Consider the following 72,089-nt stretch of genomic DNA (forward strand, 5'->3'; position numbering starts at 1 on the left):
CCTGCAGCCACAACCACATCAAGCAGGTTTCTGATGCCTGCACAGAACATTGTGGCACATGTGCTGCATGCAGAACTACACAGCAATCACATGCAATGGGACTATGCCCAAAGAGGAAGATTATAAGTAAAACGCTGTCAATGGCAAGCATGGACATAATGGGGAGGCTCCAGAGCTTCAGCAACATGCTTACTGCAACGATGGCCGATGGCCATCACATGCAATGGGACTATGCCCAAAGAGGAAGATTATAAGTAAGACGCTGTCAATGGCAAGCATGAACATAATGGGGAGGCTCCAGAGCTTCAGCAACATGCTTACTGCAACGATGGCCGATGGCCATCACATGCAATGGGACTATGCCCAAAGAGGAAGATTATAAGTAAGACCCTGTCAATGGCAAGCATGAACATAATGGGGAGGCTCCAGAGCTTCAGCAACATGCTTACTGCAACGATGGCAGATGGCCATCACATGCAATGGGACTATGCCCAAAGAGGAAGATTATAAGTAAGACCCTGTCAATGGCAAGCATGAACATAATGGGGAGGCTCCAGAGCTTCAGCAACATGCTTACTGCAACGATGGCCGATGGCCATCACATGCAATGGGACTATGCCCAAAGAGGAAGATTATAAGTAAGACGCTGTCAATGGCAAGCATGAACATAATGGGGAGGCTCCAGAGCTTCAGCAACATGCTTACTGCAACGATGGCCGATGGCCATCACATGCAATGGGACTATGCCCAAAGAGGAAGATTATAAGTAAGACCCTGTCAATGGCAAGCATGAACATAATGGGGAGGCTCCAGAGCTTCAGCAACATGCTTACTGCAACGATGGCCGATGGCCATCACATGCAATGGGACTATGCCCAAAGAGGAAGATTATAAGTAAGACCCTGTCAATGGCAAGCATGAACATAATGGGGAGGCTCCAGAGCTTCAGCAACATGCTTACTGCAACGATGGCCGATGGCCATCACATGCAATGGGACTATGCCCAAAGAGGAAGATTATAAGTAAGACCCTGTCAATGGCAAGCATGAACATAATGGGGAGGCTCCAGAGCTTCAGCAACATGCTTACTGCAACGATGGCCGATGGCCATCACATGCAATGGGACTATGCCCAAATAGGAAGATTATAAGTAAGACGCTGTCAATGGCAAGCATGAACATAATGGGGAGGCTCCAGAGCTTCAGCAACATGCTTACTGCAACGATGGCCGATGGCCATCACATGCAATGGGACTATGCCCAAAGAGGAAGATTATAAGTAAGACGCTGTCAATGGCAAGCATGAACATAATGGGGAGGCTCCAGAGCTTCAGCAACATGCTTACTGCAACGATGGCCGATGGCCATCACATGCAATGGGACTATGCCCAAAGAGGAAGATTATAAGTAAGACGCTGTCAATGGCAAGCATGAACATAATGGGGAGGCTCCAGAGCTTCAGCAACATGCTTACTGCAACGATGGCCGATGGCCATCACATGCAATGGGACTATGCCCAAAGAGGAAGATTATAAGTAAGACGCTGTCAATGGCAAGCATGAACATAATGGGGAGGCTCCAGAGCTTCAGCAACATGCTTACTGCAACGATGGCCGAGCCCTACAGCAGAAAGTCATTAACAACGCTGTCCAGTAGGAGTTAGCACACGACTACAAACAATACCGTGGTGGGAAGGCTGCTGTTGACACTTTGGGGTAGGATTTAAGCGTCCCAAATGAACAATGTCCACTGCAATATCCAAAAAAAGAGTCCAGGAAGAATCTCATGTAACTAATACCCATGGTCATGTCCATAAAGAGGAATTCCAAGGAGTATCCAAAGCAAACCAGAGTCCAAAGGATGCTGAACGAAGTTGAGGCTGTAAAGAAATAGAAATAAATAGGTTGGCTATATTAACATGGAGGAAAAAGGTGATATGATATTTACAACTACCCAGAGGATCGAGCCCGTGTTGCTCCCAGTCTTCTTGTTTCCAGGGTGAGCTATCCTCCCGAGACAAGATGAGAAGGGAAGGTGTATGTATTTCCCCAATCAGTGTCAGAGAGAGCCAAGGGTACAAGAAAAATGAGCCACCCCTAGACCAACAAATATTGTAAACCTATAAGGCCATTCATTGCTACTCTAAACAGCGAAATCTTCATTGCAAATTAATGCCTTATTATTAATCTATAAAGCACTTTACAAAATATTTCGTCATTCATGTGCAAATCTTAAGGCAATTGAGCCAAATACATAAGGCGAGTCGGGAGTATTATATTCAGGAATTTTCATCTACATTGGAATTTCATTTCTGATACCATTGAAATTGTGTGCATTGAAATGGTACGTTGTGTGTATGAGTTTGCCTGAGCCAAGTTGGTTTTTAAGCTCCGCACTGTCATTTCCACATCGGCCGTATTTCTGCATTACCAGGGCAGGAAAACTACGGGTTCTATCGGCCCCAGCTTCTTAATTGTCCCGTGACCTGGCGGCGTACTAGCGCCTGCACACCAGGAAAAAGAAGGTCTGTGCTGCCCTATAAAGAGGTACTTTGCAAATCCAATAATCCCTTGAGGCTCCTATTATGAACTCTAGGCTTGCAGCTATTACGTCTGTGCGTGTTTGTATTAGCGAGTCAGGAGTTTTCATCTAGATTCGAATTGCATTATAGTCAGGAGTTTTCAACTAGATTTGAATGCCATTGTAGTCGGCTAGAATTGTGATTGTTTGTGATACTTACCATTGAAATGTTGTGTCATTTCCACATTGACCACATCTCCATCTTACTAAGGGCTCCAGGGTAGGAAAACTACTGTTCCCATCGGCACCAGCTTCCTTTTTGTCCTGTGACCAGGCGCACCAGCGCCGCGCGCCAGTGCACCAGGAACAAGCCAGTCTCACCAGCTCCTTCCAGTGATAACTGCGTGTCTTCCTGTCATTGAATCCCTAGAATTCTGCTGGGCACATACAGGAATAAAAGACACTGGTAGCCCATACTCAATGGACGTATTTGCTCTTGCATAATCAAGGGCCACCTGACAGAAATAAATCTGCTTTTGGCTACACAAAAAGCATCACAACTGGCCATTATGAAGACATTCCTAATGCTAAATGCGGATAGAGCCCCCACCCCACGGCAAACATGGGTGTTCACATGGTGTCAAATAATGACTCTCAGCCCCAAGAAACTTCCCAGAATATACAGCGGCCACAAATCTCTGACTTAATTAGTATAAGCGGTTCGGCTACCAGAGACGCAGCTCTTTTTGAGCCACAAACACAGGCAAATTTAAATCCCCAAATGAACACCTGTTTCAATGAAACGAGGGGGGCCGCTCGATTATTCACAAACCACAGGCTGCCCTTTTAATTTGATTGATGGCCTGGACTTAAAAAATGCTCTGCTAATACAAGGTTCTTAAGTAACCATGCTCTCGATATCTACGATTATCTTACCCATCATGATTTGAACATTCTATGTCTAACAGAAACATGGCTGACAGAATCAAGTGGCCCTGTGATTGATATGGCAATCTGAGACGGTTATTTTATCATTTGTAAAAATAGCACCTTGGGCCATGGGGGTGGAGTTGTGGCCATTGTTAAGAATCGATTTCAGTTTTTTTTAGCCCGAGTGCCTTTGATAATTCTGAGGTATTACACCTAAAACTCACTCTGACCCCATACGGTTTCAACCTCATTGTGGTTTACCGGCCACCATGTGAAATGGCTAACTTTAATGAGGATTTGATTCAGTTACTTAAAAGCACGAACGGTCCAAACTGTTCTACCTTAGTAGTAGGAGATTTTAACAGATGGCTCCATGACCTTAGGCACAGGGAAGCAGTTATTTTGGAAGAGGCACTCTTGGATCAGGCAATATTCTGTATTCGGTGATTTCGATAAACCTGAACGTGAAAATATAGAGCATCCCCCCATGTGTATGGTCCAACCACTGTCTAATCAATGTTTTACTATTCTACTAGAGGACATTCCTAAAATATGCCTAATCCTATCAAAGTGTTTTATAATTGTGATTTTTAAAATTTGAAACCCCTACATCTTTAGAACTGTCTTCTCAACATGATGTCAATCACTAATAGTTTGGACTCTCCCGAATTCCTTATGGAGACATATACTAACGCTCTGATAAAAATGTGGGTTAAAAAATGAGGGAAAATACCACCACCGATCTCTCCATTCTAAAAAAACAGAAAAAGAATGCTGAACAAATTTGGCTAAAACATCCCACAGCCCCTAAAAAGGCAAAATGGAAGTCACTAGAGCTAATTAAAATTATTGCAGCCAAAACGAATTTCTTCAATGAAGAAATATCTGGGGCCAAAAATGACTCTAAGAAGCTTTTCGAGATCTTGAAACTTCTTGAGAGTCCCAAAGCTTTAGGTCAAACCATCTACCCCACATATCAGGACTGTGATGATGTCCAGCAAGCCTTTACAAATAAACCTCGAATAGCCCATGATAAAATTGAAAACGTTTTGGGAAACAGCTTGTTCGCCCAAACCCTGCCTTCCCCGACACTAAAACAAAATGAAGAACAACTTAAATTATCTTTTAAACACTTCATGAACTCTGGGATGGATAGAATCTTTACCTCAATGTCCCTAGTGTTGGACAATAAAAACGTTTTCACTCCATTTCTCACCAGATTTGTTCATTCTTCCCCAAACATAGCTCAGTCCCAGAAGTTATTAAAGTTGTTACCATCACTCCTCTGGTGAATAAGGCTGTTATGGATCCTAAAGATGCATACAACTTAAGGCCAATTACAAATTCAAATTTTCTGTTGAAAATTCTGGACAAAGTAGTCACCAACCAACTGCAAGCCCATCGTGAATCATCATCCATACTTCATAGTAAACAATCAGGGTTCATGGCTAATCGTAGCAAAGAGACTGCTTTACCCCGATCTACAGGCGAACATGCTCGAGATGGTGGACCAGGGGAAAACAGAGCTTCTGGTCCTTCTCAATTTGTCTGTGGGTTTTGATCTGCTTGATCATGATTGTCTGCTTTAAATTCTATCAATGTTGTCCTCAAACATTGGATGATGGAAACACCAAACTATTGCTATTCGGAAGCTTCCTGGCTAGAGCAAAGCTGGGGAAAGAGCATTCCTGCTTCAGCATCCTATCTCAGTAGCTGGAAAAGTTAAGACACTACGAGTCTTCCTCAATTCATCTGTAGGTGCCGATAATTCAGACGGATTACATTCCAAAGAATTGCCACTACTATCTGAAACTCCTGAAGAATATTACACTTTTTATCTCTGAGGCAAACTGCTCCTCAATTGATCAAGCCATTATTCTCTCATGTCTTGATGATTGCAATTAATTACTGATGGGGGCTATTAAAAAGTGCATGCAACAACTGCAAACCCTCCAACACGATGCTATCCCAATTGTTAAGGGCGTTCCCAGATGTGAGCACATATCATCTGGCAGGCAATCTTTACATTGGATCCACATCTCTGTTAAGATACATTTCAAGGCAGCTTCTCTAGTTCACAAATGCCTTTATGGCAAGGCACCGGTCTACTGGAAGACCCATCTCACCTTATTGGAACCCAAACACACTCTTCATTCTGCCAACCTTGGACTGATTATTACCTATAAGTACAACAGGGCTAAGGGTCTAGGAAGGGCTTATGCCGCACTAGCAGCGCAGGTATGGAACTCCCTGCCAAGTACTCTACGTTTGGATAAAAATGGGAAAACATTTTGCTCCTCACTGAACACTCTACTTTTCAATTTGAATCATTCTCACTCTCCTTGCAATATTGATCTTGTCATCTGATCAGATCTTTTTTTTAGTCCTGTTTTATATGTATGTCTATTTGTGTTTTTGTGCATCCAGATGCCTGTGGGTTCCAGGTGCGTTACAAATAAATAAACAAATACATAACCATAAATATATAGTCACAAATCATAAGCACATATCAACATTTAAACACATTTAACACAAAAATGATCTAAATACACTCAATCACAATTAATCAATGATTAAACATTGTTCTTAACACATTTAACAGCATTATTAAACATAACCATTGTACCAATCATGGGTTGAACATGATCTATGCATATATCCTAATCATTCAATTGACTAACTTTAATTTGTCAAATGTTTTTAATAACACTGATTAGTTTGTATTTTATATAAAACCCAGCTCAGTGTATTCGTGAATGGCATTATAGGTTTACAGTGTTTACTTCCTCTACTATGGCTGCTTGGGTGCCAGGCCCTGTTCAGTTTGTACTGGCACATGCATAATCTACTGATTGTGGTGTTGTGAATGATGGTTCAGGGACTACTGTGCCAAATTAGGATCAGAGTAAATGTGGGTCGAGGAAGAGCAGGGAGTTGATTCACTCCCTACTTGCAAGTAGTCAAGGGACTGCTCCTGGAGGGTCAACAGCAGAGTAAATGTAATCTGTGACTGCACAAGGACTAGAGTAGCCTCAACAATCTGGTGTCAGATGGTCCCATAGCTGTCACAAAATAGGTGCACTGCTGCATAGGAAGAGTTATGGGCAACATGGCAAGCACTGACGATATGTCTGAAGGTCTGCTCTCAGGCAGGGGAAGCAACCTTCATTGACAGGGAACATGTTATAGTAGCAGCTGCCCGATCCCAGGCAAGTTAGATATTCTCCTTGGCCTGAGAACAGGCATCAGATGTTACTGCCACAACTGCACAAGCATCAGCCTTCCCCCGGGTTAGCCAGGTAGCATTCATGGTATGAGCATAGGCCTCCACTGAGGTCTTCCTGTAATTACTTCATAATATTTACCTCTGTTTTGAAGATTCCTCTTATGGGGAAAAATCCCTTGATTAAAGTTGGCCCTGTAACTTATAATGATGGGGAAGTCACACAGAGCATTTTTTCTTTTTTATTTTACATCTTTAAAGCTCTCACATAGCCCGCGGTCATCGAGGCGCTGTTACAGAATTTGTTTGTTTGTTTTTTAGTTGCGTAATTGTTTCTTTTGTGTGTGTTTTAGTTGCATATTTATAACACCCAGAGGTTTCTAAGCGCGGACCCGGGGATTGAACCTGTGTTGCTTCTTGTAGTCTTGCATCCAAGGCACGCACGTTGCTGATGAGCTATCCTCCCGGGAGCATTCCCCACAAATACAGGCAGCTTGTCCACAGAAAACAACAACAACCTGTGTATTAAAATTGTAATTTTCTTGGAGGAAACGGGGATAAACTAACATCCTTCCTATTCCACATTAGGGGGTATAAAACTGCATCTAAGATTTCTTTTTTTATTTAAAGTACTAGTGCAAAAGCTCTTGTACACAGGCTAAAGTGTGTAAAAGGAAAACATTTTCATAGTGTAAATATATTATGTGGTGTATTTTAACATAATTTACGTTAATCAAAAAAATATTTTTTTGTAAAGGATCTTGCTCCTTCTATGTGGAGGAGTAGCAACCTCAAACAAAATCTCACAGAATCCATTGATAGTTCAACATAGTCCATACAGCCAATTGTTGTAGCTGCTCCTCATTGTCTTGGATTCCACTTACGGGGTTCGGACTAAAAATTAAAATGTTGAGGGATGTCAGAGTAATACAATTCACATGCAGCATGATTTGATCTCATGTCAAGTAGACATGAGATCATAAAATAAAGTAAATTGAAGTCAAATAAAGTTCAAAACATACATGAAGAATATTATTGCTATAATAATACATACCAAGAAATATTACAATTAATAATTACATAATACACAAGTAAATTAAAAACATATTTTGTTAGGGAAATAGAGGTTAATCAAATACATTTCTGTTTATATAGTGTAAGCAACTTGAAGTATGCTGTGAAAGTGGTATCCCTGTTTCGGCCCTTTTATGCAGCTAATTGTATGTTATCATTGTTGAAATACACATTTTGTTCGCCTGGAAGATGAAGGTGAAGTCTTATTGTTGTATGCGTAAGGCAACAGTGCCCTCTAGCAGTGATAACAAGCAAAGCAGGCAAGACAGCTTCGGACAAACATACATCTGGCCTTTTATTGTATAGTAGGATAGTTTTCACATGTCTAGAAGTCTATCAAGTAGTGAACATGTGTGAATCATGTTATACACTGAGCCATACATTCATATACATTTCTCCTGTGAAAACCTTAGGATTATATTAGGCTACTGTCAGAGAATAATATGTCCTGCACAATCCAACATTCTAGGACATTCCATATTAAGTATACTTCCACAAAGTTTCCCTTACAGATGCAGTCCCCATTGGCATAGCTTGCAAATGATTCACCAAAAGTATTTTAGTTGCTGTCAATCATCTTACTTGTTTTGGGACGTATATGTAAATACACCATGGTTGTTTTAATCACTTTTGGTTTGAATTTTAAAGGTACAGTGTTTCCTCTGATTTAAAATTCCTCTCAGGCAATCTGGTTCTAGTTTGGGATATATGTCTGCATTTCTCTCTCTGGAAATGGCATTGTTAGGACAGTTTTTTTTTTTTTTAATATTTTATTAGATTTTCCATTAAAATACATATTCATCACACAGATTCCAAGAAATGATGCCACCTACAATGATTATGAACATGAACAATGATATCCGACTACATCACAACAATAGATGCCATTTATGTACAACCAAAATTAAAGAATCTCCTACAATAAATAATACTACCACATTACCATCCTATGTGAATATTAGAGAAAATCAGATAACATTTCACACAAAGACTTACAAATCGACACAGAAAACGTCATATAAAGCATTTAATGAGCCCCACAGCGAAAAATAGTAATCTTCTCTGCCTTTGTTTCTCAAAGAGATCCTTTCATAGTTGGACAAAATCTGCAATTCCACCAGCCAATCCTCCACAGTAGGTTTCATCCTAGTTTTCCAGACCCTAAGGATAAGCCTAATCACCACCATTATAGCCTTATCAATCCAGATATTATGCCTTCTAGTAAGTTTACATCTTCCTTTATGTAAAAGCAAAATTCTGTCCATAACTTCTTTCCAAAAATCTCGAACTCTCAGACAGTTCCAGAGCAAATGCAACAGGGTACCTCTACCATTACCAGAGCTCCAGCAGTTCTAGTCTAACCTCAGTTTCAACTTAAACATGTTCACTGGTGTCCAATAAATCCTCCCAACTACTTTCTGCCTAATTAAATGTAGGGCCTCATTACAAGGAAGGAGGTAACCATGCCACTATTTGGGGCATGGCTGCCCCCATTCCGGGTACCGGGTCTGGGTTCCTGGAATGGGGAAATACTGGGCCATTCCGACCTTGGAAGGCCCAGTATTTCCCCATTCCAGAACCCAGACTCTGTACATCCCCATTCGAGCCCCCATATGGCTCAATGGGAATGGGGAGGATGCAAACAACGGGCCTGTTAATAACGGGCCTGTTGTTTGCATCCTGGACTGCTCACGTGACCCGCTAAGGATGCCTGGTTTTACCAGGCGTCCTTACCGAGTCCCGCAAGCAAACCTTGTGTTGCGGCTGTAGGGGGTTAATGGGGCCGGCAGCTCTACCAGCCCGTTAACTCCCTACCGCCTTCCTCATCATGAGGCCCGTAGACTCTTTTCCAATCCAGAATACGTGCCCACCCTAAGAATATCCCTCCATTTCCCTTCCGACATGTCCACGTTAACATCATTCGACCACACATCCTTTATAGTCTATTTCCATAGGTATGAAATGCATATAGGTACGTATGTTGCATTGCTGTCCAATCAACAACTTACAAATCTCCGGTCTCCCCTCCAGTGTATTATACACCATACTCATCCTTTGTTTGATTAATTAGCTCAATTCTATATATCTATCCTGCTCCCTCCTTCCCAAGCCAAACTTATCCTGCAACTCCTCAAAACTCAGCAGCCTATCTCTATCCAATAGATCGCTTATTCTCAAAACAAGCTAAGGGTAGATCTCTGTCCTCGGCCGGGGCCTCCCTTTGGAACAGCCTCCCTGCCACACTGAAACTTGAGGAGAACCATCTCTGGTTCCGGAAGCACCTTAAGACCTTCCTCTTTGCTTCTACCTTTACCCCCCTTCTCCCCTGCTGATCTGTATCTCTCTTGGCACTGTGCACCTGGTCACCTTCTATTCCCCCGGGACCTGGTACCTGCTCACCCTGCCACACTCCTACACTGCCTACGGGCCACCCCTTGCACTGGGGTCTGTATCTGTACCCATTCAGCCCCCACCCCTTTTCTTCTGCACTTATCAGACTTGCCACTTGCTGACAGCACTACTACTGTTTACTGCCTCTATTTATTTATTTATTTATTTATTTTATTTATTATTATTTCATCTTTTTTCACCTCTGCACTTTCCTCCTCTCCCCCTTTCCTGACCTCTCCCATTTTCCCTTTCCCATGCACTTGCGCGTTCTTCATGTCACTGGGCCTAGTAAGATCATTGTTTTTGTTCTCCCTTGTTCCCCTCCCTTGCCTTATCGCGCTCTGAAACACTTGTGTATGAGCGTAATATAAATAAAATATCAATATCAATATCTTCCATGTTCAGAGTATTTATCAGGGACTACAGCACAACTTCTGCTTTTGCTCTCTGCAGTTTACAGAAAAGAGTGGGCTGGCTGTCCAATCCAGACCGCCAGCCCCACACTGGGATCCCTTTCAGGCAAGGTGAAATCGAAAAGGGCTGCAGAGTTCTGGTCTCCTCTCTCACTTCCTACCTTCTCAGACGCTCAGGTGTATGGTCATTTCATCCAAAACCATTGCATCTAATGTCATTCCATTGAAATCTTTCCATCTAAAAAATTTCCATCATTTTTTTTTTGGGGGGTTCCCCAGCAACCCCTGTTTTTTACCCTTTAAATTTAAAATGCCCCTGAACAAAAATTAACCCTTTTCCCCCCAAAAACATGCATTACATGGAAATGTTTTAGATGGAAAAATGTCGATGGAATGGTATTAGATGGAATGGTTTTAGATGAATTGACTAGATACCACTCTTTGGAGCCTGGGTGGGGAATGCAAAGGATTCCCACCGAAGAAAAAACTTCCACTGAGGTTGTTCCCACCTAGAATGACAGGAGCAGACCTCAGAAACAACAAGCATACTAAAACATGGCAAAAAAGAAGGAACCCACAATTCTAGCAGACCTGTGGCCCTTCTGTGCATTACTGAGGCTGAATTAGCAGCCTGCAAGTGGAAATGTCTAAACGTCATAAAGGTAAAACCACTGCCAACAGCCATTCAAATAAACTTGCAATTGTAACAAAAAAGTTACCAGTAAATAAGACATGGGATACATTGTATCCCCCCAGCACTCCACATAAATTGGGGTGTGATGGTTCATTGATACAAAACGTAAAGGGGATTAAAATCCCTCTCTACTTGTTTGCAACAGTAGTTTACCCAAGTACATGAATGACAAATTAACAGGGAAGCCAAAAGGGGTAACCCGCCTAAGCCCAAAATAAATTGGAAACTATCACTCCAACCATACCGTATGGAGAGACATAAAAAGGTCACTCTAAAACGAGTAAAAGACTAGGTGAGAGGGGTAAATGTTTCCCCTTCACCTATGGACAAGGGAAAATAATCACTAGTGGAAGCAAAAACTTCTGGGGTTGACACAGGACAGGAAGATTTATCACTGAAATGAAAATCTTACTTAACACTCGTCCCTCCCAGACTGAGGATAGATCCCATGTTGCAGTCAGTTAAACCTACTGTGGAGTCCATCAGAAATCATTTTCTATCTATTTTTGAGATTCATTTGAACGTTTTTCATCCTTAACATGATATAGGACCTGCAAACAGTGCTAGGTAATTTGCTCATTTAAAAAATGAGGTCTAAAATAACAGCCCCTCAGGAGAAGTTTGAGCTCCTGAACCTGAAAAAGGCTTTTTAAATAGGTTCTTATAAAGAAATCCCATTTACCTAGAGGGATCTCCATGATTCCTCACCACCTCTCCCTCTGGAGCAGGTTGGGTCTCAGGTATCTTAGTTGGAGAAGTATTGGCAAAGTATGGTACATGCTTCCACTTCCACTGAGATCTCAGTTTACCTTGGTTAGGGACCTCCATTCTAACACTAGGATTTTTAAATGGGACTTTAAGTCATGACTTTGTTTGACTAGTTTTACACCAGCTTGGAGAAGTGACAGTCCCCAAAGACCTAGAGAGGTTTCCTGTTTTCCTATCAACCTCTTCCTCAGAAGCAGTGTGGGTCAAAGGCTTTATAATTGCAATTGAAATTTTAGAGTAAGGTTTAGGCTCCCATTTCCCTTTAACTTGTGTTGTATGTTCGCCATGAAGAATTACAGCTGGGTCCTCTGTAGAGGATCCCACAGATTTAGAGTCCTCTATTGAAACAGAGACCCTTGCCCTTTCAGAACACCTATCCATCTCTCCTGTAGGAGTAGTTGTTGCCACAGGATTTGTATTAGAAGGCCTAGTAAGAAAGCTGTGTTTAGACTTCTTATAACTCTTTTGGATTTCAGCTTTTCAGGCCTAGAAGTTTCCTTCTGGGAATGCTGAACCAATAACAGAGAACACTGAATTCCTACCTTTTCGGGTTTGATAAAAACACCAATGCTATGGACACCCTTCAGGATCCACTCCATGGTAAGTGGATTTTCAGGAGATCCTAGATTTTGTATTTTATCAACCACCTCCACAGCATGTGGATTTTCAGGAGGTTCAGCCACTTCAGATTTAACTGAAGGTGTTTTTATCCTAAAGGACATACACCATATGGGGTGTGTGACCGGAACACACATATTCTTGTCAGCCCCAGGAATTGGCTCCACAGCATGTTGTTGAAAGTCCAGGTTTTGAGATTCAAGGACCCTCTCCTCTGTCAGTGAGATTTTAGAGGGACTTGCTATCTCAGCCTCAGCTGAAGGCAGAGTCGCATCAGTGACTGGAAAAGTGGCCTTACACCTTGTTATTGTTTTGATGGAAACACTCAAGTTTTTATTAAGATTATTAACCATCTCCACAGGATGTGGGTTTTCAGAGGGTTCAATCACCTTAGTGTTAACTAAAGGTGAGGTCACCTCAGTGACCTGAACACAGTTATTGCACAATGTTATGGGTTGAACAGGAACACGTAAGTTCTTGTCAACAGTGTGAACCACTTCCACTGTATGTGGGATTTCATGGGGTTCTTTCACCTCAGTGTTAACTGAAAGTGGGGTCACACTAGAGACCTGTGTAATGGCATTACACCATATTAAGGATGAGGCATACACATTGAAGTTTTGTCTACATAATGAACCACTTCCACACTTTGTGGATTTTCAAGGGACTCAGAAACCTCAGTGTTAGCTAGAGGTGGGGTCACATCACTGACCTCCACCTTTATGGGCCTAGGGGTTTGGCCCCTATTTGAAGCTATCGGGTTTCCACCCAAGTGACCTTCATAGTGGCAGGTTATGCCATTGGTCTCTGAGGAGGGGTCCCCTATCAGTTTAAGAGCCTCAACCATTTTACAAGGTGGCTCTGCTCAGTCTAAGAACACAGCTTTCCTGCTACATTAACTGGCAACAGGACCTACAGGGTACACAGAGAAGGGACTGACAGACCTGTCTTTATTCTCATGTTCCCTTAAGCGGTTTAAATATGGAGAAGGTTTTTTCTCAAATCTAGTTATGAGAGTTTGGCTAACCCTACTAATGTTAACTCTTTCAGACTCATCCATATCCATGAACACATGATAGTCATTCTTATTCTTAGGAAGCCTAAAAAGAACCCAGGGAATCTGATCACTCTTATTTATTTTATTTCTAATGTGGTTGAACAAGAGCCCTGACGCTTAACAGCGCTGGGACTAACATACAATGAAAAACAAGCACGGGTCAAGAGATTTCAGAATCAAGAGAGCAATCCACTAACTATTCAAAAAGAATAGTTTTCAATTTATGTTTAAACTGAGTGAGCAGAGAGCGCATCCTCAGGTGTGGTGGTAGATCATTCCAAATTAATGGTGTTAACACTGGAAAGCCCCACCATCTTTAACCAATGACAATCTTGACTTGGGAATTTGTAATAAACCTGAGTTGTTGGATCTCAGGCTGCATCTCCTCTCAGGCGGCCACTTTAACTGTACTGAAAGGTAGGAAGGACTTTTCCCAAAAAGACATGAATCAGCAATATATAGGGTACGATACATGACTCTTTTCGCTATGGGCAGCCAATGTAGGGAGGGATCTTTGTGCTTCAGAGATATGATAATTTTTAAGTAACCCTGGCAAAACACTCACTGCATTATTTTGCAGGCGGTTAAGTTCTTCTTTCCCTACACCTTGAAGCATACTAGCACAATAATCCAGACGGCTGCCAATGATGACCCTAGCCAGGGTGGCACAATTATACACCTCAAGGAACAGCCTGATTTGTGCCAAAATCTTGATGTAGCAAGATGAATTAGACACTAGGTTACTGATATGGGCCTTCATGGTGAGCTCTCGATCAATAATTACTTCCAGGGTCTTTACTTGCTTGAGGGTAGGTAGTAGGCAGTGTGCAATCTGAATAGCAAAATACGCCTGGTCGAGCTTTCTTAGCTTGGGGGTGGTGCCCATGATGATCTCTGTTTTTGAATTGTGCACTGCCAAGCCATTGTGCAGCATCCCGGAGTAAATTCAATTGTAAGAAGTATTGATGACCTCAGTGTCAACAATATACTTGCCAGTAAGTGGAAAGAGACACTGAGTATCATCTGCATAGTTGGCATAACTTATACCTTCTGCATCTAGATGCTCAAACATTGTGAGAATAAAGATATTAAAGAGCGTTGGGGATAAGCATGATCTTTGTGGCAAGCCACATATTAAAGCATAGTCCTCTGACATTGAATCCTACAGAAGACCCTAGCAGTGGGGCCAGACAGAAATGAAAGTACCCAGCTAGTGACTTCCTCAGTAAAGAATGCACACTCAACTAATCTGCTATCAAGGATCGAATGGTCCACCAAATAGAAAGCGGCTGTGAGATCCAGGAGCATCAGCAACGAGGCATTTCATAAGTTGCATTGGTCTTTAAGTCCAGCAAAGTAGATTCAGTGGTGTGTGCACTGTGAAATCCAGATTGCTTGGAGCCCAATATAACATGCATACTCAGGAAATTCTGAATTTGTCCATGCACAATATTTTCCAATATCTTCAGGAGAAAAGGCAAGTTTGTAATCGGGTGATAGTTCCCGGCCAAACAAAGATCTAATGATGGTTTCTTCAAAAGGCTTGTGATCCATGCACATTTGATGCCCATCAGAACCAAACTTTCTCTAAAAGAGAGGTTTATAAACTTTGTGATAAAAGGAGTGAGAGATGTACCGCAAGATTTGACCACAGATGCTGGACAAATGCGCCTCTACAGCTAGTGGGTTTTATTCTATATAGAGTATCCAGAACAGCTGCTTCCGACACTTCCATAAATTCTAAGAGCTTGGGAGGACTTGGCTAACACCCAAATTGTAGGGGGGGGCGCAAATGTTATTTAGCTGTGCACGCTTCGATTTAAGATCACCTTTGATCACAGTGACCTTGTTGAACATGGCATTTCCAATTTGGGTGCACCAGTTGGAATCTTTTACAACTATAGTAATATTTGGACAATGGTCTTCAGCCTCCTTTAGGATCGTAAAGAGTTCCCTAGTGTCTGAAGCAGCTTCCTTTATCCTTTTCTCCTATGTGCTTTATTTGCTGTACACATTGCATTTTTATGCTCCTTTGCTGCAGCAGCATAGCTTGTCCTCTAGAGACAGTGTTCTTCTCCATCTCTGGAACTCTTCATTTTTCTTGTGTTTTTCTTGTGTTTCAAATTATGTTTCAGGGGAGATAAGCTCTCCACAGCTTTAGTCAGCATATCATTGGAAACTGATGCCAATTCGGCCGCAGAATTATACTGGGAAAGATTACTCAAAAGAAGGGCAACGAGGGGGGGCTAACGCCAATGGTGTGAGTTTGCGTAAATTACTACCCACCACTCTAACCCATGGTGTTTTAGCTTTCTTCATGTATGCTGCCATTGGAATCAGGACAAGTATAAAGCTTTGATCCTACCAAGGACATGGATCAACTTCAATCTTATCCAGCCGATTCCATGTGAAACCACCCAATCAAGAAATGTACTGCTGGTATGAGTTGATTGAAGGACTTTTTGGGTGAAACTAATATTTTCTAGCGCTAACTGGACTGTTGTTGACAGTGAACCCCCGCATCATGAAAGCCTAGATTGAATTCCCCCACAATGATCACTTTTTAGACTTTTGTTTAAGAGTTGAGGAAATCACTTCACAAAATTTAGATAGAAATCTGAAAAAACAAGCAACCACATATGAACCAGGTTGTGATCAAAGATCAAAGGCCCAAGGTTTGGGGATAATCATGCTCTTTTGCCCCAAACGCGGCTACTAAGTGGAATGAGCTACCAAACTCCCATGTAAAGTAAACAATTAGGCTTCTGTAACTATGTTTTGCTATCCTGTCTTTTCATTCATCCATGTCTATCTGTTCAAGCCCTGAGGCCCACGGGTTGCGGTGCTAAAAGATAAATGCAAATAAAAATATGAGTGGGTGTAGCTATGAAGTTCCAAATGGTGTGATATATAAAGAAAAGAAGGAATTTTAACGCCTGTTAATACAGGAATTGAAAGTTTAGGTCAGTCTAGAATAAAATCTTAAAAGCAAAGTGAGGTATGGATGTGCAATTTTTTTGTGCAATATTGATATTTTCTTGTCTTAGTCTTAAAGAGATTTTTACAAGTTGTTCACAAAAATAACAATTTTCAAAGACAGGTCAAGATGCTACAGAGAAGAAATGACTGAAGTTTGTGAAAAAACAGGACTTCTAAGTCACTCTCTAGCTTGTCTTGATAAAAGTAGATGTAAGAGTCTGTTTCATCATATACGGATGCTGGCTGTGCATCATTATAAAATTAGATCACTTGTAGTTAAACTATATGAGTGAAAAACAAGTATGTCTTTTGCACTTTTTAATCAAACACTTTAATAACTTCCTTTTCATCAACAGTACATATACATGTAAACACTTTAAAAGGTTATTTAAATATGCAAACATCGTTTTTTAAGAACAAGTTTCTTTGGGGAGAATGGGGTTGCAAAATTTCTTTTTATTTTACTTTGTAAACATGATACATCCTGTTCATTAGCCTAATGGAGTGTATTATTAATGTCAATTATGTATGGAATAACAAAACCCTTGAAATTCAAGGAGAAAACTTTAGTTGCATGGACTTTAAGGTGAGAACCTAACACAACAAAACCCCTGAAATTCAGCTAAAGACACATTAACGTCACACCCCCTATTGTCCAGCCTAAGACCACTATGATGACATCACAGCTCACATCACCGATAACATTACAACATTACAACAGAAACTGACATTAAGGATGGCCTTCAGCCATGGTCAGTGTGCATGGACAAATATATTTTAACACATCAATGGGTACTAATCATGGCCATCAGTCATGCACACTGGCCACCGTCGTCACCCATGTGCACTGTATATTTTAAAACACTAACAGTCCACAAACAATATACTTTGGCCTTAACCAGTGGCTACAGCTTTCAGCTTTGTCAATTGTATATTATATACTATATACACTGATCAGCCCCTAACCATGGGTTTAGCAGCTGTGTCCAATGTATATTATATACACTGATCAACCACTAGCCATGGGTTTAGCACAGTACTGCCCAGTGGCCACAATCTTTATCTGTGCCGACTATATTTTGTAAAATATAGATGGGCCCCTAGCCACTAGCCACGGCCTTTGACCATGAGCAGTTTGTACATCTTTTGACCATGTCCACTGTCTACTTAATACTAACATGCCATAAGCGATGGACTTCTGACGTGCCCACTGTGTATTATACAACACTAATCAGCCCCTATATATGGCCTTCGGTCATGCCCACTCTATATCATATACACTAACCAGCCACTAGCCATGGTCTTCAACACAATACTAGCCAGTGGCCACAGCCTTTGGCCGTGCCGACTGTATATTCTAACACATTAATGGGCACTAGCTATGGCCTTCAGCTTTGGACTCTGACAACCGCTTTTAACGTTGCCCACTGTAAATTTTAAAACAGTGATGGGCCACTAGGCATGGCTTTTAACCATGTACATTGGTATTTTGGAACACTAACTGACCACTGGCTATGGTGTTTGGTGATGGCCAGTGACCACAGCTTTTGTCATGGCAAAGTCCATAGACTAACTTGTTTTATGAATCATGTAATGTCTAATGCTATTATTGATGCAATATGTTATATACAATGTAATTCTTGTTGTCACCAGTGATGTCATCAGTGATGCAATTTGTGATGTTATCAGTCTTCTCCTACAAAATGTAATTAGTGATGCGATCAGTGATGTGATCTGTGATGTCATCATTGTGGTAACAATGCGCAACGGGGGCAACGTTATGTTACGTTATGTTATGGTCACTTGTAGAGCGCACGGTTGCCCATAGGCATCATAGCGCTAGAAAGGCAGGTAGCCTCAGACAGAAAAAACACACTAAAACCAGAATGCTGAGAAATCAGAATAGATAGGTTTTTAAAGCTTTCCGAAAGAGCAGATGATTAGCCAACGACTTCATAGGTAGTGGGAGGGTATTCCACAACTGAGCTGCTGCAATCGAGAAAGCCCGACCCGCCACCCGAGTGAGGCGAAAAGAGGGCACACAGAGCATGCCAGCAGCATCTGATCGCATAGGGTGGTTTGGAACATAGCGCACAAACATAGCACACAGATACTCAGCTCCCTGACCAAAAAGAGCACAGTGAACAATACATAGGATTTAAATTGGATACGAAAGGCTATTGGGAGCCAATGAAGGGAACGCAAGACAAGAGAATTATGAGCCCAATACGGTGTGCCTGTTGCCACCCGGGCTGCCAGTTTCTGAAGACGTTGTAGGCGGCCTACCAGCCCCTTAGGATGCGCAAGATGTAAACAATTACAGTAGTCCAGCCTACTCAGAATCATGGCAGCTACCACTGGGTGACGCAGCATTGCAGAAATCTGGTGGAGTACATTTCATTTACTGAAAATACCCAGTCTGGCATACCGCGTATACCTGAGCAGCCCTGGACAGATTGTCAGACACAATCACCTCAAGATTTTTCTCCTTGGTCAAGGGCACGGGAAGCGGGCCCAGGGAAGAAAGCCAGAATGAAGAAATCCAAAGTAAGAGATCCTGAGGAGAACCCACCACCAACACCTTGGTTTTGTCACCATTCAATTTCAATCAGTTGTGACCCATCCACTCCCCCATGGCCGACAGGCACTTATATAGGCACGCCGACACCTCTGACTGATCAAGTTCTAGACGTATCACGTTAAGGTGGCTTTAGCTGAATTTCAGGGGTTTTGTTGTGTCAAGTTCCCACCTTAACGTCCATGAAACCAAAGAAAAGCAACTTAATATAAAGAAAAATATATAACAAGCTAAAATAATAAAAACTGACAAACGACAAAACACAAGACATGAACAAAGGTATAGGAGGAAGAAAGGTAAAAAAGGAATGGATAAATCAAGGTACTGTTTTTAAATGTTCCTCAAGGCTCGTAATGGAGTTCACCCATCAAGAGACAAGAAGCAATGACCAAAAACATGAAAAACGTGTTTGGGAGAGAGGTAACACCATGATTATAGCCAACTGGAATGTGTTTTCTATACGCACGGGTATGTCCAATTGCAATGACATGTATGCGCCTTTATTATTGACCAATCACATCACCTAATGAGAAGTTGCATCTGGAAGAAGGCCCAATCACTTTGAAAGTTACGTTGATTGGGCTTTGCTGCTACGCCCCTGTTTTTAATATCCAATTGCATTATGGGCTGCAGTACCCTTCTAGCCGTGTCAACAAACGAGCCAATGACACATTGCAGTGTATTCACATTACTACGCCCATGCCATTTGGTGAAATCTGCACTTGAAAATGACCCAGTAGAACAGAAAGCTCCTTCAACTCAGCTATGCATGATATGATATGATAAGCCATTGATAACGTGCCTATACAGAAGTGTTTCCAGGCTGCATCTTTGCATCTGATGAGCCAGCCAATCATATCACGCACTGCAGCTCTTTGTATACACATGACTTCTATCTAATCACACACTGCGATTTTTTGACGCAACTACGCCCATGCCATTTGATGAAATCTCTGAGTGTGAAATTGCCCAATAGGACGTAGAGCTCCTTCTATGCAGCTACGCATCTGCATGCCTCATGTGCCAGCCAATCATATCACGTGCTGTGGTTCTGAGCCGACATATGATTCTTATCTGCATCAACGAATGGTCCAATCACATGTTGCGATGTATTGATGCACCTTCGCCCTCAGTGTATTATGACATCTTCATGTGGGAAAGTTTCCAATCAGGGCACGCGGCAATGTGTAGCTGCGAATAATCACGCAACCCACAAAAATATAAGTTTTTATTGATCATTGCTATCAGTTCTTGTTAGTGAAAGGTTATGGAAGTAACTGCAAGAACTTGTGATGTCATCAATGATATTTATGATGTCATATTTGATGTCCTGGGTGTTAGTCTTAGCTATGGACGTAGATGCTGTGAGTTATGGTTGCTGAGCTTACCATAATGGGGGAGTGTGCAGTGTTTTTGGTTTCACTGTGAAGTGTAACATCCCTTTAACAAAGTTTTTGTAGTGAATGTACATATATATATGTGGCAGGGAACGAAAACAAAGGGGCTAAACATGTGATGTCGTCAGTGATCTCATCAATAACATTTGTGATGCCATCTTTCATGTTCTGGGTGTTAGTGTTAGCAGTACACAGTGATGATGGCAGGTATGGGGGCTTAGTTTACCATAACTAGCGATTTTCAGGGGTTTTTCGGTTTTAATTTGACCCATAATGGGGAGGTTGAATTTTCTTCTTTTTTTAATGAAGTACACAGGTTTTTGGTAGGGCAACTTAACCATAACGTCCCCTCAATAAAGTTTTTTTGTAGTGAATTTTGCAGGTTTTTGGGAGGGCAACGTAATCATAACATCGCTGTAGCAACGTTTTTTTAAGTGAATGCCATATGTTTTTTAGTTGTGTAAATGCATCGTGATACAACTGTAACAAAAATGTTGTACTACACTTATCAGAGTTCTAATAGTAACACATAAGCATAGTACTGTAACAGAACATTTGAAGTAACTGGCTACCTTCCAAAGAAATGTACAATATCCTATGCTATTGCACCGCATGGGGGCGTGTTGGCAAAATCATACACACTTCACAATGTCATGTGTAACTGGTTGATAGTGGGAAAGTACATTGGGTGTTCTGGTTGGAACTTGTAATTGCAAATTTTCCAGGGGGGATTTACACAATGCAAGTGTTGAATACAATACAAGCACAAGTGCATACCGACGTATCTGGATCAATAAACACCATTCCCCACCAAAGTGTGTGGAATGAATGCCATTAGCAATCGAGATTTTACTGCACTAATGTGTGGTATCAAAAAAGAGGATTTTTTCTCTTCACCCGGAACGCCTCTGGCGTTCCTGGCTGAAGAAAAGAAATCCTTTGTCAAGATGGCCACCATAGAAAGTGGAAACGGGTGTAGGATAGAAAGCCTTCTTCGCTTTCCAGTGCAGGCTGCAGAAAGCAAAAATAAAACGGTCTCCCCGTAATGGGAGCACCACATTTGTGTTCCTTGACCAATTTTTGGTTATCAGCAAGATCTTTAGCACAAACACAGTGCCTGGTGGGCATGGGGACCTAAATGCCATGTTGTGTGTCTTGCAGAAAAGACCAGTAGCCACATCCCCGACATTGCGGCCAATAACCATACATAGAGGCTCCCCCTCAGAGACGGAAGCTGTACCGTTCAGTTGTTATGTACATGATGACACTTGTTAGAAATGAGAACACAATGACATGCACAAGACAAAGCTTTTCGGTCGTTGTCAATTACCTTACCATACATGTGTTGTACATGTAGTAATTTTTTTTCTATAAAAAGGAGTGTAAAAATGCAAAGAATTACCGTACTTAAGTTAACATAAAATCCCAAAGAAACTGTGTGATGTGAAGGATAATGATGTCAGAAATACTGGCAGCAACACCATTACCAATCACCTGTCCACATATAAAGTCGAAAGGTGTGCAGATATGTATATTTTGAGGGTGTAACCATGCATTATTTCACAAAAATGTCTGGCCATAGGGCATCTGCGTGACAGAAATTGGCCTGATGGTGACAGAAAATGGCCAGATGGCACTAAAGCATATGAGATAGGCCTGACCCTCCCGCACCCAATGCAAGTGGTGCGCAGTACGTTTCGCAATAATGTTCCTTGGCTGCTTAAACAAATGCATCCATGTGGATGTACGTGTCGTGATGGAGCAACTATAAAAGAACACATTACGTCCTGCAACATAGCATACCACGTTGTAAAAACAGAGAGTAAATTTGCAAAGAAAACATGAACATATAAGAATTAGTACATACGTTTTATTTTACAATAAAGTACGCAAAATTATCACTCTGTGTAATTAGTAAAATAGTTTGCTTTCACAATGACCTGTGTGAAATGATCGCCCTATGCACATTTTCATAGAAGTGCATTGGTTGTCTCTTTGGGTGACAATGACAATTTGAAAGGCCACGTTCTTTTCTCACACACAGAAAGTTAGCGGTGCTGGCAAAGTAGTCGATTTCCTCCCACATTCATGTGCAAGACGACGTCAAACGTTCTTATCTACACAGAGGGCCGACACGATCATCCCAGTGAATTATGACGCTCAGACAACTGAGATGAACAATTGGAGTTGACGGGTGCAAAATCCACAATCATGTTTGTGCAAAACAATGTCAACCATTCTGATGTACACCAGCTGAAAGGTTGGAATGTTACTTCTTATGACGACAGAAGCGTGTCTCTTTGGGTAACAATAAGATTTTGAAAGGCCACTTTGGTTTTTCACACACAGAAAGTAAGTGGTGCTGCCAAAGTAGGCGTTTTGCTCCCACATTCATGTGCAAGACGACGTCAAACGTTCTTATCTACACAGAGGGCCGACACGATCATCCCAGTGAATTATGACGCTCAGACAACTGAGATGAACAATTGGAGTTGACGGGTGCAAAATCCGTCATTCGGTAGCTGTAATCCATGACAATGACAATAGGGAAGGAAATATCTGACGGGGAAAAATGTATGAAAACGCAACCTTTGGATAAACTAGATTCATGACACACAACATTTTTATTGAAAATTTAATTCAATTGGCTGAAATGCAGTGGGACCCTATGTAAGGTGACAATGTGCAATGTCCATATTAGGGTTAGAAAATGGAATGGTACTGAAAGCTGGAATGTCGTTATTAATAATAAAATTATTGTTTGGAGGTAGCAGCGCGGTGGAATACCAAACAAAACGTGTAGAACCACGCAGCCTTTCTACAAAACAAAATTTGAACACATAGTTATTTTAGTAAAAATTATTATAATTTGGGGTAATGTAGTGGTATGATTCAAATGTCAACAATGTGCAATGTCCATAATGGGCAAAAACATGACACCGGAACATTCATATTGTAAATTATTATGGATTTTTTTTTTTTATGCGGGCAAAGTGAAGAAATACCGTCAGTGTGCTGTATCGTTGGCAGACAGAGACTTACATGATTTGGACGGCCTGCATTGCGTGCGCTGCAGGCAAACAGTAGTGTGTGGGGATCAGTGGCTGTTCGGGAACTCATTTTGCATGCTCGGAGCAAATGTTTTTGAAGCATAACCTTATCAAGCGATATGTTTTTCAAACTGTTACTCCCTAAATTCTTTTTGCTCTTTCCCTGTATGTCAAGGTCAAAAAACAAGGGACCCTTATGGGTGTCGACAAATATGTGGCCGTACTGAACTCATAGTGAAAACAGAAAACGCAGTGGCCTTCACTCTGAATGCAAATACATTCTCATTTTGCAACAGCATATCAGTGGCTATTCATGAGAATGGCTAATCGTCGACACGTGCAGAAGGGCTCTGTGTACGAAATAGTGCAGGTGGCAGTCTCAGATTTTAAACAGTAGGATGCCAGTCTGACTGCAGTAATGATGTATATGTGTTGTAAAAGGAACGCAATAAGTTCATTTTGTACAGTATGACAGTGGTATGACAGTGCTAACAATAATTATTCCATATTTCTTTTTCGTCTACCACGTCTCTCTAAAGCTCACCTTTCCAAGCAGTGTGCAACAAGTTCATTGGTGTGTTCTTAAGGTAGGTTTGTTACCGCTGATGTTTGCGTTGAACAGAAAACAAAGTAAACATGGTGGCCGTATCAAAAGGTTATGACGCACTTCACGCTGTGCCACAGCCAATTGGTGCAAGCGCAACATGGTCACGGGCAGCACGCCACGGAATAGCCAATTGCAATCTTGTCTACGGAGCCAACAGGGAAGTGTGTCCGCGGAGCGGACATAGATATCACTAATTTTTACATACATACTTTTTGTTGGTTTGGAACTACTGAATGGATTATCACAAAATTTACAAAAGCACGCTTTCGCACCCAAGCCCCTGGCACAAATTTGGTGCAAATCTGTCCAGCGGTTTACCCTGTAGCCGTGCGCAAAGGTTTCCCCGATTCAGTCTATGGGAAAAAATGACGTTTTGGAACCCCCCCTATAACTTTTCCCCCCCTGGACCAAACATCACCAAACTTTGCAAAAAAATTCAGATTGGCCATATACTTTTTGCAAAGTTTGGTGAGGATTAGTCCAGGTGGAGCGGAGTTATAGGCCGCCCAAAAAGTGCTCTTCCTATGGAAACAGCAACTTAACCATAACTACATGGCCACTACCGTGGCCGTGCCATTATATTTATGAAATATCTTACCTAATACCTTTATATGTGTCATCTTCTATCTTGAATATTAGTAACTCTGAAACAGAATGAAATGTATTTCATTATAAAATAAACACAAGAATATTGATGTTTTTTTCTAAATGTATTCCTAGTACACAACCAATAAAAGGTTGTATTCCTTAATCATGCTACAGAGGAAACGACTTCTCGTTGGAGAGAAAAAACAACTATATTTACTTCATTTAACAATAAATGGTTATGGTTAAATTGCTCAACCCATGGGAAGAACACTTTTTGTGAGGCTTATAACTTTGCTGCTCCAGTACTTTTTTGAAAAACAGGTAAAATGTACATCAAAAGTCTGATTGGCTTGGAGTGTGGCGGGATGTCGGTGGACATTGGACGTGCCCGTGGTTGGTTGGAGGGAAGCGTGATGTGCGTCAAATCTTTGGGTAACGCCACCATGTTGTAGTCGAGGATAGTGTGGCCCCGAAAGGGGCTGGAAAACATGATTTGCGGCATCTGTTGATGGGAAGAGGGGATGGAAAGGGTGGAGGAGTGAAAAGTGGTTGATATGATATATTTGTTTAGGTGGAAGAAGACGTTGGTGTGCGAACAGTGTCTGCGAGTACTGTTGCAATTTGTGCATAGCTCATCAGGTGACTACCTTCTGTGGTGACTGGAGGCAGGCTCAATTGGGTATGGGGAGTGAATTGTAGATGATATGAGGATATTTGCATAGGGTGTACTATGCTGTTTTGTGTCTGGTAAGCCCCTAGCACCTTGGGTGTATGGCCAGAGGCCTTGCACCGACGACTATGTACACTGGCTGCAACTAGGTTTCACATTGTTGGCTTTTGTGTGCGGTTTGTGAGCAGTGTATACAATGTTGGTTGCATGGGTGTGGTGATTGTTAGCACGTCCTACAGTTTTGAGTGCATGGCTGGAGATGATGGAGTCAATAGTCCTGGATTGTGTCCACTGGGTGAAGTGTTGGAATATTGTGTGCATAGAAGTGGATAGGGTTCAAGTGGATGTTTTTTTTGTTTGGATTGTGGCCATTGGCCAGATTACTGAGTACTGTATTATGATGTATTGGTTGTCAGTACTTAATAGAGTCTTGGGTGCAAGGGCAATGTTCTGAAGATTTTGTGGCTTGCTAGTATAATATTATGCAAACGGAAGTGGGTAGGGGTGCCGGAGGCTGTGTTATGTTTGTGGGTTTGGGTAACTGGCTCCATGTTTGCATGCATGGCTGTATTATGTTGCAGGGGTTGGGTAGGGGTTCCGGTGGCTGAGTTATGTTTGTGGGTTGTGGTAACTGCCCACATGTTTGCATGGGTTCATAGACATAATTTCGAATACAAAATATTCGAAAGTCAAAAAGTCGAAAAAAAAACGTCGAAAAAAAAAATGTCGAATATTTTTTTAATGACGTTTATTTTTCGAAATGGGGGGGTTCCCCCCCCAACCCCCCTTTTTTTTTTATTTTAACCTTTTTTTTCACAGAAACTAGAGCCCAAAAAAAAATATTGAAAAAAAAACAATTCGCCATTTTTTTTTTCGACATTTTTGATTCGACTTTTTTGACTTTCGAAATTATGTTTTCGAAATTATGACTGGACACCGTTTGCATGCATGGCTGCATTGCATTGTGGTGCTTCTGGCCAAGGCCCAGCCTCTTGGGTGTGTGGCCGGTGGCCACACCCACTGCAATGTAATGCAGCCATACATGTGAACACTGTGATACTGGTATATGGATTTGACAGATATGTTTACAAAGTGCATTTTTTTTCTCAATAGTTTGGGTAAGTTGTTATAACCCTACATTGCTCCGTTGTACACACTTTTAAATATGCATCTCCCCTAGGGTGGGCTCCTTTACAGAATGGTTGTGGAGGACGTTTTAGACTTGGTTGAGCACCAGTGAGCCGAAATGCATGCACTTCCATGTGGTGCACTTCATTGAACTTGGTGCACATTAGGGAGTGACATGGCACCATTTGCATTTGCAATGATTTGCCCCTGATCAGACCCTTTGCTTAGGCAGTGAAGTAATAAGTTACAAATTGAAAGGATTTCCTTAGCATCACACATGCAAAATATGGACAATGTATGCAGCTACCCACATGTAGTAGAAAGTCTACTTGACATACCTATGTATGAAATGTTTTCTTTATAGAAATGCTTTGGAAAAAAACATATCCCATTACAACAAAAGGAGCATTTCACAATGACCTACACTTGCACTATATAATTGGTCGTATAAATATGTTCAGCAAAATGAGTATGATGTTATTCTTGCCTCCCCCATCCAGCATGGAAGGTACAGTAGTACTAGACACACTACTGTGTGAGAAAACATTTGCACTTCACTCTGAACATTACACTCTTACTTAAAAGACATTATGCTGTACTGCCACTTGTAATCACTCTGAGTTCACATTTCTTAAGGGAGAATAGTCCTTGCTGATACCCCCTCCACCCCTATTGATGTTTACCTGCTGCCATTGCAATGCTCTATTTACTCAGAGCAACATCTTCAAATGCCGCACATCCTGGGAGAGCTGCATGCCGCACATCTTGGATGAGCTCCCCTACCGCGTTTCTGCCCGGCATTCAATTATCACACAGAAGTGTGAGCTCAGGGCACAAAAGGTTTTAATCAGGCAGGGGGTGTAGGCAAATTCAGCCGTTTAGAGGTCCACAGAGAGTGCCAGAAAATCACTGGACAAAACCATAAATGCAGGTAAGTCCCTTTAAATACAGGATGGTTGGCCATCTTACTATTACCTTTGTTTTGTGTACTTTTTTGAGATGCACATGTTACATGTGCATCGCTTGCACTAACTTTAAGTGAGGGTGCAGCACTACATCACAACATTCGCCTCCATAGCTGACATTAGTTGTTGACAGTATTGCTCAAACTGTGTTCTCCTGGTATTTTCATAACTTTCGTGGCCAGCGTAGCCCAACGTGCCATGTGAGGACCTAGGTTCGGAAACCAGGAAAATAAACAGCAGCTAAAACAGACATGCTCACACAGAGCGTACGGTCCCTGTCTGGTTGTACATAGTAGTTGGTCAAAGAATTTTTGAAACATTTATGAACAACACTGTGTACTGTTGCAAGTGGTTTTATTTTTTGTAGAATGTTCACAAGAAAGTGTAAGTTGCCTGAAATTACCTCTTTCTTCATTTTGCAGGTAACTTCCTCCGTAAAATGCTGTCTGTGCTATCTGTACTTCTTTTGTTGTCTGGCAATGTAGCAAAAGGATTAATGTATGGTCGTTGGTGGTTCACACTTTCTTTTTTAGTTAGGAAAGGCGACAGTTGGTGTCTCTGTGATGTCTTATATCATAAACGTTTGCATGTTGCTTCTTATTGCCGGAACTGCAAATGGACATATATGGCCATTGCAGTCATCCCATATAACGATGAGCGAAAACACACCGCTTATGGTAATCTTGTAATGATTGTTCCACAATTTGTCTGTTGGTAGATGGAAGGGGTAACACAGGCAGTAAGGTAGAAGGTATCTGCGAATGAAGAGGAATAAGAATACATGCAAGTAGCCGTTATCAGTGGCAGCATAAAGGAGAAGGGCTGCGAGGGAAGAATGCCACAAAGGGCCCTGGGTGGCTGGGTCATGGCCCTTGGGGTGACCTACTGTGTGTTATTGAGTAGCGTCGGGTGTTCACCCACAGGCTTGTTGTCTGTTTTGTAGGTGCCACTGTCCTTTCACAGCTACACATATGTGATTCATCTTTCAAACATTGCCAGCGCACCCTCCTTTAATGTGTTTGCTTTTTACAAATGTCAGTGCCAGCAGGTGTCGTCAGACCCACGGCACATTCTCTCTGTGTGCGCCCTAACAAACATACAAAAAAAATCCCCCTGGGGTACCGTTCCAGTTGCAGCACAATGCAGGAGCTGTTTTGCCAAAACATCCAACAGTAAAATATTAGCTGTCGAAGTTTGTGTGTCCCGGCCGAGTGGTATATGCGCCTTTGGCTATTATTAATTTTAATACAATGAACGCACACACAACTCTTAAGTGTTTGAAAGGTCATTGTAAGGACAATACAGCCAATCTTTCAGCACACGATTGAACATACACTGTGTTCTTTCAGAGCAGGAGTTGCATTCACTTTCAGTGCCGTGCTCTATGTATAGGTTTGTATGGGCTACAGAACCATGTGAACTAAACGAACAACAATCATAGCAGTCATTTTGGCTGAACGCAGCGTGCAAGACTACTGTTACAAACCCACCAGCAATGCACAAGGACAAAGTCTATGTGATGGTACGTTAATAATTATGCATACAGAACTGTATCCTACTAAATGTGTATCCCTATGAACATGTTATGTACAGTTGTACTTACATAACTTCTGCAAATTCCATGGTTATACTGTGTCGACGAGAAATCGCTCTGTATGCGTATTGGACAGTTGAAGACTATCTTTGCGGAAAATGTGTGCTGCGACTATACTGTAAATTATCTTTGTTTTTTAAATTACATACAACGTCTGCATTTGGACAATTCAGGCGTACCACGCATATGTTGGTGGCAGGGTATTCTTACGCACTTTAGTGTCTTTGGGCATGCAGATATTTGGGGCTCTCGTTTATGAAACAAAAGGAATAACTGGGGTATGGGTATGCATAACAATTTACACCAGTTGTATTGGAAAATTTCAATGGACCAGGCAGTATTGTGTCTGAATACTTTGATGGAAGTGCACATGGTTTCTTTGAAGAGGTATTTCTCTTTGTGTGTGGAGTAGGGAAGTTGTCCTTTTCAGCTGAATTCAATTTCTTTGGTGGTACTGTTGGGAGATCATTTAGAACTTCTGATTGTATGAGTTTTCTACTAAAACCTTTGTGTTTTTGAGGAACAGGGTACATTTTGAGATGGGATGTGTAGAGTGCAGCTAGTCTATTGTACTCTATGATGCAAGGAATGTCAGCACTGACTGCACTTGCTTCACAATTGACTATATATAGTCCTTCACGTGTAAGTAGGTGTGGCAGTGCTACATAACACATGCCTTCTTTTAACACTGTGCTGCCAATATCAATTAATGCTTGATCTAAGGTTAGACATTGCAATTTATGAATAGTCACTGCATATGCTGGAAACAGAGAAAATCTCTGTGTGCATACATGTCATTGAAAAGAAGGAATCAAGCTGTTGTGCATCCTATCCTTTTAACTTCTGAAAGTTTGTCAAAATGGATGTTGACAAACTGAATGCTGTTGACACGGTGGTATATCTGGAAGCTAACACCTGTACCAAGTGCTCCATTAACTAAACCTTGCGCTACATCAAGCATATGCTTTAGCATTACTCTACAGTTTACACATAATGTTAACATTTTCTCCAAACCAGCTGTGTTGGAGATAGAGTTTTCTAAGGTATTTAGTCATGCTATGGCTTGTTGACACATAGGTATTGTCATGCCGTGTACGTCCAGTTTGTCTGTGGAGTAAATTTGCACTAGTGGTTGCATTTATTTTTCCAGCATTGTTTTATTGAATTGTGAACAGTTTGCTAGAGTTGGCATTAAGGACATACAGTTGACATTTGTGTGTGCTAATTGTTCCATGACATAAGTAACACATGTGTTATGGCCGTATAGCTCATGGATGCCTTTGGTATTTAGGTTACACTGCGCTTCCTTCGATAGTAAAGCAATCCGAATGCTTTTTAAAATGTTGGTGTAGGTGAGGTCTGCAGACTGAGGCATGTCTCCAGTTCGTTCTCTGCATTGGAAATGTTGCCAGAGATTTACATTCCTGATGCTTCCAAGAGCTTTACTGCACAGTTTGTGTCTTAGGGTTTTAAAAATAGGTTCACATTGCACTGGTGTTAATTGAAGGAGAGCTCCAAAAACAATGACATGCTTCCCTCCAAAACGTTGTTCATAGACTGTTTTGAGGACCTCTTGCAGTCTGAGGTGAATCAATGCCAACATTACGTTGGAAACCATGCTCACCTCATCTATTAGGAGCATTTTCATTTGTTTCAAAACTCTGCGGAACTCCATAGCAGCTGCTGCTGAAAGTTTGTAGTAGTCTAATTAGTTCTGGTGTTCTACTGGAAGGAGTAGCAATCGGTATAAAGTGACACCACCTATGTTGTAGGCAGCTAAACCTGCGGGGCGGTTACAGCAGCTGAAAGGTTGTTTGTTAATTTTTGGAGGAACTTACTGATCATTTTTATTAAGAATGTTTTGCCTGAACCAGCTTCACCACTTACAAATAGCAATACAGGTTTGTAGCGTTCAGAGGTACAAGTTTTACTTTTGTGCTGTATACCATGTTCAATTTCTTTAGTTACTTCTAGAAACATGGTATGTTGCTCATTGTTTAGTTTTGATTTAAGTAGAGCAAAGTCTTCTGCAGATTGCTCCTAATGAAACATGGTGTTCTCTACTCCTGTCATGGCAAATTCTGCCTCATTTGCTATGAGTGGCTGTCCAAGTGGTTCTTGGCTTCCTGTCACAGAAGGTTCACTGCTCTCATGAGTGTCTATGTTTAGTTGTGCTTGAACTTATTCTTCTTGTTGGTGTTCATTGTCCAATATGGTTTTGCACTGTGCAAAGTTAAACAGGGTAATTCACAGAATTTCGCACAAAAGTGGCGCACGCAGCTAGCACACAGTGTGCGCGTGCGAATGTCTGCGCCAGCCGCGTGCGCTAAAATCGATATCAGCGCACAGCGTATTCATGGATTTCAGCCTCCAAAACCAGCCGTGGCGCAGAGTGGCGCAGCGACCCTTCAGCTGCGCCAGTTACGCCCCCAAGAACGCCCTCGCGCAAGGAAAAGCCATAAAAATTCCCAATTCATCGCAAAGGGCTGCGCTAACCCTGGACCAGTATACAGGGCTGCCAAAAAGCAAACGGCGAGCGGGGAACGTGTATTAGTGGGGTGCGCGGGAAGTTCCACACGCGATTTCAGCAGGGTAAGTGTATTTCTGGGGTGCGGGGAAGTTCAACTATTCTTATAGTAGAATAGTGTGTGCCTAACAATTTGATATGTTGGAAGGTGCTTTTACAAGCAGGACCAGAAATGCAGGCTAAGGAATGTCCTCGTAGTCCTGTGTATTTGGGGACTGGACAGGAGTCCATAGTTTATAGTATTTTCCTTTTTCCTTTTTTGTTGGCTTTCACATAGTAATTGAGCAACTGCTGCAAAGATTTGATAGAGGTTTGGCGAATGTTGCACATTGATGTGCAAGGCCTTTTCTAGTTGGGGCGTATTTGTTCGGTGGAATGGAGAGTGGAATCTAAGTTTGAAGCGGATATTTGTGAAAGCAGTGTTTCTTCTTCCATTATGTTATTGCCTACCTTTTCATACACTCGTCCACTGCTATGTATGGCAATTTGATTTGTTTGCCTTGTTTGTATGATTCTTCATTGAAGTACGGCTCTGTGCTGGTGGTGCGACTCAACTCACCTGTACAGATGTTGCCAAAGGTATCTATGCTGATAGTGTATGTTTCAAAGTAGTGGTTGTAGTTTACAAATTAATTTTATTTGTGGTTTCATTCTGTTTAAAATAAATATAAAGAATTTCCGTAATTAGTAGCATTGCACTGTCTACAAGAGCTTCCAGGATTACTTTTCTGCTGTAAGTTTTAAGGGTTCAGCGTGATTTCTCCTCTCTACTTATAAGGGTCTGAAGGACTCTGTGGTGTAACATTTTTTGTAAAAATTATTTTTTTGGAATGCATTCTTGTGGTGTCATTAGCATTTGCACACACTCCATTACCAGTAGTGATAGTTGCACTGTTTTCAGTACCTTTATTTTCATTCCTACATTTTGATAGAGGCATTAAATTCACCTTATTGGTAGGTGCTTTCGTTTTCCTTTGTGCCTATATTAGCTGTTCTCTTTCAAATGCATGTACACAATCTGCTATAGGAGCATGGCTACTTTCTATGCTTTTAGATACAGCTGGGCTATTTTTGCATTGTTTCTACTGAGTTCCTTTTTTACTATGCATTCTATAGCAGATGCTGGAGAAAAAAAGAAACCTGTAGGTCTGCACATTTTGTGATGTATATGTGTGCATCTGTGCTTGAATTGATGAATATGAGGCTTGGAATACATATAGCAGTGTGTGATTGTGTAATGGAGCGTTAGTGTAGAGTGGGAACGTTATATTGCTATTTGGGAGTTATTATAATGCCAGCGACATGATAACACAAAGTGAGCAACGGCTGAGGTGCACTTAGTAAGCATGAAGCAAATACCAGTAGGTTGATGCTATTGTTTTCCCTAATATAAAATAACACTTCAATGTCTTAGTATGAGGTGCACCTCCACGATACCATTGCACTTGCTTTGTTGGCTGACGACAGTAGGCTTCCTCTGGGTTGCATTTTGAAGTTGACATGCCACTGGCTTTTAGGACAGAGGTGGTTTCTGCAACTGTTAAAGAAGACCGTAAGACAATTTTTTTGTTAATGGCATACTAGCTGCATTTGGAGAATGCATTACATGACAGGGTAGGGGGATGTGTTGGCAGGAACACTTAGGGGCCGATTCATAGAATTCGGCGCACAAGTGGCGCACGCGGCTGGCGCACAGTGTGCGCGTGCGAATCCCTGCGCCAGCCGCGTGCGCCAAAACCCATTTCCGCGCACAGCGTATTCATGGATTCCAGCCACCAAAACCAGCCGTGGCGCATAGTGGCGCAGCGACCTTGCAGCAGCGCCAGTTACGCCCCCAAGAACGCCTTCCGCGCAGGGAAAAGCCATCAAAATCCCCAATCCAGCGCAAAGGGCTGCGCTAACCCTGTACCAGCACGGCAAGCGGGCTACGTGTATTCCAGGGGTTCACGTGAAGTCACTCACGCGATCGGGCCTGGGGGAGCGGGCTACGTGTATTTCAGGGGTTCGCGTGAACTTTTTCACGCGATCGGGCCTGGGGGAGCGTGCTACGTGTATTTCAGGGGTTCGCGTGAACTTTTTCACGCGATCGGGCCTGGGGGAGCGGGCTACGTGTATTTCAGGGGTTCGCGTGAACTGATTCACGCGATCAGGCCTGGGGGAGCATGCTACGTGTATTTCAGGGGTTCGCGTGAACTTCTTCACGCGATCGGGCCTGGGGGAGCGTGCTACGTGTATTTCAGGGGTTCGCGTGAAGTTCCACACGCGAATAGCCTGGGCGCGTGTATTTCAGGGGTGCGCGTGAAGTTCCACACGCGAGATTTCAGCAGGGTACGTGTATTTCAGGGGTGCGCGAGAAATTCTACAAGCGAATAGCCTGGGCGCGTGTATTTCAGGGGTGCGCAAGAAATTCTACACGCGATTTCAGCAGGGTACGTGTATTTCAGGGGTGCGCGAGAAATTCTACACGCGATTGGCCTAGGTACGTGGATTTCAGGGGTGCGCGAGAAATTCTACACGCGAATAGCCTGGGCGCGTGTATTTCAGGGGTGCGCAAGAAATTCTACACGCGAATAGCCTGGGCGCGTGTATTTCAGGGGTGCGCGAGAAATTCTACACGCGATTTCAGCAGGGTACGTGTATTTCAGGGGTGCGCCAGAAATTCTACACGCGATTGGCCTGGGTACGTGGATTTCAGGGGTGCGCGAGAAATTCTACACGCGATTGGGCCTGTGCGAGTGGGGCAGTGTATTACGTGGGTGTGCGGGAAGTTGAAGAGGTGAATTGCCAGTGTGGGTCCTCCCAGGTCTCCCCTCTACCCCCTCCACGACCTCTGCAGGCAGCCCACACCACAGGGGACTACCCTGCACCCCTGGTCATGTCCCGCAGGCAGCACATCCACCATGGGCATGCCCCCCAGCCAAGCCACATGTCCCCTTGCACCCCCACCCCCCAGCAGGCCCCCACTCATGTCCCCTTGCACCCCCACCCCCCAGCAGGCCCCCACTCATGTCCCCCTGCACCCCCACCCCCCAGCACTGTGGGGCACCTGCCAGCAGGCCCCCAACCATATCCCCTTGCACCCCCACCCCCCAGCACTGTGGGGCACCTGCCAGCAGGCCCCCAACCATATCCCCTTGCACCCCCACCCCCCAGCACTGTGGGGCACCTGCCAGCAGGCCCCCAACCATGTCCCACTCATGTCCCCCTGCACCCCCACCCCCCAGCACTGTGGGGCACCTGCCAGCAGGCCCCCACTCATGTCCCCCTGCACCCCCACCCCCCAGCAGGCCCCCACTCATGTTCCCCTGCACCCCCACCCCCCAGCAGGCCCCCACTCATGTCCCCTTGCACCCCCACCCCCCAGCAGGCCCCCACTCATGTCCCCCTGCACCCCCACCCCCCAGCAGGCCCCCACTCATGTCCCCTTGCACCCCCACCCCCCAGCAGGCCCCCACTCATGTCCCCCTGCACCCCCACCCCCCAGCAGGCCCCCACTCATGTCCCCTTGCACCCCCACCCCCCAGCACTGTGGGGCACCTGCCAGCAGGCCCCCAACCATGTCCCCTTGCACCCCCACCACCCAGCAGGCGCCCACTCATGTCCCCTTGCACCCCCACCCCCCAGCACTGTGGGGCACCTGCCAGCAGGCCCCCAACCATGTCCCACTCATGTCCCCCTGCACCCCCACCCCCCAGCAGGCCCCCACTCATGTCCCCTTGCACCCCCACCCCCCAGCACTGTGGGGCACCTGCCAGCAGGCCCCCAACCATGTCCCCCTGCACCCCCCCCAGCAGGCCCCCACTCATGTCCCCTTGCACCCCCACCCCCCAGCACTGTGGGGCACCTGCCAGCAGGCCCCCAACCATGTCCCACTCATGTCCCCCTGCACCCCCACCCCCCAGCAGGCCCCCACTCATGTCCCCCTGCACCCCCACCCCCCAGCACTGTGGGGCTCCTGCCAGCAGGCCCCCAACCATGTCCCACTCATGTCCCCCTGCACCCCCACCCCCCAGCACTGTGGGGCACCTGCCAGCAGGCCCCCAACCATGTCCCACTCATGTCCCCCTGCACCCCCACCCCCCAGCACTGTGGGGCACCTGCCAGCAGGCCCCCAACCATGTCCCACTCATGTCCCCCTGCACCCCCACCCCCAGCACTGTGGGGCACCTGCCAGCAGGCCCCCAACCATGTCCCACTCATGTCCCCTTGCACCCCCACCCCCCAGCAGGCCCCCACTCATGTCCCCCTGCCCCCAGGTCCTGACGAAACGCAATCATGGCAGTAATGGCCAGCATACCCAGCACAAACACCCAGCCAAGGATTGCATCCACCCACATAGTAGATGCAATTACATGATACAACCCCAATGGCAAGTATGTAAATGAACACATGTCCGTCACACACACATACACAATGGGTGCAAGTGAATATCAAAACCCATATCATGACATGCATGAAACCAATGAGAAAATACCACAGATGTAAGTTATAAATATATGTATTAAAGATGAAAATGAAGTAAAGAAAAAAAACACACAACAATGGGGATGACAAAACTAATGGTCCATGTCCGAGAACTAATAGAAAAAATCAAAAAACAAAGGAATCCAAAAACTAATGTAGTCCAAAGCAAAATAATGGGGGGAAAAAATAAGGAAAAACCATTGCCTCATGGTGAACGGAAATATAAATCCAACAAATGTTTTCCAAACATCAAACTATGTACAAGAAGATCCCAGGGTCCATGAGCCCAACACCATAAATAAAACCTACTACTACTAACTAATGAAAAAAATATATACAGAAAAGTGGCCATTGTCCGAGCGGTCCAAAAAAAACTTACAAAATAAAGGAAACCTAACACTAACTAACTAAAGAACTATATACAATGGCAGCGTGCAAGTCCTGCGGCTCACTCTGTGATGTTGCCGGCCAGGGCATCATCGAACTCCATGTCGATGTCCCGGAGGCGGGACTCTGTCCTGGCCCCGAGGTCTCGCAGGGACAACCCCGTGTCCACCTCAAACTCCCTGCGAGCTTCCTCGAGGCACTCAGCCCGCCTCAATGACCGACGCATGGAGAACTCCGCCCTGACCATGGTGAGCCGCTCCTCTTCCGCCCGCTGCCGCTCCGCACCTATCCGCTGGACCAACTGCTCCCACACGGAAGACACTGCCATCCCAGGGTTCACCTGCCCTCCGGCCGATGCCTGCCCCTCTGATCTTGATGGCCCCGAGCCATGATGCCTCCCACGTCGAGCCTGCTGCTGCCTCCGACGCCACTGCCTCTGCCAGCACGACAGCATCCAGGCTGATGGAATCCACCGATGCCGTCGTGCACGTGCCCTGCCAGATGATGCCGGCACATCCTCCATCTGCAGGGGGACAGTTGCTGGTGTGTCCACCCCTGCTGGACCTTCGACTCCCGACTGTGGCAGGCATGGGGTCCCCACCGAGCTGGCTGCGTTGGTCGGGGCAGGTCCACAGGGGGCCCTGGTGGCATCTGGGCCGGAAGACGGCATGGAGCACGACTGGCGCATAGCCCCCACAGAGGAGGAGAGGGTCGCCAGAAGGCCACACACATGTAGGAAACCCCCGACCATGGCGGCTCCCAAATGGTTCACGTACGCACGGTGCTCTTCGTGATGATGTGCATGCTCCTCCCGGGAATCATGCACCTCATCACGAATGCCAGCCGTGCGCAACGCGACACCAATCAGGACCCTCTCCACACGGCCAGGGGTCCCCTCGTCCGCAGGTAGAGGAGTGTCAGATGACATGGACATCTCCCCTACCTGCGGACGGGCCTGGGATGGGGCATCCCTGCTGGTGCATGGTGGTGCAGTCACAGTGTCAGGGACAGTGACATGCACAGGCACCTCCCCGGCGACCTGTGCTGCCTCCTGCCCCTGGCCCTGGACTGCACCACTTGCACCAGCGGGGATGCCCCCACCAGGCCCCATGTGTGGCTCAGTAGCGGCCTCCTCCCCCTCTGTGGAAACCACCAACCTGGATGTCTCCACGCCGTCTTCCGCCGGTGCAAGCCCCTGTGGGGGCTCACCCACCCCTTCCGCTGCAGCCGTGGCGGCATCCCCGCCGCTCTGCTCCACAGCGCCTTCTCCGCCCTCTTCTTCACTTGCCACTGTGTAGAGGGAGACATAGAACACAAGCAACAGGGTACTGTACAATGGTCCCCTAGACAGGAAGCAACAGCAGATGAGTGGCACTGTCATACATCACTCCCATCATGTCCCTCCACAACACATGGGTCAGTGCAGGCAAAACACATACAGTAACAGGCATGGGGCAGGCCATGGACATTGGCATACATGACCAAGGGACTCATGATTCATACAATGTTGGTTTCAAACTCACATGCATCATGGGTCTTTCCATCACATGCACACACCTCACCGTAGTTCCATCCATCTGGCCTCGTGCACCACAGACGCAGTGGATACAAGGATGACTAGGCTGCATCAGTGAATCTGAACATTGTCACAGACATGTGTCATGCATCCATGGCGGTGACAAGTCACAGACACGCAGGTCAGACACACACACATGGACACTATACGTGGGACCAGCACCCATCCCTCACCCCCACCCATGTCCAGGAACAGAGACTGCCATGCTTCCATGTGTCCATTCCGCACAGAGCCCCCCATGTTGCAATAGAACACATCACTGTACTCACATGCCTGACCATGATGTCCCTGCACACACACATACGTACATGGCCTATGTCACACATACAGTCAGGTATCAGACAACCAGCACACTGCAACATGCCCTGTCTCACACAGCAATGCTTGGCCACTTACCGGCCAACTCCAGATGGGTCTGCCTCCGAAGGATCTGGGCGTGGAGCGCTGGGTCTACGCGTTCCAGGACCCTCATCTGGATGTCACTCAGGCGTGCCCGGCCCCCCTCCGCGAGGCGCCGGGCCTTATTGAGGGTCCTGGACCTCAAGTCCTCCCAGCGCTTCTTGATGTGCTTGATGTCGCGGGTTGCCACCCCCTCCGCGTTGATGGCAACCACTACATCGTCCCAGATCCTCTCCCGTCCTTCCTTGTTGGCGCGTGGTCTTCCGAAGAGGGCATCATAATGCCCCAGGACATGCTCCACCAGGACACCAACTTCCTTCTCAATGAAGCTGGTGGCCCTCTGCCTCTCTGGCTGGGGGTCGCCACTGGTCTCAGATGGTGCTTGCCCCGACATGGCGACCCCCGAGGCAGGAGTGGGTGGGCAACTGGGTCCTGGGGCTGGGCTGTGGAGCGATGGTATCCCAGTCGGGAGTCTACTGTTCCAGCAGGGGTGGACACAGCAACTGGACCCCTGCAGATGGCTGATGTGCAGGCACCAAATGGCAGGGCACGGTGGCAGCAGGCAGGCAGGCAGCAGCAGATGGCACGTGGGAGGCTGCTCGGGGCACTGGGGGGGCAGTGATTCGGCCTTCTGGGCAGGAGCGTGGTCTTCCGTGTGTATTCGCGTGGCCAGCTTGATACGGAGTGATTTGGCACGTGAAAAATATGCACGTCAGCGTGTAATTCGAGGAAAGGCTCTTAGCGCGTAAGCGCGTCTGCACGCATACGCATTTTCATTGGACCAAAGGCCCTCAGCGCGTGAGCGCGTCTGTGACGTGACGTGCGGGTGTATCCCTCATTGCACGTGATGACAGAACACACGTGGATTTCAACCAATCGCGTGTGAGAGTTCACGGCACCCCGGAACACACGTACCCAGGCCAATCGCGTGTAGAATTACTCGCGCACCCCTGTTATACACGTACCCAGCTCAATCGCGTGTAGAATTTCTCCCGCACCCCTGTAATACACGTACCCAGCCCAATCGCGTGTAGAATTTCTCGCGCACCCCTGAAATACACGTACCCAGCCCAATCGCGTGTAGAATTTCTCGCGCACCCCTGAAATACACGCGCCCAGGCTATTCGCGTGTGGAACTTCACGCGCACCCCCGGAATACACGCACCCAGCCCATTCGCGTGTAGATTTTCTCGCACACCCCTGTAATACACGTACCCAGGCCAATCGCGTGTACGCTCGCTCCCCTCCAATCACACGCGATGACACCCGAATACGGGAAACACGTGCACGGCAAAAGACGTGCACAGGCGTCAACGAGTCCGCCCACACGGAGGCGTCCCGCGGACAGCATAAAAGTGCGCGCAAACAACAAACGCGTATATACAGCGACGATGAATGCCCCATTTGTTGCTGCACTGATCGTGGGACACCGCAGGAGGAGGAGAATAGCCAGGGCACGCATTTTTGCACCACGGACAAGCCTTTTTGGGATGCCTGACGACCAGGTCTACGGCAGGTATAGGTTTCCACCCCATATCATCCTAGACCTGGTCAGGGAGTGGGAAGATGACCTCACATCCCCCACCCTTTGCTCCCAAGCATTGAGCCCCTTGGAGAAGGTGCTCAATGTCTTGCATTTTTTGGCCACTGGGTCGTTTCAGCGGACCACTGCCATAGTGGGGGGGGTCTCACAGGCCACGCAGTCACGCTGCCTACACCAGGTACTGGCAATCATGACAGCGCACCCCTCAGTCCGCAGGCACATATACATGCCCAGAACACCCGCAGAAAGACAGGCCGTTGTCCTGGATTTTTACAGGGTGGCACACTTCCCCAAAGTGCTCGGTGCCATAGATTGCACCCATGTGGCCCTACGTCCACCTAGGGCCACTGAGCACATCTACCGAAACCGCAAGCACTGCCATTCCATCAATGTACAGGTGGTATACGATGCAAAGGAAATCATCACCTCTGTCTATGCAAACTACCCTGGCTCCACCCATGACAGTTTCATATACAGAATGTCCGCCCTGAGCCGGGCCCTGGAAGCTGGGCAGCATGGCGACACATGGCTCTTAGGTGAGTACAAATGCCCTTGCACATGCATGCAAGTCACACACAGACAAATATCCAAACCCTAATAATCTCAATTATTATCACCTCCCCAGGGGACAGTGCCTACCCTCTGAGCAAACACATGATGACGCCAATCCGGAACCCCACCACACCACCCCAGGTAAGATACAACACTGCCCATATTGCAACCAGGGGCATAGTGGAGCGCACATTCGGAGTGCTCAAGTCACGTTTCTGCTCCCTTGACCGCTCTGGTGGGCAACTACTCTATGCACCACCAGTAGTGTGCAGGATCATTGTGGCAGCATGTGTCCTGCACAATGTTGCAACACGGCAGGGCGTCCCGGTGGACATGGTGGTGCCCCCACATCCCCAACCACAGGCACAGGCGCTGCCCATGGGAGGGGACAGGGCACGTGGCGAGGAAGCCCGGACCCAGCTTGTGGCCACATTTTTCACCTAAACTCCCACCCCTGCGGAGTGCACACAGGCCTGGCACATACCAGGTGACAATCGATGATGACAAAGTGACAGTCAACTGTCACAACCCTACCACCCTGAGATAGTTGCCATGGAAGTGCCACATCGTCTGCATCCCTAGCTACTTAAACACAAGCTATCCTGTGCAACCAAAATGCACACATATGACATGTGAGATGACATGGGCCATACACAAGTATTCCAAGGCGCAATGAGGCAGGGGGGGGGGGACAAGGGAACACAGAGAACGGTACTACTAGGCCAGGTGTCATTGAGATTGTGCAAGTGCAGGGGTAGGGGGAAGGGAAAAGTGCAAGGGGAAGGGTGGGGGGGAGTCCAGTACAGGGGAAGTAGGTCAAAAAAATAATACATAGGTCGCCTGGTGGCAACTGCAAAGGTAAGTGCAGACAAGTGCTGGGAAGGGAAGGCTGTAGGGATGGAGAGACAGTACTGCAGTGCAGGGGTTGCCAGGGTGGCAGTGCAAGGGGACAGTGGCTGGGCCAGGGACCGAGGTTGGTGAGAGTGTCCCAGTAGCAGCTCCTGTGCAGTTCCAGTGAAGAATTCTGCAAGGGAGAGGCAGAGAGTAAGCAGAAGCAAAGAGGAAGGTCTTGAGGTGCTTCCAGAACTGGAGATGGTTCCCCTCAAGTTCAAGTCAGGCAGGAAGTCTGTTCCAGGGGGAGGGCCCTGCTGCGGAGAGAAACCTACCCCCAGCTAGTTGCTCTGAGAAGCGGATGACCTGGACATGCAAGGTGTGCATCACACACACCTGCAAAACAGGCCATGGCCATCACTGTCATGTCAGTCAAACCCTCCCAAACATCAACATGACATGGCAAGCAATACCCATACACCGACGCAGTAACGATAAGGTACACATTGCCATGTCCTAAATGTACAGTGGCATCGGACAATGATGCCTGACCCGGAATCAGATGAAATGACAGACCAACAAAATGTCCCACCCAAAATAAGTTGTTTCCAAATGCATTGCAACAGTCGTAGACGTAACATCACAATGAATGCCTGTCTATATGCACATTATGCATTGCAAAATCAACACTGCAGCTCATGTGTGCAGTGTCCCACTCCTGCATCACACTGCTCAGCGCACAGCACAGTGAACAGCCATTGCGTGTGATGCACACCCTGAGCATCACATCTAAGTGACAGACTACATCAAACATCAAATTAGGCATGTACTGGAACCATAATCGGTCACAGAACATGTGCTGCCGGGACACAGTGGGCACCAGAAGGCAAACAGTGTACACGTGGATATGCAAGGGTGGGAGTACATGGAGTGCATCCGAGTGCAAGTGTGTGGTTCTGCAGGGACATACACTCCACATATGCATGTGCACTCAAGTGACCATCAGTGTTCCCTACACATCACATGTGAACATCCACCATGTGTACACCCCAGCATGTCAAACCGCAACTATCCCCTCGCACCTGAAAGGAAAACACAACACATGAACAGGCATTGATCAGCAGAACACAACATGTACATAGGACAACAACATTACAATGTCAGAGTTCCCATCACACTGCAGGGCAATGCAACTATCAACAACAACCCCCCCCTCCCGCGCAAATGACCATGGCCCACTGAACAACTGCACCTGGGTCATGGAGCCTCCAACCCTCATTTCCACCCGGCCACAGGATCACCTTTACCCTTCGTGTCCATCTCCCACCTTGTGTGTAAAAAGATGCCTGAACCCTCAGAATCCACAACCATTTCCAAAATCACAAAATCCAAGGCATGAAAACGAACCCAAACACCCTCCAGTAGATGACTTGACGAAGCAGTACCTCACAAACGCCAAGTACTACCACAATGATGCAACAACCAAGGTAGCACAGCAGAACAATGTCACGACAGGATGTGAGACATGTGTGGTACATGACATAGGATGATGCACCATGAATGGATGTGTACTGTTACAGGTCCCCTGTACAGGCGCGGGAGTCTCATGAAACAACCACCCACACCATGTCCCGGGTGCCTGCAAGGTCAAACTCACACAGGCCCCTGAGATCATGGTGGGGAATGAGGTTCAGGGATATGCAGTCGGGACAGGTGTAGACACACTGGATGACTGGAATGAGTGGCAGGTGAGGGGAGGAGGAATGACACATGAAACTAGGGAATGCACGAATATGTACAACCTGCATGAACACATACACAATCCAAACAAACTTGGACATCATTGTCATGGCCTTCTGTAGTCCAGGCTCAGGAGTGGTACGAACCAACCACCCCCTCTAGGGTTTTGGCGCCTGCAAGTTCGGGGCTTACACAGGCATCCGCAACCCCAGTGGGGAAAGAGGGTCAGGGAACGTTGCTTGGATAGGCACGGGAAGCAGGAACACCGGGTAGAGGGCACAGGTTTCATAATTGCATAGGATCACGGGTGATTAGGGAAAAAAACATACCAAATCGGACCACACATACATCCATGCATCAGTACACTCCACAGCAAGCCTATGCAGGGCAGTTTGTAAGGAAAACAACAAGACACTTAGCTCTGGTTTTGAGTGCTGGCCTCCTGCCTGCGCACTCTCAGGGCCGGTTACAGGAGCACTGCAATGCTGCAAAGAGAGACACAGTCAACAACCTGTATGTGCCAATTACACTAAAACACAACACAAAACATGCCCCATAGCAACAAACTACTCTACAAACAGACAATCAGTGCTCGATGCTTCGTAACCATATATAACATCACCCCTGTGACGGGTCATGCACAGTCAATGCAGTAAGTCAGGCGCTGGTGGGTGCGTGGCAAATGGAACACCAATGTGTCACAATTCACACAACATGCAATGTTCCCTGGGTAAGCAGACAGACCCATATGGCAAGCCATGACTACAGAGCAAGTTGCGTACCACCATGACCAAAACAAAGTTGGCAGTGCATTTATCATGAAGTACGTGGAATAGACATGCACTGCACCCAAGTATGTCCCTTGCTGTATGTCCCTGTGAGCTGCCCCTTTCCATGTCTCGGAAGGCTACATGGTTGATACAAGTGCCTCAATGAACCTTGTTGTACCGCAGGGTATGTGCCACTGCCCCTGCATGTGTCCCAGACAACCCTACTATCAACAGCCATCAGTCCACAAACACATCTGAGCTGCATTGTGTGCTTCAACACCAATATTCGTCTAAGCTCACCCTCAGTGCTGTGACTAAGCCCCCATGTGCAAGTCGCCTGGTGCAAGCTTTGCTGTGTCGTGGCCCCCCTGTGCTGCTCACCTTGCCAGGAGTTCCTTGGAACATGTCAGCAGTTCTAGGATGTGGGTCTGCAATCACTGTGGCTCTGCTCGTGCACACATGTGCATGTGGGCACCAAGAAACGGGTCAGGAATTCCGTCGTCCAATGGGCCATGTCTGCTGCCAAAGGTGCTCTGGTGCCTCATCCCCCTGCAGAAAGTGCATGAAACAAATGATTAATGCATCAAAGTGATCTGTGTGTGTCTCATCAGGCATCTCATTACTTGACCATGTCAGAGAGTCACATCACAAATCACACCATCAGCCCGTCTTTGACTTCCAAAGTGTGGAACACTATCTACAGCATGAATTGCAACAGGCACGTGTATAGGAAAGATATGAGACATAATACACAATGCATAGCAATCAATGTCCACATTAATCATGACACACCCCATCTAGCAAAAGCTGAACAGTGGACAATTACACCCAAATCATCCCCACTAGGGGTGTCAACACAAGTCACAAAGCACCAGACATGCCACAGATATGACAGTCCAAAGCCCTTGTGTAAATTTCTGTAACACCGAACCATCCTTGCGAGCCCATGGATAAGGGAGGCAGGAGTGGCATATGTGAGTCAAGGAACCCAAGCAGCAAACACATACACAAGACAACCATGAAGGGCCCAGCTGGAACAGACAGTGGATGCCTTCAAAAACCACAAGGCACCGCACTGTCACATGAAAGCACAATAGACTACAAATTTTAAACTAACTCAACTATTAACTAATTACACTGACTATGGAAAACCTACATTACCTATTTAAACTAACTATCAAACAGAAACTTAACTAACTAAACTAAAAGAAAAATCAAAAATGGCCACATACGACCCGGGGGGGAGGGGAGGCACCCAGGAGGGGGGAGGTACAGGGTGCTGCTCAACATCCACATGCGATGATGCTGAGCCAAAAAAAAATACCTCCATGGGCTCAACGCCTGCACAGCACGACCTATGTGGGAGATAGTTGGTCGTCCGAGTCTGGCTCATCCTGGAAAGGAGGACGTGGCACAGTAGCCTGGCCACGCCTAGCCGCAGCTTGCCCCTCGTCGGCAGCAAGTCTGCCGGACAGGTGAGCCTGGTTCTGTGTGGCGTTGTTACATAGGTCTGCATGCAGAACCTCACGTGATACACGTGCTTCCTCTTGCAAGGTAGCACGTGTAACACGGAGTTCCTCCTGCAAGGCCTGGCTGGACAACCGCTGCACCTCCCGGCAAGCCTGTAGCTCAGCCGAGATGGTGCGCTCAAGCTGTGCAAACCTCTCCTCTGCCTGCTGCCTCTGGGACATCATAAGGACACCCAGAGTGGATCTGAGGGAGGCATACTCCTCCCTCAGGGCATCCATGTGCGCCTCTGCGTGAGCAGCAATTGCTTGACGCAGAGACGACATTTCAGCCTGGCGTGCCCTGTCTGAGGCCGCCATCCCCAGCCTGAGCGAGCGGGCCGTGGACCGTGCCGCCTGCTGCTGGAGAAGCACCTGCCTAGCAGGGGGGAGCACAGATCGGGCCACACGCTCCATGCTGTCAGCGATGTTCTCCATTGCTGCCCCCTGCCGTTCGGAATTGGCAGTCATGTCTTGCTCCCACTCAGTATACAGCGGTTGTGCGCGGCGACCACGTTGCTGGGCTTGACCCCTGCGGGACCCAAGGACCGGGGGTCCTCGCTGTGTTGGCACCGCCTGCGGCTGCACGACTACATGCCCCCGTCCACGTGATGTCCCAGGCACATCAGTGACTTGTGTGGAGGGTGACCCTGCGTCCCGATCCACCACGGGCGAAGGAACCAAGACTGTCTGATCCCTCAGTGCAGGTGTCGCAGACAGAGGAGTGTCCACATCAGAATCACTCACCCCTGACACATGGACTTGATGCTCATCCAACTCAACATGGACGTCAGAGTCGTCATCAAGGCTGGACTCATAGGCAGCCAGAGACAGGATGGACTGCAGCACTTGGGGGTTTTCGTGGCCTACCACCCCACGACCCCCACTAGTGCCGGGTTGATGTGGTCTTACCAACCCTGTGTCTGGCATGACAACACCATCCTCTGCATCCATTGCGTGATCACCTGAAAAATAGAGAGGAAAAGGTCACTACACATGTCAGAAGCACACAACACACACACACACACCGACAGCAAAGGCATCCGGCAGACATGTGACACACAACATATGACCTGGCATGCATGCTGGGTCTACTTTGATTAGCTACTGTGATCAGACCTGTTGAAAGGTGGCAGTTTGCATCGAAGTGGGTCTATGCAATGCTGAAAATGTGTACGCCACTCACTACCTACATGTACAAGCACTCCATGGTGTGTGCCAGGAAATGTGAAGGCAGTGCAATGTCAAATTCAGACATCACGTGCATTGTGTATTCAATGTGTACCATGTCTAGCAGCCAAGCACCCCTCCACCCCAGTACCAAAGCAGGGATGCCTAGCATGGTATCAAAAGGCTGCCCATACACCTGTGTATTGACAAGCAGTGTTGACTGGCATCAACAGCTTAATGTGATTCAAATTACAACACTGCAAATGATGCTGGGACAGTGGGCAGGACACATGATGGAAGATCCGGAGGCCGGCCACGTGTGAAGAAGACACGACAAGAGTTGGACTGAGTCATTGGCCATTGAACAGGCTGAGGCCTGTGAGCCACACAGATTGTCAGAGCCTAAACATGTGTGCAACGCAGGACTGAGCCACAGTTGACATGGGGAGGCCGATAATATGGCAGGCAATGTATGTAACCAAGGACTCATATTACAGTGATCATCCAGTCAAGGATACATAGGGGCATGCGTGCAATGCACATGGAGCATGAATGGGCACTCATGTCCCTGCGGGACATCTGACCCATGCACAGTACAAGTGGGATACCCTGCATCGAGTACTAAGGCTGTACCACACGGCATATGTCTGGCAGTTTCTGAGCTGCAAGTTAGCATCTACACAGGACACATGAACAAGAAACTACACATTGGCAAGAATGTAGCAGACCAGTGCAAAGGTGGAACTGGGGTGCAGAGTGGCGCAGGAGGGGCAAGGGAGCATGCCCACATGGAGTCCCGCATGCAGGCAGAGGAGACATGCATGACGGTAGCATTGCATTACTTACACATCAGAACCATGTACACGTCACATGTAGCAGCAATCATGCACAACACATCCCACAAGTGAAACACACACGTCCTCAACAACTACGCATCAACACTCACTGGACTGGGCATCAAAGTCCAGCATCTCTCCCACACCTTCGACCAATTCTGGTGGTATGAACTCCGCAACGAGAGCCTCATGCGGAGTGAGTTCTTCCTCCTCTGGTGCAGGCCCACCGCCAGTCACCAGAGTCAAGTTGTAATTTGAGGCACGCTTAGCCTTAGTGCTGCGCTTGATGTCATTCCAGCGCTTTTTGCACTCCTGCGCCGTGCGCACCTCATGGCCGAATGAACTGACATGTTCCGCAACATGCTTCCAGTGGGTGTCACGTTGGGCAGCCATAGTCTGACTATTGGCACCCACTAGCATGTCACGGCTGTGTCCCCGCACGTAGTCCACGAGGAAGTCCAGTTCCTGCTTACAGAAAGGCTTCTTCCTCAACGTGCAGGAGGTCGTGGCTGTGTGTGGGGTCCCAGCCTGTGCTGCAGGTGCAACCTTCCTCCTCTTGGACAGTGGCGCAGACCCTGGCTGGCTAATGCCGCCCTGACCAGTATGGCCAGTGGGTTCGGTGGATTGAGCCGAGGGAGTGGCAGGTGGAGGGATGACCAAAGGCCTGACTTGTGTCAGTGGCAGCTGGGTGCCCACTAATGGACCCTGCGCAGCAACATCAGCTGTGGCAGGGTCATTGACCGCAACGGTCCTGGTTGGCAGACTCACAACCGGGGTGCTGTTGGGTGCATCTGCCCCTGCACTTGCCAACACCCGGCTGTTCGGGGCAGCAGATGACATGACTGCCCCAGGGACACGTGTCTTGGTCTGAGCAGCCCGGCGTGCCCCTATGGTTTCCCCCCTGGCCTGTTGGAGATCTACCAAGGGCTCTTCAAGTGCCAACGCAGCCTGCGCTGGCAGACCCTGAGCCTGGGTGGCGGTGTCCACAGCTGCACCTGCAGCTACCGCTGCCCTTGGGCCCGTGGCAGTCGATGGAACGGACTGCCGGGTCATACGGGTGCCAGTGCCAGATGCAGGAGCTGCATCCCCCGGAACCACAGGGGGTGGTGGCATGGCTGCACCAACACATGGCACAACATTGTGCTCAAGTGGCGCACCCCTGCCTCTTCCCCCTCTGTGGCTGCCCTGGACACCCTGGAGTCCCCCTACTCCCTGGTCACCACAGCCACGTCCCCGACCACGCCCGCCACGAGGAGTACGCCCAGCTGAGGCGCCCCTCACCTTTGGTGGCCTCCCAACCATGGCACAGATGTAATAGTGCTGGCACAGATGGAGTGGTGCCAATGGGAGGTGTACAGCACAATTGACCTGGGCAATTGGGGTGAAGGGGGTGGGAAGCAAGATGTTAACAGCCCCCCTGCACCTGCAAGGCTGTATGTGACCCCGGTGATGTGGTGATGGGTCACGCAACGCTCAGGCACCCCAAAACTGCAGTAAAACCGTGCACGCAACCCTGCAGACTACGTGCGTGGCTTTAACCTCCCGCAGTACGCGGTGGCACCAAGTAACACGAATAACGCGTACGCGTGGGACACGCAGGCTACGATGACATCGAAAATGGGTGCAATACACAGGGGCACCCGCAGTGGGAAAAGGAGCGTTTGCGACTCACCGTCTGACTAGCGCGATGCAGAAAAACACGCGTAGCCAATACCCCCGCCAAAAGAAGAGATACGTCCTTGAGAGCTGTGAAGTAGATGGCGCGCAAAACAACTTAAAGCAGCAACACACTTCGGTCTCCACGGAAGGCAAGTACAGCGAACTGCTGGGCCCGCTCACCTTTAACCCGTGCTGAGGGAAACGCACGCGCGTGTCACGTCACATGCGGACATGCAGTTTTTCACGCGATTACGCGCATTACACGCGGACGTGCAGTTTTCTACACGCGATTAGCCTGGGTACGTGTGTTTCCGGGTGCGCGGGTAGTTCCACACGCGATTGGCCTGGGTACGTGTATTACAGGGGTGCGCGAGAAAATCTACACGCGAATGGGCTGGGTACGTGTATTCCGGGGGTGCGCGTGAAGTTCCACACGCGAATAGCCTGGGCGCGTGTATTTCAGGGGTGCGCGTGAAGTTCCACACGCGATTTCAGCAGGGTACGTGTATTTCAGGGGTGCGCGTGAAGTTCCACACGCGATTTCCGCAGGGTACGTGTATTTCAGGGGTGCGCGTGAAGTTCCACACGCAATTTCAGCAGGGTACGTGTATTTCAGGGGTGCGCGAGAAATTCTACACGCGATTGGGCTGGGTACGTGTATTACAGGGGTGCGGGAGAAATTCTACACGCGATTGGGCTGGGTACGTGTATTACAGGGGTGCGCGAGTAATTCTACACGCGATTGGCCTGGGTACGTGTGTTCCGGGGTGCCGTGAACTCTCACACGCGATTGGTTGAAATCCACGTGTGTTCTGTCATCACGTGCAATGAGGGATACACCCGCACGTCACGTCACAGACGCGCTCACGCGCTGAGGGCCTTTGGTCCAATGAAAATGCGTATGTGTGCAGACGCGCTTACGCGCTAAGGGCCTTTCCTCGAATTACACGCTGACGTGCAGATTTTTCACGTGCCAAATCACTCCGTATCAAGCTGGCCACGTGAATACACACGGAAGACCACGCTCCTGCCCAGAAGGCCGAATCACTGCCCCCCCAGTGCCCCGAGCAGCCTCCCACGTGCCATCTGCTGCTGCCTGCCTGCCTGCCTGCCTGCTGCCACCGTGCCCTGCCATTTGGTGCCTGCACATCAGCCATCTGCAGGGGTCCAGTTGCTGTGTCCACCCCTGCTGGAACAGTAGACTCCCGACTGGGATACCATCGCTCCACAGCCCAGCCCCAGGACCCAGTTGCCCACCCACGCCTGCCTCGGGGGTCGCCATGTCGGGGCAAGCACCATCTGAGACCAGTGGCGACCCCCAGCCAGAGAGGCAGAGGGCCACCAGCTTCAGTGAGAAGGAAGTTGGTGTCCTGGTGGAGCATGTCCTGGGGCATTATGATGCCCTCTTCGGAAGACCACGCGCCAACAAGGAAGGACGGGAGAGGATCTGGGACGATGTAGTGGTTGCCATCAACGCGGAGGGGGTGGCAACCCGCGACATCAAGCACATCAAGAAGCGCTGGGAGGACTTGAGGTCTAGGACCCTCAATAAGGCCCGGCGCCTCGCGGAGGGGGGCCGGGCACGCCTGAGTGACATCCAGATGAGGGTCCTGGAACGCGTAGACCCAGCGCTCCACGCCCAGATCCTTCGGAGGCAGACCCATCTGGAGTTGGCCGGTAAGTGGCCAAGCATTGCTGTGTGAGACAGGGCATGTTGCAGTGTGCTGGTTGTCTGATACCTGCCTGTATGTGTGACATAGGCCATGTACGTATGTGTGTGTGCAGGGACATCATGGTCAGGCATGTGAGTACAGTGATGTGTTCTATTGCAACATGGGGGGCTCTGTGCGGAATGGACACATGGAAGCATGGCAGTCTCTGTTCCTGGACATGGGTGGGGGTGAGGGATGGGTGCTGGTCCCATGTACACGTATGGTGTCCATGTGTGTGTGTCTGACCTGCGTGTCTGTGACTTGTCACCGCCATGGATGCATGACACATGTCTGTGACAATGTTCAGATTCACTGATGCAGCCTAGTCATCCTTGTATCCACTGCGTCTGTGGTGCACGAGGCCAGATGGATGGAACTACGGTGAGGTGTGTGCATGTGATGGAAAGACCCATGATGCATGTGAGTTTGAAACCAACATTGTATGAATCATGAGTCCCTTGGTCATGTATGCCAATGTCCATGGCCTGCCCCATGCCTGTTACTGTATGTGTTTTGCCTGCACTGACCCATGTGTTGTGGAGGGACATGATGGGAGTGATGTATGACAGTGCCACTCATCTGCTGTTGCTTCCTGTCTAGGGGACCATTGTACAGTACCCTGATGCTTGTGTTCTATGTCTCCCTCTACACAGTGGCAAGTGAAGAAGAGGGCGGAGAAGGCGCTGTGGAGCAGAGCGGCGGGGATGCCGCCACGGCTGCAGCAGAAGGGGTGGGTGAGCCCCCACAGGGGCTTGCACCGGCGGAAGACGGCGTGGAGACATCCAGGTTGGTGGTTTCCACAGAGGGGGAGGAGGCCGCTACTGAGCCACACATGGGGCCTGGTGGGGGCATCCCCGCTGGTGCAAGTGGTGCAGTCCAGGGCCAGGGGCAGGAGGCAGCACAGGTCGCCGTGGAGGTGCCTGTGCATGTCACTGTCCCTGACACTGTGACTGCACCACCATGCACCAGCAGGGATGCCCCATCCCAGGCCCGTCCGCAGGTAGGGGAGATGTCCATGTCATCTGACACTCCTCTACCTGCGGACGAGGGGACCCCTGGCCGTGTGGAGAGGGTCCTGATTGGTGTCGCGTTGCGCACGGCTGGCAATCGTGATGAGGTGCATGCTTCCCGGGAGGAGCATGCACATCATCACGAAGAGCACCGTGCGTACGTGAACCATTTGGGAGCCGCCATGGTCGGGGGTTTCCTACATGTGTGTGGCCTTCTGGCGACCCTCTCCTCCTCTGTGGGGGCTATGCGCCAGTCGTGCTCCATGCCGTCTTCCGGCCCAGATGCCACCAGAGCCCCCTGTGGACCTGCCCCGACCAACGCAGCCAGCTCGGTGGGGACCCATCCCTGCCACAGTCGGGAGTCGAAGGTCCAGCAGGGGTGGACACACCAGCAACTGTCCCCCTGCAGATGGAGGATGTGCCGGCATCATCTGGCAGGGCACGTGCACGACGGCATCGGTGGATTCCATCAGCCTGGATGCCGTCGTGCTGGCAGAGGCAGTGGCGTCAGAGGCAGCAGCAGGCTCGACGTGGGAGGCATCATGGCTCGGGGCCATCAAGATCAGAGGGGCAGGCATCGGCCGGAGGGCAGGTGAACCCTGGGATGGCAGTGTCTTCCGTGTGGGAGCAGTTGGTCCAGCGGATAGGTGCGGAGCGGCAGCGGGCAGAAGAGGAGCGGCTCACCATGGTCAGGGCGGAGTTCTCCATGCGTCGGGCGTTGAGGCGGGCTGAGTGCCTCGAGGAAGCTCGCAGGGAGTTTGAGGTGGACACGGGGTTGTCCCTGCGAGACCTCGGGGCCAGGACAGAGTCCCGCCTCCGGGACATCGACATGGAGTTCGATGATGCCCTGGCCGGCAACATCACAGAGTGAGCCGCAGGACTTGCCCGCTGCCATTGTATATAGTTCTTTAGTTAGTTAGTGTTAGGTTTCCTTTATTTTTTAAGTTTTTTTTGGACCGCTCGGACAATGGCCACTTTTCTGTATATATTTTTTTCATTAGTTAGTAGTAGTAGGTTTTATTTATGGTGTTGGGCTCATGGACCCTGGGATCTTCTTGTACATAGTTTGATGTTTGGAAAACATTTGTTGGATTTATATTTCCGTTCACCATGAGGCAATGGTTTTCCTTATTTTTTCCCCCCATTATTTTGCTTTGGACTACATTAGTTTTTGGATTCCTTTGTTTTTTGATTTGTTCTATTAGTTCTCGGACATGGACCATTAGTTTTGTCATCCCCATTGTTGTGTGTTTTTTTTCTTTACTTCATTTTCATCTTTAATACATATATTTATTACTTACATTTGTGGTATTTTCTCATTGGTTTCATGCATGTCATGATATGGGTTTTGACATTCACTTGCACCCATTGTGTATGTGTGTGTGACGGACATGTGTTCATTTACATACTTGCCATTGGGGTTGTATCATGTAATTGCATCTACTATGTGGGTGGATGCAATCCTTGGCTGGGTGTTTGTGCTGGGTATGCTGGCCATTACTGCCATGATTGCGTTTCGTCAGGACCTGGGGGCAGGGGGACATGAGTGGGGGCCTGCTGGGGGGTGGGGGTGCAAGGGGACATGGTTGGGGGCCTGCTGGCAGGTGCCCCACAGTGCTGGGGGGTGGGGGTGCAAGGGGACATGAGTGGGGGCCTGCTGGGGGGTGGGGGTGCAGGGGGACATGAGTGGGGGCCTGCTGGGGGGTGGGGGTGCAAGGGGATATGGTTGGGGGCCTGCTGGCAGGTGCCCCACAGTGCTGGGGGGTGGGGCTGCAGGGGGACATGAGTGGGACATGGTTGGGGGCCTACTGGCAGGTGCCCCACAGTGCTGGGGGGTGGGGGTGCAAGGGGACATGGTTGGGGGCCTGCTGGCAGGTGCCCCACAGTGCTGGGGGGTGGGGGTGCAAGGGGACATGAGTGGGGGCCTGCTGGGGGGTGGGGGTGCAAGGGGATATGGTTGGGGGCCTGCTGGCAGGTGCCCCACAGTGCTGGGGGGTGGGGGTGCAAGGGGACATGAGTGGGGGCCTGCTGGGGGGTGGGGGTGCAGGGGGACATGAGTAGGGGGTTGCTGGGGGGTGGGGGTGCAAGGGGACATGAGTGGGGGCCTGCTGGGGGGTGGGGGTGCAGGGGGACATGAGTGGGACATGGTTGGGGGCCTGCTGGCAGGTGCCCCACAGTGCTGGGGGGTGGGGGTGCAAGGGGAAATGGTTGGGGGCCTGCTGGCAGGTGACCCACAGTGCTGGGGGGTGGGGGTGCAAGGGGACATGGTTGGGGGCCTGCTGGGGGGTGGGGGTGCAGGGGGATATGGTTGGGGGCCTGCTGGCAGGTGCCCCACAGTGCTGGGGGGTGGGGGTGCAAGGGGACATGAGTGGGGGCCTGCTGGGGGGTGGGGGTGTAGGGGTGCATGAGTGGGACATGGTTGGGGGCCTGCTGGCATGTGCCCCACAGTGCTGGGGGGTGGGGGTGCAGGGGGACATGAGTGGGGGCCTGCTGGGGGGTGGGGGTGCAGGGGGACATGAGTGGGACATGGTTGGGGGCCTGCTGGCAGGTGCCCCACAGTGCTGCGGGGTGGGGGTGCAAGGGGACATGAGTGGGGGCCTGCTGGGGGGTGGGGGTGCAGGGGGACATGAGTGGGATATGGTTGGGGGCCTGCTGGCAGGTGCCCCACAGTGCTGGGGGGTGGGGGTGCAAGGGGACATGAGTGGGGGCCTGCTTGGGGGTGGGGGTGCAGGGGGACATGAGTGGGGGCCTGCTGGGGGGTGGGGGTGCAGGGGGACATGAGTGGGGGCCTGCTGGCAGGTGCCCCACAGTGCTGGGGGGTGGGGGTGCAGGGGGACATGAGTGGGACATGGTTGGGGGCCTGCTGGCAGGTGCCCCACAGTGCTGGGGGGTGGGGGTGCAAGGGGACATGGTTTGGGGCCTGCTGGCAGGTGCCCCACAGTGCTGGGGGGTGGGGGTGCAAGGGGACATGGTTGGGGGCCTGCTGGGGCGTGGGGGTGCAGGGGGACATGAGTGGGGGCCTGCTGGGGGGTGGGGGTGCAAGGGGACATGAGTGGGGGCCTGCTGGGGGGTGGGGGTGCAGGGGGACATGAGTGGGACATGGTTGGGGGCCTGCTGGCAGGTGCCCCACAGTGCTGGGGGGTGGGGGTGCAAGGGGACATGAGTGGGGGCCTGCTGGGGGGTGGGGGTGCAAGGGGATATGGTTGGGGGCCTGCTGGCAGGTGCCCCACAGTGCTGGGGGTGGGGGTGCAAGGGGACATGAGTGGGGGCCTGCTGGGGGGTGGGGGTGCAAGGGGACATGAGTGGGGGCCTGCTGGGGGGTGGGGGTGCAGGGGGACATGAGTGGGGGCCTGCTGGGCTGTGGGGGTGCAAGGGGACATGAGTGGGGGCCTGCTGGGGGGTGGGGGTGCAGGGGGACATGAGTGGGGGCCTGCTGGGGGGTGGGGGTGCAGGGGGACATGAGTGGGGGCCTCCTGGCAGGTGCCCCACAGTGCTGGGGGGTGGGGGTGCAGGGGGACATGAGTGGGACATGGTTGGGGGCCTGCTGGCAGGTGCCCCACAGTGCTGGGGGGTGGGGGTGCAAGGGGACATGAGTGGGGGCCTGCTGGGGGGTGGGGGTGCAGGGGGACATGAGTGGGACATGGTTGGGGGCCTGCTGGCAGGTGCCCCACAGTGCTGGGGGGTGGGGGTGCAAGGGGACATGAGTGGGGGCCTTCTGGGGGGTGGGGGTGCAGGGGGACATGAGTGGGACATGGTTGGGGGCCTGCTGGCAGGTGCCCCACAGTGCTGGGGGGTGGGGGTGCAAGGGGACATGAGTGGGGGCCTGCTGGGGGGTGGGGGTGCAGGGGGACATGAGTGGGGGCCTGCTGGGGGGTGGGGGTGCAGGGGGACATGAGTGGGGGCCTGCTGGCAGGTGCCCCACAGTGCTGGGGGGTGGGGGTGCAGGGGGACATGAGTGGGACATGGTTGGGGGCCTGCTGGCAGGTGCCCCACAGTGCTGGGGGGTGGGGGTGCAGGGGGACATGAGTGGGGGCCTGCTGGGGGGTGGGGGTGCAAGGGGACATGAGTGGGGGCCTGCTGGGGGGTGGGGGTGCAGGGGGACATGAGTGGGACATGGTTGGGGGCCTGCTGGCAGGTGCCCCACAGTGCTGGGGGGTGGGGGTGCAAGGGGACATGAGTGGGGGCCTGCTGGGGGGTGGGGGTGCAGGGGGACATGAGTGGGGGCCTGCTGGGGGGTGGGGGTGCAGGGGGACATGAGTGGGGGCCTGCTGGCAGGTGCCCCACAGTGCTGGGGGGTGGGGGTGCAGGGGGACATGAGTGGGACATGGTTGGGGGCCTGCTGGCAGGTGCCCCACAGTGCTGGGGGGTGGGGGTGCAAGGGGACATGAGTGGGGGCCTGCTGGGGGGTGGGGGTGCAGGGGGACATGAGTGGGACATGGTTGAGGGCCTGCTGGCAGGTGCCCCACAGTGCTGGGGGGTGGGGGTGCAAGGGGACATGAGTGGGGGCCTGCTGGGGGGTGGGGGTGCAGGGGGACATGAGTGGGACATGGTTGGGGGCCTGCTGGCAGGTGCCCCACAGTGCTGGGGGGTGGGGGTGCAAGGGGATATGAGTGGGGGCCTGCTGGGGGGTGGGGGTGCAGGGGGACATGAGTGGGGGCCTGCTGGGGGGTGGGGGTGCAGGGGGACATGAGTGGGGGCCTGCTGGCAGGTGCCCCACAGTGCTGGGGGGTGGGGGTGCAGGGGGACATGAGTGGGACATGGTTGGGGGCCTGCTGGCAGGTGCCCCACAGTGCTGGGGGGTGGGGGTGCAAGGGGACATGGTTGGGGGCCTGCTGGGGGGTGGGGGTGCAGGGGGATATGGTTGGGGGCCTGCTGGCAGGTGCCCCACAGTGCTGGGGGGTGGGGGTGCAGGGGGACATGAGTGGGACATGGTTGGGGGCCTGCTGGCAGGTGCCCCACAGTGCTGGGGGGTGGGGGTGCAGGGGGACATGAGTGGGACATGGTTGGGGGCCTGCTGGCAGGTGCCCCACAGTGCTGGGGGGTGGGGGTGCAGGGCGACATGAGTGGGACATGGTTGGGGGCCTGCTGGCAGGTGCCCCACAGTGCTGGGGGGTGGCGGTGCAGGGGGACATGTGGCTTAGCTGGGGGGCATGCCCATGGTGGATGGGCTGCCTGCGGGACATGACCAGGGGTGCAGGCTAGTCCCCTGTGGTGTGGGCTGCCTGCAGAGGTCGTGGAGGGGGTAGAGGGGAGACCTGGGAGGACCCACACTGGCAATTCACCTCTTCAACTTCCCGCACACCCACGTAATACACTGCCCCACTCGCACAGGCCCAATCGCGTGTAGGATTTCTCGCGCACCCCTGTAATACACGTACCCAGGCCAATCGCGTGTAGCATTTCTCGCGCACCCCTGAAATCCACGTACCCAGCCCATTCGCGTGTAGATTTTCTCGCGCACCCCTGTAATACACGTACCCAGCCCAATCGCGTGTAGCATTCCTCGCGCACCCCTGAAATCCACGTACCCAGCCCAATCGCGTGTACATTTTCTCGCGCACCCCTGTAATAGACGTACCCAGGCCAATCGCATGTAGCATTTCTCGCGCACCCCTGAAATCCACGTACCCAGACCAATCGCGTGTAGATTTTCTCGCGCACCCCTGTAATACACGTACCCAGGCCAATCGCGTGTAGAATTTCTCGCGCACCCCTGAAATCCACGTACCCCGCTCAATCGCGTATTTGACTTCCCGCGCGCCACTTTTTTGATGCGCTGGGACTCTACCGCCTGCCTTCGTGTGGCGGCCGTGTTTCAGCTTGTGCGTGTCTTTGCCTGTGCGTGGCTTTGCCCTATTCGATTCCATGAATACGTGTGGTTCGAGTGCGTGTGGGCGTTCCGTCTGCTTCCCTGCAGTACATCCCCAGTTACGCCCTTATTTTCCCGTGTTGTTCCCCATTCCGCGCGTTACGCCCCATGTCCCGCCCACTTTCTGGTGTGTGCGCTGAGGTTGTGCGCTTTCACTGTGCGCGTCGCGCACGCCTTTCGCGATGTTGCAGTGACTTGTGCGCCATGCATGGGTTTGGCGCACATCCCGCGGTGAACACGCGCAGGGACTTCCATGAATCGCACGCGTGCGCGTGCGCGTGCGCCTGTTTTTTTCCGCTTGCGCATGCTTGCGCATGCTTGCGCGAAGATTTTCGGCGCACGTTTGTTCCATGAATCGGCCCCTTAGTGTGTGTCTTTAATTGGACGGCTCAGTGTATGATTATTGATTTGGGGCCAGTAGCATTGTTGGTAAGGGGGTACGTGGTTGATTTATAAATGTATTGTATGATGTGCCATTTAGCAAGTGTGTGCATTGGAGTAGGACTATTTACTTTTCAAATAATCCAAGTTGTGTAAGGGTGAGAAAAAGGTTGGAAAGATGTACAGCTTGGAAAGGACAATGTGTTTGTGTGTGAAATTCCCAAAAATAATTTTTACAAAAAATGTTACACCACAGAGTCCTTCAGAGCCTTATAATTCCATTAACTTTTCAGCACATATATGCTTCCTACATGAGTACAGCAATTATTAAACTTCTTGGATTTATGTATCCGCATTTACGCTTGGTACTGTTGTCAATGCACACATGATTATTTTTGCCTTTCTAACTAATGTTATATTCTGTGAAGCGTGCAACATAAGTGGCAGGCACCCTGTTTTTATGCATTCAATGTATGTACTTGGTTTAGGTTGCTAGGATACATTCAGTGCTGTTTTTGTGCGATAATTTTATGAATTTTGTAGGAGATGGGTAAGTGCAGAAAAAAATGGTTGTTGTGGATGTGGTTGTGGTTGCTTATTCCGGCGGCCATATTTGAGCAGAGAAGTAGGCTAAGCAACCACATCCACAACAAAATGGCTTCCGATTCGAAGTTCGAGCTGCACGAGCACAGCAACATATGCGTTAAGGAACCGAAGGCTGGGATTTAACCCGTTAATGGATACACAAGCTGTTAAGAAAATCGTATATGCAACTTAGATTGGCCCTGATTTGAAAAAAGTTAGAAGTACCGTCGAAACAAGTGTCATCGAAGAGGGCATTTGTTAACATAAAAATTGATTACCGAAAACGAGATCATTTGTCTTCTTTTTCGGCCCCTTGGGCGCATGAGCATATTCTAGTGTAACTGCAAACACAGTGCATTATGTTATGTTCTGTCATCTGCAGGTCATCAGACCACGCCCCAATTATACTTAGGCACCTAGCTGGGTGAAAAATTGAATCAAAGGCTATAACAACCGTGCCCTCATTATGCACATAACCAATTATGCAAATTAGGGGATGACATTATTTAGCTATTTCTAGCTACTTTTAGGACAGCTAATAGCTTCTTTCCTTACTGAGGAGTTGGCAACACTGAGAGACTGTGGCAGAAGGTCTGTTAGTAGAGCGGAATGCAGAAGCGTATGATTGTGGTTGTGTGCTTCAGGAGGCTGAGTGTATGGGTTTTGTATCTTAGATACATTTGTTGGAAGTGCATGCAAAACAGTGTGCAGTGGCTGCACATTTTGGAGTCTATCATGTGCACTTGTTTGGAGTACGTGCAATGAATTGGCTGACTTTGGTTCCTCTTTCTGCCACTTTGGTGATGCTCAATCATCCAGCCATTCTTATTCTTCATTGTGGAGGAAATATTATAGTACATGTTACAAGATTTCTGTGCAATTTGCGATGAAGGAGGCACTTGGCTAGCTCATGGGTATGTTTCCGAACTCCTGAGTTATTTTTTTCTCGCATTGCACAGACAGATGCGGCTGCCTTCTTCTTGCTTTGGTGCGTAAATGGAGAAAGCAAAGTGCAATGTCAAGAAGGCTGTTTGTGCCTTTTGTGAGATGTTGCCATGTTGTACTTCCACAATGCCAACATTGCGTTTAGTAGCATGACCATTTTTCCCACAAATGTAGTTCATCTTACTCATGCTGGTAATCAGCTTTCTCTGCGAAATATGACAAATACATTGCTGCCCTTTTTGCAAGTACAGCAAATATTTTTCTAGTAGGTGTTGCTCCTTTCAACCCTTCCAAACACACTCAAACACCAGAAAAAGCCTCTTTTTAGAGCCAGGACTTTCTCCCGGAAACGACTACAATGTTTTTAACTGAGCTACCACTCCCATTATTCATCATTTCATTGGCAATTGTATTTGTGAACTTTGAAAGGTGGCTCTGAAAGGAGATTTCTTTTAACTTTTTTTCTTTTTTGGTTGTTTTGTATCTTTTTTGGTCTTGTAACACCCGACACAGAAGGAAAGGAAGGGAAGGGAGAATAGGGAAGGGGCACGGGGCACCAACCACAGGGATAATATAAGGCAAGTGCACAGAGAGGAAGATGTTGGATGGCTCTCAGTTAGGTAGGGGACACTCATTTGCATGTTCCCTGACCAACCCCTCGAAAACACTTCTAAGTTGCTCCCCCCTGCAGAGTAGCGCGTCACAGTACATGGACAGTCCAATGACCTTTGAAAGGTAAGGGTCTGCTGTGGTGCATATAGCCTGCATAGCTGATTTAGGGATGTGTTGCCACACAGGAGTATGCCTGGTGGTGGCAGGAACAGATGCAGAGGATGCTGTAGAAGAAAGTAACCTACTGCCTTGTTTGAAGGGCACTACCGTCTAAACTGCAGCCTTCTGGTTCTCTTTGAGATCTTGTTGCATTGAGGTGGTGCTGTAACTGTACATGCCAGGTTTTCCGCAACTGAGTGAGTGCATCTTACTTGGTTAGCACGACATTTCAGCATGTCTTCTACACTGATAAACAGTTTGCACACCCATCACTCATGCTGCCTGCAGGTATTGGGGGTTTGCTCTACTTCATTCTCGTTTGCCTATTCATCTATATGTACACCATGTCTTTTCCCTTGTGCAGGCCCTTCGGAAGGAGGTGGTGGTGGTGAGGATCAGGGTGTTGGTGCTGGTGATTTAGAGGCAGTAGCAGCAGTAATGGTTGCCAGTAGTTGCAAAAGTAATATAGCACAGTCGAAATGATGAGAAAGCAATTCCAGCACAAAGCAACGTGGCCTCCTACTCTGCTCTGCAAGGACACAAACTGAACGCGGTGCACCTCTGGGGTGTTGCTTTTTGTAGGGCTGCTGTGCAGCACTTGGAGCTAGAAAGCAGGTCTAAATCGTTCCAAAAAATAGTCACATGCACATTGGCACAGTGTATGACGTTTGTAAGGGTGTACTTTCACAATAACACTCCTTATATTACATGAAACACTACTTTTCCAGTGCCCGGCGGCTCCGAGTGTGTATGGCAATTAAGGGTCTATGCACAACATGGATGTGGTCACATACTGATGTTGTGAATGTTCTCCACTGGGACAGCTGTTCGCAGGACCTGTATTGGGTAGAATACTTTGTGTGCATGTGCGTAGGTGTCCTACGAACAGGCTTGGCCTCCCTGGACTTATTAAAAGTGTGACACATGTCCAGGGACCATTTTTCACACAAGCTGGTTGTTTGTTGGCTACAGCCACTGCAATGTTCATGTGCACAGCTGTCTGTGGGATGTGGGTGGATGCTTCAAAGTACTGAAAGTATGTTACAACTTTTTCCTACCATGCTGCACAAGGCCGGTGTTACCAGGACACAGAGGATGACATACGCATGCGCATAGCTGTGGGACAGACAGACATGCGCTCCCACACCTAATTAATGGTGCATCGCAAAATGCGGACATGAGGCCAGTACTGGCGTGCTATGGCTACCTGCATTGTGATTGCGCGTGTCCTGGGCAGGTGCAGTGTCCGTAGGAAACCTCCATTTTGCTTAACTGCAGCCATCCCTGACAGTACCGTACACAAAAGAATTATAATGGAATTCAAAAATAAAAGGAAAAGCCACTCACACACCCAGCAACACTTAACATCTACACCTTTCATTTCTGACACACATATACACTATTAGGAAAGGGAAGGGGTACCTGAAATGGATAAATACACAGGGGAATTGGGGATTTCTACAAGATCGTCATTAGGGGTGGCAAGGTCTCATTGTAATATCTGTGCTCACAGGGATGTTGTTGGGGATGGTGGGCTAGGACATGGGGAAGGAGTACATGTGCAGGTGGGGACGAAAGAAATATGGGACTCTACATCATCCCTATCATCATCTGTCTCCTCTATGAAGGCAGCAACAGTTCTTTCAGCACTGTTACTGGGAAGAGCCCCAGCAATTTCTGCACTGTCATACGAGGATAAAGCTGTGATTTGGCTTGCCTGCCATTCAATGATCTTCTGTATCATTTGAGTTTTTGTCCCAGAGGCTGACAACCATTTCTCTGCACAGATATTCTTTAGCGTCTCAGACTTGGAAGCACATAAAGTTACATTTGCAATTGCTCCCATGCTATTAGTGAGGCAGGTGACTTACAGTTAAATTTAAACTAAGGTTACTGTGTCTCTTGCTTAAATGAAACCTGGGCATTTCACCAGTGCGCAACACTGAATACCTCCTATCAAATCCCACCGCTGTACACCAATTTGTTAAAATGGATTTCTAAACTCTGACTTGGTGGGCAGAAGTTTAGGAGGCCACCCTAGTTTAGCAGAACAGGGTAACCTTCTGGACAAGCCAGACCAATTACAGTAGCTTGGCAGGCGGTCAAGACTAAGTCTCAGAAGGGGTGAAGCTTGGCAGGAGGTCAAGACTAAGTCTCAGGAGGGGTGAGAGTGATCAGAAGTCCACAATGAGCACACACAATAAAACTCCACATACAATGCTTAGACAAGTGTATATAAAAATACATATACATTTATTATACGCCTTAATAATTAAACATGAATAAACCACAGTAATATAAAGCATTTATTACCACAAACCTTTCCATATTCAAAATATATACTGTTATGTTTTGCCTAATGTGATAAAGGGGAAAACACAGCCACAACCTGCAACAGAAGGGTAGTTTAACATAAATATAGCATTATGCAGAACCAATCCCTAACTTAACCAGTCCAGTCCTCCGAAGTGGCGAGCCTTATGCTCAAAAGTACAGTTGTGTGTTGAAAACTTGCAGTTGTGTGTAATGAGAGAAAGCGGGTCCTCTTCAGGGTGATGTGGCAGTTCAGGAAGGGGCTTGAGGTGATAAAGAATAGTGTCCTACTATTCGAGGAGGGTCTACCTTTGCAGGTAGAGTAACCTTCGGGTTTCGGGAATAGGTAGGATGCGCAGTCTAGCCCAGCTAACTTGAGTTTCTTTTTATTGATTCTGATGTGTTAAGAACTATAGTGGTGCCAGGGGGCCAGCGGTAAGTGATGCAAGTACTCATCGACACATGAAACAGTCTGGGCCAAACTTTGACAGCTAAGCCAAGTTGCTTTTACGTTCAACATCTGCAGTTACACTTCACTCCGGCTCTCAGTGGCTGCCGGATGGGACAATTGTCTGTGGTGGGACAGTAGCCTTTTCTCAGCTCTCATTGAAGAAAATATTACAGTTCCAGTGCAGCCTGTCTCAGGGCACAGGGGGGCAGGTAAGCAAGTCTCCTACAATGACAGTCACCACAGCAGGGTGACACAGGGACCGTAAATGCTCATGGCATGGTGCACTCTATTAAGTCATGTCCGAGAGGAGCAAGGACTATGCAATTCGGTGGCAGAGGGCCCAGTCAGTTTGCTGGATGGCCCAGGAACACATCCGAAGAGCATGTCTCTAACGGTTCCACTGGTCAGCTTTAGCATTTCAGGATACTTGTCTCCCGCTGTAGTTTGATTTTAACTTCAGGTGATTGACCTGGAATGGATGCAGAGCCCCTTCTCTTATGCGAGATTTGCAATCAAATCTGGGATACGCAATCGAAAATCTGCTCTCATGAATGCACACCAAACGTGGACCAATCACAGGCCACAGTAGTCCCAGTTATTCAGTCATACCAGATATACTGGCACCAGTAGTGTGGATTGGGACCTGACAGTCCCAATCCTCTTCCAGGGCACTAGCACAAGTGACAGGCAAGAGCCAGTGAAAGTTATGTTTTTCACAGGAGGCTGAATGCCCAAATAAGTAATTCCTGGGTTTGCTCAACCTGGGGGAAGGCAAAGGGACAAAATGGTCAAAGGACAGAACAAAAGACTTCGGGGCACAGCCATTTTTGGCACTGGCCACATTCTTGAGCCAAACGCGGTAAACACAAAGTGGTTCATTAAAAAGAAGTAAAAATACTTTAAAAGTAAACTGCTGCCACCAGTTTGTCCTTACAGTGTGTCTAGGGCCTTAAAACACAAGGACCCCTATGCACGGTATTGAAATATACTTGGCACATAGATAAGATGTTACCAAGAAATGGCAACATAGTCAAAGACTAAGGGAAACATTGTTTACCAGTCTGCAGGTTGTGTCAGTTTCCCCATAACAAATTAGCAAAAGCCCAGCAAAAGCCCAGAGGAGCACAGCTGAAGGTTGTGCCCCAATGGAAAAGTCAGGTTAGGTTAGTCTATCTTTCCTAACAAGAGGCACACGAGAGCAGCAGCAGCAGTATGTAAAGAACCAAGAAGAGGGATTTCAGATAGTGACGCAGCAGGGATTGCCCTCACATTATTCAGCACAGGCAGCAGTACTCGTAACACTCATTGAAGCCTTAGAAATATCAGCATTCGAGGACTTCACCATATACACTGATTCTGCATACATTACATCTAAGGTACATTCAGGCTTGTCTAGATGGAAAAGGAGAGGATACAGATGGGCCCCCAGTCCAGCATGCAATTTTATTAGCAAGATCATTTGAAGCATTGAAAGGTACTGTACATGTAGCCATAGTAAAGTTTGCTGCACACTCCAAAGGAACAGACTTAGTCTCATGCACAAATGTTGCTGCAGATGCAGCCTCAAAACAGGCAGCTTATATGACCTTTCTAAAAGAAAGCAAAAAGCCTGTTAATGCAGCCCAACAAGGAAGGTTACCAGAAGCATACAGTGCATGATCAAAGAAACATGTAATTCATTTTCAGGAAAGAGTCCCAGCAGAGGAAAATTCTTTGTGGTTAAAAAGAGGATACACCCTATCCCAAACAACATTGTATGGAGACAAAACAGCACAGGTAAAGTAGTGATTCCTGTAGAATTATAAAACATTGCACTAGAACAGCTCCATCACCCCACGCATGCACCTAAGCAGCACATTGCTGCTGGCATATGTGAGGACTGGTTTGTGCCAAACCTGGCTGAACAAGTTGACCAATTTGTGGCCAACTGCACTTCATGTCACAAATTCCACCCAGACACACACTCAAGACATTGAAGGGAAGATTGCCCACCCCACAGGGCCATTCAAAGAACTCCATATAGATTAGAGAGAAATGTTGAGCCATTGCAACACGTACAGATATGTACTAGGAGTGGTGTGCCCATACTCCTGTTGGATCGAGGCACATCCTTGTGTCAATGCGGATGCTAAATCCACTGCTAGGTTCTTAGTGAAGGAAGTGTTCCCTAGATTGGGGATATGCGAGACTTTGAGGTCAGATGATTGTCCCCACTTTGTGAATGAATTTCAGGGAGAATTCACTTGACTGTTAGGAATCAGGCACAAGTTTTGTACTACATACCACCTGTGGGCAAACAGAGTGGTAGAGATGCTGAACTGCCTCCTGAAACTAAAATTAATGAAACTCTTTGGGACCCTTAAAAAGAGCTAGCTACATTGCCTGCCCAGGCCCCGATTCTGCTTACAAAATCAGCCTAGCAAAGACCACCACTTCACGCCCCATGATGTGGTAACAGGAAGGAGAAGGTTTGCCACAGCTGTGCCTTTGCAAACAGTTTCAGATGCACATCACATCTTGTGCAAAGTTAATTTCTTCACAGATAAATATCACAACAAACAAAAGGGCTCCAATGGATCAATAAGGTGCCACAACAGAGAAACCTCTTCAGATACAACGTAGTGACAAGGTCTACACAAGACAAAATATTCACAAATGGAGTGACCCGAAGTTCACTGGACCATACGAGGTGGAGCACACAACCCCAACTGCTGCATAGCTCAAGGATCTTCGTGCCTGAACACAAGCAAAGCACCTCAACACTGATGAACAACTGTCTCCAATACCGGAACAAACAATGAAAGTTGAGCATTACCGTTGACTATAAAAACAAGTGTATAATGAAGCTGAGGCCCTTTGGGCATAGCAGGACAAATGCAACCATCGACATGCAGAAAGCTCAAGAGAAAAGTCGCAGAAATGAAAAATGTGTTGATAGGAATATGTTGTTTGTTTTTCTCCCTCCTTTGTATCCTCTTGACAGAATTGCTATGATTAGGACTTAGAGGTGTTAAGCATAATGACACAATGGTAGAAAATGTTGCAGGACGTGCCGACTTTAGACGCACAGTGCTTGGAACATTGAGTAACTTGCAAGGTGCAGGGCCAATTTCAGGGACACACAGTGTACATACAAATGGAAAAGAGATCAAAACATGCATGTGAAAAGATTGGAAGGCGAGAGAGCAACCAGTTTCCAAGAAAAACATTGATGGTCATAGAAGGTGCAACTTTTTGGAACAAGAAATGGGTAAAGGGGCGAGCAGTATTAAACACTAAGGGACTATGTGGATTCACAGAAATAAAGCAAACAGATGAACTCTGTTGATATGTGTGGGCATTAAATTTGAATACGTTGACAAGTTTGCGTCAAAGGAAGCGTGCCCATTGGCAGTAATAGTAACTGTAACCGGACACACCAGCTGCAAGCATTGAATGAAGGCACAGCAACAATAATGGATATCCTCTGGCAGTGTGGCAGTAAGGCCTATCATTATCTGCCGCTATCATGGAGTTGCCCATGCTCCCTTGCCACTCTGCAGCAGCCAGACCCTCGCAGAAAGGCACACATGTTCCAAGTTGCAACACTCACACAGCCAAAGACTGAATGCTGTGCAATGATTGGTTAAGGCAAGAGGGGCGAAGGCTTTCCCATATATATCAGTGAAAAAACGTTGTCATATTCAGACTGTCAGTTAACAAAAACACCTGACCTGTATATGTCAGTGAACAAAAACAAGTGACCCAGATATGGTATGTCATCAGTGATGTCATCAATGACATTTGTGATGTTATCTTTGGTGTCCTAGGTGTTAGTCTTAGCAGTGTACAGTGGTGGCATGAGTCATGGTTGCTTAGCTTACCATAATTGTTGAATTTCTGATTTTTCAGTTTTACTTGTAACCATAGCGTCCCTTTAACACAGTTTTTTCACTGAATTCCATAGGCTTTTATTAGTGCAACTTAACCATAACGTCCCTTTAACAAAGTTATTCACGGCATTACATAGGTGTTTACCAGTGTACCCCAATGTGCTACAACTTCTTAATATCATACTTACCCCCAATATATCAGCATTTACAGCCAAACTAGAAAGTTTCCAGTAAAAACAGTTCCATTCCCCACATCCTAGCAACATTTTTAAAACATCTGCATCTTTTCCCACTGTTTTTGTGTTCTTTAATGTTCACAAACATCTGACATCATCACAAACGTTTTGGACAGTGTTGCGTGACCACGCGTGTGCGGGTGGCATGATGATGTGTTCACGAACGGGTTAGTGCTTCATGAACGGGTCTGTGCTTTACAAACAGTTCAAAACTGCATTTTCAGCTGATCTAGGAAGTATCAAGCTATAATGTACCCTTGCACAGCTCCTACAACTATTCTTACTAGTTTTCCATCTACAATCCAGGAGAGAGCACATGCTTGGAAAAATATTAGCACAACTGCTATGTAACTTTAAAAATGGCACCAGCCATGGCCATCAATCCTCCTCAGGAGGCACCACCTCCAACACCACCACCACCATCAGCTGGAAGGCCTGGACAATGGAAAAAGCGCAAAGATTGCCGCAAAGAATCAAGAGGACCAGGAAGATGAGATCATGGGTATGGCGATTATTTACCACCGTAGGTGGTGTACCAAAGGCTAAGGCGACTCAGGTCAAATGCAATGGGCGCAATGTTGTACTCATTCACGGACAATCCGGGCGGTATTCCTATGGGACCACCTCCATGTGACGCCACACCAAATCCAACAACTGGAATGTTCTCAGAAAGGCTGTTCCTTTCTCACGAAGTAGTAGGCTGTCTTCCTCTACCTCATCTTCCTCAACCGCTACTGCCACCACACAGGCCACTCCTTTGGGGACGAAGATTCCACCAGCTACCTTGCTAGCCATAAAAGATGCTGTTGATCCATATCTTCCTAAAACAACAGTACTCTGTATACAACTGCAACACACCACTCTGCAGGGGGGAGTAGTTCCGAAATGCTTTCAAGGCTGTAATCAGAGAGCATGGGAAACACTGCCTCCTACCTTACATTTAACACACGCCCAACATCTTGCCCTATGAGCCTTATATGTGGTTGGTGCCCGTTCCCTCATTTCCCTCCCCCCACCTTGTTCCCTGGCCTCTTCTGCAACAAAAAAAGAAAACAAAATACAAAATCAAAAAAACACCAAAAAAGGTTCCTTTACTTTTCTACCTTTCACAGTTAAAAAACAAAACTAAAAAAAATTCATATATCTATCTACTTTACATTTCTCAGTAAAGTAGTTAGACTCAATAAGATTTTCCAACATTTCCATTAGCATTTTGTTATGCTAATGAAAATATTGGATGATTGTATGATAGAGAAAAAGAGAAAAAAACACTTTTCTCTAGCATACAATAAGCACCACAATCCATGGATAACACACACGGATTGCACATGCACACCATCGCACTGGCCAACCCATCTCCCCTTTTTACTTTTACATTTGTAACACTCCCTCATTGCCTGCTTTCTAACAGGCGCGCATCCACCCACCAATCAATCCAAAGACTCTACATATAACCCTATCAATGTATTAAAGTTCCACACACCAACTGTCACTTAATAATGTTCTACAAATCTTTTGCATCTGCTTTTCCCTTACTTATACAAAAACAAATGTACACAGTGCTCCCATGAATGTGCATATGCCTTTTGCAGTGAGAGAAGTGTATACATAGAAGTGTCAGTATGGATGGGTAAGTTCTAATGGGAGCCCAGGAGGGAAGTACCAAGAGATTCCAAGGTGGGAAGCCATTGGCTAACTGATGGGACAGAGGAGTCCCAAGGGTGGGGTGCATCTGAACTGTAACATCCTTTTAACAACGTTTTCTTCTGTCAATTTAATAGGTTTTTATGAGTGAAAATGTTTCATGATGTTATATCACTGTATATACATTATTAATAATTCCTCTTTTAATATATATAAAAGAACCATAAACCTCCTTTGACAAATATATTTTTGGCAATGCATACTTATGAGTCTCGTTAACAGCAGCGCATGCGCATAAGGCTCGTCCATCACACCAGCTCCACCAAACCACCCCATCACTACACCTAACCTGCATCCTAGCTCAGTGTCAACTATACCATAATAATGTGATCAATGGCCAGTTTTCATGGCTTGCAGCCATGGCCAGTATTCAAATTCCATGGGGCATGTGCTTCAGCCATGCCGCATTCCCCATAAGCAAATCAGAGTACACATCTGCGTTTGCTGAGGCCCAGGCCCACTACCCCAACACCAAATTTATATCATTAGTATTTTGTACATTCTGACACTTTGGAAATATAAAACACAACACAGATTTGCAAAAACATGCTTTCAGGTCCTTGCTGATGCTTGTCACGCAATTTATTTGTAATCCAGTCCAGCACTTCAGGCTGTAGCCGCAAGCAGAATATTATTTCCCATGCAAACCTAGGGCTTCGGCCATACCGCATGCCCCAATAAGCAAATCAGAGTACACATTTCTCCTTGCTGAGGGACTGGCCCATTGGCCATGCGCCAATGTAATATCACTGTGTTGTGTGCTTACATTTTTATTCTCCCAAAAAAAACAGATTTGCAAATCCATGCATTGAAGTTCTTGCTGATACTCCTCTCGCATATTTGCTGCAATTCCGTCCAGCACTTCAGGCTTTCAAACCTATACGGATTTCAAAAAAGTTCACCACATAGCTGGTCCCTGTTGGTCATTCCCACTTTAACACCATAGGCGGCCGTTCATGGTCATCACCACTAGCCAGACTGTCCGGCCCATGGCCACATGCTCTTCCTCAGTCACCAAAGGTATATCACATTACTTTTTGTACCTACGTTATGACACTTTAAAAAAAATAAAACACAGACACATTTGCAAAACCGTGCTTTCATGTCCGTGCCAATGCTCCTTGCACAGGTTTTCTGCAAATCCGTCCTTTTTTAGTTTGTGAAAGTTGTCAATATTTACATACAAAAAATAGTCACATAATTTACCATATCTTCAAAAAATCCATTTTACCTAGATTATGACACTTCAAAAAAAAATAAACACAGACACATTTGTGCAACCATGCTTTTGGACCTTGCCAATTCTCCATGCACAGGTTTGCTGCAAATCCGTTCCTGTTTCATTTTTGAAAAGTGTGAAAATGTACATACAAAATATAGTTATATAACAGCCATATCTTGAAAAAATCCATTCAGACTTGGCCCAAACATTCAACATTGGTTCTATATTCAATAATCTTTCTGCTAACTTTTCTGCAGATTTGACAAACGTCAACAAAGTTATAAACCATCTAAAAAATGTCAAACCACCACTCTATTGTTTCCCCCTCTTGACAAAATCCAACCAAGCTTTGCAAAAACATTCAAATATGGGTCTAAAATCTATTTGCAAACTTTTGTGCAGAATTGTCAAACAGCACTACATTTATAAGCCTTTTAAATATGTTTGCCCCCCCTAATGTCTCCCCTATTGGCAAAACAGCACCAAACCATTCAGGGTCGGGTCTAAAATTATATTGCAAAATGTCATGCAGTTTCATTGAGTGGCGCCAAATGTATAAGTCATCCGAAAGCTCCTTTTCACTGACCCTATTATGCAGAAACATGAATGAGAACCCCCGAACATCTGCAATGTTCGCAAATATCACAGGAAGGTCCCCGAACATCTGAGATGTTTGCAGACATCGGAGAAGAAAAAATATCAGATTTTTGGCATTTTATGGCCATTTCCCATCCCTTTCTCATCACCCTTCAATTCCCTAGAAACAGATTACTTTGTTTGACATGGGCAACATTGTGTTTTGTAATATGTTTTTACCGGGTTCTCCGCAGACACCGGCCACTGTCCGCGGATTCAACATGGCAACCGTTTAAAAATTATATGACACACCTCACACTTTTCATTAACCAATCAGCGGGCACATATGATGTCCGCGGACATCACGCCTGATCCTGGTTTGTCAAGGGGGGGCGTCCACGGTCCCGAATAGGGAAGTGAGTCTGCGGAATGGACCCAAATATCACATTTTTTTACCTTCTTTTTGCCCGTTTTAAAAAGAACTACTGGATGGATTTACACCTAATTTAGAAAAGCACGCTTTTGGGACCAAGACGCCGCTCCAGGTGCAAATTTGGTGAAGATTTGTCTGGCAGTTTGGGCTGTAAGCCTGAGAAAAACATTTTTTTCCATTGCCTCTATGAGGATTCCCACACATTTATACACTATAACTTTGCCCACCCTTGACAAAATCCCTTCATACTTTGCACACACATTCAAGGTTGGGAAATCCTTCTGAAAACGTCGGTGCAGATCCATCAAACGGCACCAAAGTTATAAGCCTTATGTTGCCCCCTCTTGGCGAAACAGCACCATTCAGAACCAAGCAGAACCTTTAAGGGTCCGAGCTAAAATTATATTGCAGAATTTCGTGCAGTTTCATTGAGTGGTGCCAAAGTTATAAACAATACAAAAACTGCTTTTCACTGACCTGCAGAAATATGCATGGATGTTCCCAAACATCTGATATGTTCGCGGACATCAGAAAAGAAAAAATGCCAGATTTATGGCTTTTTATGGCCATATCCCATCCCATCCTCATCACCCCTTAGCTCCCTAGAGATAGTATATTTTGTTTTACAACGTGGTGATTTTTAATATGTTTTTACCACACTATCCATGAGTGCGGATCCAACATGGCAACTGTTTAAAAAGATATGACACACCTCAGGCTTTTCATTAACCAATCAACGGGCGCGTACAATGCCCGTAGACATTACGCCAGATCCTGGTTGGACCAGGGGGTGTCCACAGTCCCAAA

The sequence above is a fragment of the Ambystoma mexicanum genome, chromosome 1q, assembly GCF_040938575.1.
Source record: "Ambystoma mexicanum isolate Mex_15411 chromosome 1q, UKY_AmexF1_1, whole genome shotgun sequence".
NCBI lineage: Eukaryota > Metazoa > Chordata > Amphibia > Caudata > Ambystomatidae > Ambystoma > Ambystoma mexicanum.